Raw genomic sequence first — 72,089 nt, forward strand, 5'->3', positions numbered from 1 at the left:
AGTATAATGGGCTCCACATAGTCCTCCATACAGAATAATGGCCCCACATAGTCCTCCATACATTATAATGGCCCCACATAGTCCTCCATACAGTATAATGGCCCCACATAGTCCTCCATACAGTATAATGGGCCCCACATAGTCCTCCATACAATATAATGGGCTCCACATAGTCCTCCATAGAGTATAATGGGCTCCACATAGTCCTCCATACAGAATAATGGCCCCACATAGTCCTCCATACAGTATAATGGCCCCACATAGTCCTCCATACAGTATAATGGCCCCACATAGTCCTCCATACAGTATAATGGGCCCCACATAGTCCTCCATACAGTATAATGACCCCACATAGTCCTCCATACAGTATTATTGGCCCCACATAGTCCTCCGTACAGTATAATGGCCCCACATAGTCCTCCATACAGTATAATGGGCCCACATAGTCCTCCATACAGTATAATGGCCCCACATAGTCCTCCATACAGAATAATGGCCCCACATAGTGCTCCATACTGTATAATGGGCCCCACATAGTCCTTCATACAGTATAATGGCCCCACATAGTCCTCCACACAGTATAATGGCCCCACATAGTCCTCCATACAGTATAATGGCCCCACATAGTCCTCCATACAGTATTATGGGCTCCACATAGTCCTCCATACAGTATAATGGGCCCCACATAGTCCTCCATACAGTATAATGGCCCCACATAGTCCTCCATACAGTATAATGGGCTCCACATAGTCCTCCATACAGTATAATGGCTCCACACAGTCCTCCATGCAGTATAATGGGCTCCAAATAGTCCTCCATACAGTATAATGGCTCCACATAATCCTCCATACAGTATAATGGCTCCACATAATCCTCCATACAGTATAATGGCTCCACATAATCCTCCATACAGTATAATGGCCCCACATAGTCCTCCATACAGTTTAATGGCTACACCTAGTCCTTCATACAGTGTAATGGCCCCACATAGTCCTCCATACAGTATTATGGGCTCCACATAGTCCTCCATACAGTATAATGGCCCCACATAGTCCTCCATACAGTATAATGGGCCCCACATAGTCTTCCATAGAGAATAATGGGCCCCACATAGTCCTCCATACAGTATAATGGGCACCACATAGTGCTCAATACAGTATAATTGGCCCACATAGTCCTCCATACAGTATAATGGCCCCACATAGTCCTCCATACAGAATAATGGTCCCACATAGTCCTCCATACAGTATAATGGGCCCCACATAGTCCTCCATACAGTATAATGACCCCACATAGTCCTCCATACAGTATTATTGGCCCCACATAGTCCTCCATACAGTATAATGGCCCCACATAGTCCTCCATACAGAATAATGGGCCCACATAGTCCTCCATACAGTGTAATAGCCCCACATAGTCCTCCATACAGAATAATGGCCCCACATAGTGCTCCATACTGTATAATGGGCCCCACATAGTCCTCCATACAGTATAATGGCTCCACATAGTCCTTCATACAGTATAATGGGCCCACATAGTCCTCCATACAGTATAATGGTCCCACATAGTCCTCCATACAGTATTATGGGCCCCACATAGTCCTCCATACAGTATAATGGCCCCACATAGTCCTCTTTAAAGTATTATGGGCCCCACATAGTCCTCCATACAGTATAATGGCCCCACATAGTCCTCCATACAGTATAAAGGGCTCCACATAGTCCTCCATACAGTATAATGGGCTCCACATAGTCCTCCATACAGTATAATGGCCCCACATAGTCCTCCATACAGTATAATGGCTCCACATAGTCCTCCATGCAGTATAATGGGCCCCACATAGTCCTCCATAGAGAATAATGGGCCCCACATAGTCCTCCATACAGTATACTGGGCCCCACATAGTGCTCAATACAGTATAATGGCTCCACATAGTCCTCCATATAGTATAATGGCCCCACATAGTCCTCCATACAGTATAATGGCCCCACATAGTGCTCCATACAGTATAATGGCCCCACATAGTGCTCCATACAGTATAATGGGCTCCACAAAGTCCTCCATACAGTATAATGGGCCCCACATAGTCCTCCGTACAGTATAATGGGCACCACATAGTCCTCCATACAGTATAATGGGCTCCACATAGTCCTCCATACAGTATAATGGCCCCACATAGTTCTCCATTCAGTATAATGGCCCCACATAGTCCTCCATACAGTATTATGGGCCCCACATAGTGCTCCATACAGTATAATGGCCCCACGTAGTCCTCCATACAGTATAATGGCTCCACATAGTCCTCCATACAGTATTATGGGCTCCACATAGTCCTCCATACAGTATAATGGGGTCCACATAGTCCTCCATACAGTATAATGGCTCCACATAGTCCTCCATGCAGTATAGTGGGCTCCAAATAGTCCTCCATACAGTATAATAGCCCCACATTGTCCTCCACACAGTATAATGGCCCCACATAGTCCTCCATACAGTATAATGGCCCCACATAGTCCTCCATACAATATTATGGGCTCCACATAGTCCTCCATACAGTATAATGGGCCCCACATAGTACTCCATACAGTATAATGGCCCCACATAGTCCTCCATACAGTATTATGGGCTCCACATAGTCCTCCATACAGTATAATGGCTCCACACAGTCCTCCATGCAGTATAATGGGCTCCAAATAGTCCTCCATACAGTATAATGGCCCCACATAGTCCTCCACACAGTATAATGGCCCCACATAGTCCTCCATACAGTATAATGGCCCCACATAGTCCTCCAAACAGTATTATGGGCTCCACATAGTCCTCCATACAGTATAATGGGCCCCACATAGCCCTCCATACAGTATAATGGCCCCACATAGTCCTCCATATAGTATAATGGCCCTACATAGTCCTCCATACAGTATAATGGCTCCACATAATCCTCCATACAGTATAATGGCTCCACATAATCCTCCATACAGTATTATGGGCCTCACATAGTGCTCCATACAGTATAATGGGCCCACATAATCCTCCATACAGTATAATGGGCCCCACATAGTCCTCCATACAGTATAATGGGCACCACATAGTCCTCCATACAGTATAATGGGCCCCACATAGTCCTCCATAGAGAATAATGGGCCCCACATAGCCCTCCATACAGTATAATAGCCCCACATAGTCCTCCATACAGTATAATGGCTACACATAGTCCTTCATACAGTGTAATGGCCCCACATAGTCCTCCATACAGTATTATGGGCTCCACATAGTCCTCCATACAGTATAATGGGCCCCACATAGCCCTCCATACAGTATAATGGCCCCACATAGTCCTCCATATAGTATAATGGCCCTACATAGTCCTCCATACAGTATAATGGCTCCACATAATCCTCCATACAGTATAATGGCTCCACATAATCCTCCATACAGTATTATGGGCCTCACATAGTGCTCCATACAGTATAATGGGCCCACATAATCCTCCATACAGTATAATGGGCCCCACATAGTCCTCCATACAGTATAATGGGCACCACATAGTCCTCCATACAGTATAATGGGCCCCACATAGTCCTCCATAGAGAATAATGGGCCCCACATAGCCCTCCATACAGTATAATGGCCCCACATAGTCCTCCATACAGTATAATGGCTACACATAGTCCTTCATACAGTGTAATGGCCCCACATAGTCCTCCATACAGTATTATGGGCTCCACATAGTCCTCCATACAGTATAATGGGCCCCACATAGCCCTCCATACAGTATAATGGCCCCACATAGTCCTCCATATAGTATAATGGCCCTACATAGTCCTCCATACAGTATAATGGCTCCACATAATCCTCCATACAGTATAATGGCTCCACATAATCCTCCATACAGTATTATGGGCCTCACATAGTGCTCCATACAGTATAATGGGCCCACATAATCCTCCATACAGTATAATGGGCCCCACATAGTCCTCCATACAGTATAATGGGCACCACATAGTCCTCCATACAGTATAATGGGCCCCACATAGTCCTCCATAGAGAATAATGGGCCCCACATAGCCCTCCATACAGTATAATGGCCCCACATAGTCCTCCATACAGTATAATGGCTACACATAGTCCTTCATACAGTGTAATGGCCCCACATAGTCCTCCATACAGTATTATGGGCTCCACATAGTCCTCCATACAGTATAATGGCCCCACATAGTCCTCCATACAGTATAATGGGCCCCACATAGTCTTCCATAGAGAATAATGGGCCCCACATAGTCCTCCATACAGTATAATCGGCACCACATAGTGCTCCATACAGTATAATAGGCCCACATAGTCCTCCATACAGTATAATGGCCCCACATAGTCCTCCATACAGAATAATGGTCCCACATAGTCCTCCATACAGTATAATGGGCCCCACATAGTGCCCCATACAGTATAATGTGCCCCACATAGCCCTCCATACAGTATAATGGCCCCACATAGTCCTCCATGCAGTATAATGGCCCCACATAGTCCTCCATACAGTATAATGGGCACCACATAGTCCTCCATAGAGTATAATGGCCCCACATAGTCCTCCATAGAGTATAATGGCCCCACATAGTCCTCCATACAGTATAATTGGCCCCACATAGTCCTCCATACAGTATAATGGCCCCACATAGTCCTCCTCCATACAGTATAATGGCCCCACATAGTCCTCCATACAGAATAATGGTCCCACATAGTCCTCCATACAGTATAATGGCCCCACATAGTCCTCCATACAGTATAATGGGCCCCACATAGTCTTCCACACAATATAATGTGCCCACATAGTCCTTCATACAGTATAATGGTCCCACATCGTGCTCTATACAGTATAATGGCCCCACATAGTCCTCCATACAGTATAATGGGCCCCACATAGTCCTCCATACAGTTTAATGGCCCCACATAGTCCTCCATACAGAATAATGGACCCACATAGTCCTCCATACAGTACATTAGGCCCCACATAGTCCTTCATAGTTTGACACGTGTGCCCTAAATAGTCCAGATAGTGATGTCACACACTGTCAATGGTCGGTGATGTCACAGGGTGAGAGCGAGGATGTAACAAGGGAGGGCAGTGATGTCACACAGTCAGTAATTGGTCAGTGATGTCACAGGGTGAGGTAATTGATGTCATGTACTGTCACAGGTTTACCGCGACAGTCAGGAGTCAGAAGACCACGGTGTCTGAGTTCACATACTCTGGCATTGAGTAGAAGCACTTCTCCCTCTTATTAAATGGTGCTGGTTTCTTTCAGCCGTGCACGAGTTAATCTGCTCAGCTTTGAGTCTCTGTAGATTCCTTCTTGGATGTTCTCAGCTGTGCAGCATCAATAACTCCCGCCTCCTATATAGTCTCTGCTCCAGCTCTCTGGGATTATAATCCCCAAGTCTTGTACAGCCTGGTGAGGAGTGGAGGATTTGGTGTTCGGGAGAGGCGTTTAAGGAGATTTATTCTGTGACTGTTGCTTGTTGATTTGGTTGTGTGCATAGTCCCATCCTCTTCTATTTTTGTTTACCTTCCTCATCCCTTTCGGTGTTTCCCGCCTTTGTCTGTGAGTGCATATTTTGTGTGTTTGGTATTTTCATTTGTCCCTGTACTACCTTCCTTGTTTGTCTGATTTGTGTGTATACATACACTATTCCTCCCCAATTCCCTTAGGGTGGGGACAGATAAGGGCTGATTCAGGAGAACAGCAAGGTACATGGCCCCAGCATCTTCACTATCTGAAGTAACCTGGGGAACAAGAATAGATAGAGCGCCCCTAGTGTTAAGGACAGGGTAGGAGCCCTATGTCCCAGGCTGTCAGACAACAGCATTGTGACGGTACCACTGGCCCATACTATTTTTTGATCCATCATGGATCCTATTAATGCCCTGGCTGGTCATCTGCAGCAGCTCAGTCTAGAGCTGGCACCCGCACTCTGTAGCCAATTTATTCAAAGGTTATCGGTAAGGGTAAAGGATGCTTTTGCCCTACATGAGTCCCCGGTCTCACTGGATACATCCATTTTCTTTTTCCATCCGGGTTGCCCGCCGTCTTCGTCAGAGACATAAGGAGACACTCCTATTTGCGGGGGGCCCGGAGTCAAGGGAATCTGGGACATGGAACCCATGCAGTTGAGTGGGGTGGCACGTTCTGCGGGTGAAGTGGTAGTTCAGCATAAAGGGGGAGTGTACTTTTTCTAGGGTGGAAAGCATAATTTTGTGGGTACTAAAGAGCCCGGGTTGCGGGGAGGTTGGCAACCTGGGTGTACTTATTTTCTCCCTTGGTAGATCTCAACTTTTTTTCTACTGGCCGAGATCCATCTCGGCAATGATAAGGTGGTCATTTCTGCTTTTCTGGACAGTGGGGTGGGGTTTAATTTGATCGACACCAGGTTCGTCCAAGCCAAGGGCCTCAATCCACAAGTGTTATCTGAACCAATACCCATTATCTCCTATTGACTCTGCACCCTGGAGCCAGGAGTATTTTACTCAGGTCGTTGGTGTGTTACATCTACAGGTAGGGTCCACGCACTCCGAACTTCTAGACTGTTATGTGCTAGAGAGCCTGCCCTCTCCTGTGGTTCTAGGATTACCCTGGCTTAGGCTACACAACCCTGTTGTAGACTGGCAGACTTGGGAGGGGGTTACATGGAGCGAGTATTGCCAAGAACACTGCTTGGGCACCCGGCTAGCCAGGGTGGGTATCCAATCTGAGCCTGAACACCTGTCTGACTTCGGGGATGTGTTTTCAGAAGAGGGGTGTCAAGATCTTCCTCAACATCATCCTTATGATTGAGCCGTCAACCTTATTCCTGGGGCTAAGTTGCCAAAAAGCAGGTTCTATAATGCCATTTGGGTTGACTAATGCTCCGGCTGTCTTTCAGCACTTTGGTAATGACATCTTTAGTCACCTGGCCGGCAGGTTTGTTGTGATCTATCTTGATTTTAATTTATTCACCTGACCTCGAGTCAAATTCAGTTTCATGTCAGGCAGGCCCTTCAGATACTCAGAGACAATAAATAATTTGTCAAACCAATGGAATGCATGATCTCAGTACAAGGGATCCCTTTTCTGGGTTATTATTACTTATCGTTCACCGGTTTTTGCATGGATCCGGTGAAAGTCCGGGCGGTACTGGATTGGGATCGTCCTGAGGACTTAAAGGCTTTACTGAGGTTCTTGGGTTAAGCCAATTACTACTGAAAGTTCATTAAAAGGTTTTTCGGTGGTGACCAAACCTTTGACGGATATGACCAGGAAAGGGACGGATTTTTCCAATTGGTCCAGTCCGGCCCGGGAGAATTTTGATACCTTGAAAAAATGTTTTGCGTCTGCGTCAATCCTTATACAGCCTGACGTCACTCAGCCATTCATTGTAGAGGCTGATGCGTCTGAAGTGCGGTGGGGGCTGTGTTGTCGCAGGTTGCAGAATCTTGAGACTTATCGTAGGTGTTTTGTGTCTGGGAATAAGGAGGATTGGGTTACTTACTTATCGGAGACACTTGGTGGGTCCGGGCCTGTGTGATGGTGACTTTGTGTGGTTGTTCTCTAGGAACATTAAGTTGAAAGTTCCTTCTTGGAAACTGGGTCCCAGGTTCATCGGTCCTTACAAGATTGTGGCAGTCATCAATCCTGTGGCATCTCGGCCTTGCGTTGCCACTTACTTTTAGGATCCATAATGTGTTTCACCAGTCGTTGCTCAAAAAATACGTTGCGTCCTCTGAACCATCACCAGTGCCTTCGTCTCCGGTCATGGTTGATGGGAACTTGGAGTTTCAGATAGCTAAGATCATGGATTCTTGCTTGTTCGTCGGTCTCTTCAGTATTTGGTACACTGGAAGGGTTACTGTCCTGAAGAGAGGATGTAGGTACCATCACCTGACGTCCATACGATTAGGTTGGTCCCGGTCCTTTCATACTGTAGATCCTGATAAACCCGGCCCTGAGGTTCCGAAGGTCCTTCTTAGAAGGGGGGTTCTGCCATGGGTTTACCGTGACAGAGAGGGGCCAGAAGACCGCAACATCTGAGTTCATATACTCCGGCATTGAGTAGAAGCACTCCTCCCTCTTATTAAATGGTACTGTTTTTTTTCAGCACTGCAGGAGTTAATCTGCTCAGCTTTGAGTCTCTGTAGCTTCCTTCTTAGAAGTTTTCAGCTGTGCAGCATCAGCCACCCCTCTCCTATATAGTCTCTGCTCTGGCAATCTGGGATTGCCGGTGTTAAGTCTTGTACAGCTTGGTGAGGAGTGGAGGATTTAGGGTTCGGTAGAGGTGTTTAAGGAGAGTTTTTCTGTGATTGATTATTGGTGTTTTGGTTGTGTGCATAGTCCCATCCTCTTCTATTTTTGTTTACCTTCCTCATCCCTTCGGTGTTTCCTGCTGTTGTGTGTGAGTGCATATTTTATGTGTTTGGTATTTTCATTTGTCTCTGTATGTTCTTCCTTTTTTGTCTGGTTTGTGTGTATACATACACTATTCCTCCCCACTTCCCTGGGTGGGCTGATTCAGGAGAACAGCAAGGTACGTGGCCCCAGCATCTTCACTATCTGAAGTAACCTGGGGAACAAGGATAGATAGGGTGCCCCTAGTGTTAGGGACAGGTTAGGAGTCCCTGGTCCCAGTTTTTTAGACAACAGCAACGTGACATGTAGTCTGTGATTGGTCAGTGATGTCACAGGGTGAGGGCAGTGATGTCTCACAGTCTATGATTGGTTGATGATGTCACGGTGAGGGCAGTGATGTCACACACTTTGTGATTGGTTGGTGATGTCACAGGGTGAGGGCAGTGATGTCACACACTTTGTGATTGGTTGGTGCTGTCACAGGGTGAGGGCAGTGATGTCACACACTTTGTGATTGGTTGGTGCTGTCACAGGGTTAGGGTAGTGATGTCAGGCAGTCTAGGATTGGTCGGTGATGTCACAGGGTGAGGGGAGTGATGTCACACACTTTGTGATTAGTTGGTGGTGTCACAGGGTCAGGGCAGTGATGTCAGGCAGTCTAGGATTGGTCGGTGATGTCACAGGGTGAGGGCAGTGATGTCACACACTTTGTGATTGGTTGGTGATGTCACAGGGTCAGGGCAGTGATGTCAAACCATTCATCCACCTGTCTGGATCTCCCCTACCTCCTCTGAAGCAGTTGAGAGCACTTCTTGAAGTTGTGAATTCCATTTCTCAGGCGTCTCGTTGTTGGTAATGGCCGCAGATTAGGAGCGGGGGGGCATTCGGCTTTTCAATTTTTCTTTTTTTTTCTTTCTGAAAATTTATTAAGAGCTTTTCAATTGCTGTGACATTTCCAGGCAGGGAAATAGCTGTGGAGACAATTACTATCTGATCACTGGAGGAAGCCATGCCACGAAGATGGACCTGGCTAGGCGCGGAGGGAGAGGGGCGCTGTGCACAGGGTCTTCACCTCATTAGGGGCTGACAATACACTGGCTCTGGAAGACAAAGAAGCTTCTATCTTAGAAGCCGCTGACAGTCAAACCTCCCTGGTAGCCATTGTGGCCACAGTGGGATCCTACAGAAATGGTGCCAGGGCCGTGCAGAGAGGGAGCCGGACAAAGTGCCGCCAGCTGCAGCCCAGAGCGGGACGCCCCGTGTGATTGCGGCGGGGTCAGCGGCTGCACAGGGAATTATCGCCCATTTACCACTTTCTGACTAATGTTTCGGCGGCATTTAGCTGAAAAGCTGCAGATGTTTTATTTACCGATTCCCGGGATCCGGCCGCCCATTACTGTCACCGAGGCGGCGATTATCCCGCACATCCCATCATCAGCGGCAAAACATTCACAATATTGATTCATCACAAGTGAAAAGTAACGATTCTGCCGAGACTTCTCCGAGCGCCACCATTGTAGGGAACATTCCGGATACAATGTAGCGGAAAGGCACTGCCGTCCTACACATTAGCTTCAGAGTGCTGTTACCTTCCAGCTCGCAGGTATCAGCCACCTGGTACTTTGTGGAGTCTAGGAAGAAATGGAGCAGAGCTACTGGGCCATGTTCAGACAAAATCCCAGGCAATTACAGTACCTGCCCCAGGTAGCCCAAACTATTCAGCCCAATGGTAGCCCATTCCCAGGAATCCCCTAGTACTAGGCTCACAGCATTGATTCTGGCCACAGATGGGACCACAAGAACCCAAACTCATTTCCCCTATGGAGAATCCTTCATACTGCTGTAAGACTGCAATAATACCCCCACAAAAAATATAACCCCCCCCATATACCCACTAATACCACCCCCATAAACTCACTAACATCAACCCCCATATACCCACTAATATCCACCCCCATATGCCCACTAATATCGACCCCAATATACCCACTCATATCCACCCCCATATACCCACTAATACCACCCCATAAACTCACTAATATCCACCCCCATATACCCACTGATATCCACCCCCATATACCCCCTAGTATCCACCCCCATATACCCACTAGTATCCACCCCCCATATACCCCCTAATATCCACCCCCATATACCCACTAATATCCACCCCATATACCCACTAATATCCACCCCCATATATCCACTAATATCCACCCCCATATACCCACTAATATCACCCCCCATATACCCACTAATATTCACCCCATATACCCACTAATATGCACCCCCATATACCCACTAGTATCCACCCCCCATATACCCCCTAATATCCACCCCCATATACCCACTAATATCCACCCCCATATACCCACTAATATCCACCCCCATATAACAACTAATTTCCACCCCCATATACCCACTAATATCCACCCCAATATACTCACTAATATCCACCCCCATATACCCACTAATATCCACCCCCATATACCCACTAATATCCACCCCCATATACCCACTAATATCATCCCCATAAACTCACTAACATCAACCCCCCATATACCCACTAATATCCACCCCCATATGCCCACTAATATCCACCCCCCATATACCCACTAATATCCACCCCCATATACCCACTAATATCCACCCCCATATACCCACTAATATCCACCCCCCATATACCCACTAATATCCACCCCCATATACCCACTAATACCACCCCCATAAACTCACTAACATCAACCCCCCATATAGCCACTAATATAAACCCCCATATGCCCACTAAAATCCACCCCCATATAACCACTAATATCCACCCCCATATACCCACTAATACCACCCCCATAAACTCACTAATATCCACCCCCATATACCCATTGATATCCACCCCCATATACTCACTAATATCCACCCACTTATACTCACTAATATCTACCCCCATGTACCCACTAATATCCACCCCCATACACCCCCTAGTATCCACCCCCATATACCCACTAGTATCCACCCCCAATATACCCACTAATATCCACCCCCATAAACTCACTAATATCCACCCCCATATACCCACTAATATCCACCCCCATATACCCACTAATATCCACCCCCCATATACCAACTAATATCCACCCCATATACCCACTAATATGCACCCCCATATACCCACTAGTATCCACCCCCCATATACCCCCTAATATCCACCCCCATATACCCACTAATATCCACCCCCATAAACCCACTAATATCCACCCCCATATATCCACTAATATCCACCCCCATATACCCACTAATATCACCCCCCATATACCCACTAATATCCACCCCATATACCCACTAATATGCACCCCCATATACCCACTAGTATCCACCCCCCATATACCCCCTAATATCCACCCCCATATACCCACTAATATCCACCCCCATATACCCACTAATATCCACCCCCATATACCAACTAATTTCCACCCCCATATACCCACTAATATCCACCCCAATATACTCACTAATATCCACCCCCATATACCCACTAATATCCACCCCCATATACCCACTATACCCACTAATATCCACCCCCATATACCCACTAATATCACCCCCATAAACTCACTAACATCAACCCCCCATATACCCACTAATATCCACCCCCATATGCCCACTAATATCCACCCCCCATATACCCACTAATATCCACCCCCATATACACACTAATACCACCCCCATAAACTCAATAACATCAACCCCCCATATACCCACTAATATCCACCCCCATATGCCCACTAATATCCACCCCCATATACCTACTAATATCCACCCCAATATACCCACTAATATGCACCCCCATATACCCCCTAGTATCCACCCCCCATATACCCACTAATATCCACCCCCATATACCCACTAATACCACCCCCATAAACTCACTAACATCAACCCCCCATATACCCACTAATATCCACCCCCATATGCCCACTAATATCCACCCCCATATAACCACTAATATCCACCCCCATATACCCACTAATACCACCCCCATAAACTCACTAATATCCACCCCCATATACCCATTGATATCCACCCACTTATACTCACTAATATCCACCCCCATATACCCACTAATATCCACCCCCATATACCCCCTAGTATCCACCCCCATATACCCACTAGTATCCACCCCCAATATACCCACTAATATCCACCCCCATAAACTCACTAATATACACCCCCATATACCCACTAATATCCACCCCCATATACCCACTAATATCCACCCCCCATACACCAACTAATATCCACCCCATATACCCACTAATATGCACCCCCATATACCCACTAGTATCCACCCCCATATACCCACTAATATCCACCCCCATAAACCCACTAATATCCACCCCCATATATCCACTAATATCCACCCCCATATACCCACTAATATCACCCCCCATATACCCACTAATATCCACCCCATATACCCACTAATATGCACCCCCATATACACACTAGTATCCAACCCCCATATACCCCCTAATATCCACCCCCATATACCCACTAATATCCACCCCCATATACCCACTAATATCCACCCCCATATACCAACTAATTTCCATCCCCATATACCCACTAATATCCACCCCAATATACTCACTAATATCCACCCCCATATACCCACTAATATCCACCCCCATATACCCACTATACCCACTAATATCCACCCCCATATACCAACTAATTTCCACCCCCATATACCCACTAATATCCACCCCAATATACTCACTAATATCCACCCCCATATACCCACTAATATCCACCCCCATATACCCACTATACCCACTAGTATCCAACCCCCATATGCCCCCTAATATCCACCCCCATATACCCACTAATATCCACCCCCATATACCCACTAATATCCACCCCCATATACCAACTAATTTCCACCCCCATATACCCACTAATATCCACCCCAATATACTCACTAATATCCACCCCCATATACCCACTAATATCCACCCCCATATACCCACTAATATCCACCCCCATATGCCTACTAATATCCACCCCCCATATACCCACTAATATCCACCCCCATATACATACTAATATCCACCCCCATATACCCACTAATACCACCCCCATAAACTCAATAACATCAACCCCCCATATACCCACTAATATCCACCCCATATGCCCACTAATATCCACCCCCATATACCTACTAATATCCACCCCAATATACCCACTAATATGCACCCCCATATACCCTCTAGTATCCACCCCCATATACCCACTAGTATCCACCCCCAATATACCCACTAATATCCACCCCCATATACTCACTAATATCCACCCCCATATACCAACTAATATCCACCCCCATATACCCACTAATATCCACCCCCATATACCAACTAATATCCACCCCCATATACCCACTAATATCCACCCCCCATATACCAACTAATATCCACCCACATATACTCACTAATATTCACCCCCATATACCCACTAAAATCCACCCCCAAATACCCACTAATATCCACCCCCATAAACTCACTAATATCCACCCCCATATACCCACTAATATCCACCCCCCATATACCCACTAATATCCACCCCCATATACCCACTAATATCCACCCCATATACCCACTGATATCCACCCCCCATATACTCACTAATATCCACCCCCTTATACTCACAAATATCCACCCCCATATACCCACTAATATCCACCCCCAAATACCCACTAATATCCACCCCCATATACCCACTAATATCCACCCCATATACCCACTAATATCCACCCCCATATACTCACTAATATCGACCCCCAAATACCCACTAATATCCACCCCCATATACCCACTAATATCCACCCCATATACCCACTAATATCCACCCCCCATATACTCACTAATATCCACCCCCTTATGCTCACTAATATCCACCCTCATATACCCACTAATATCCACCCCCATATACCCACTAGTATCCACCCCCATATACCCACTAATACCACCCCCATAAACTCACTAACATCAACCCCCCATATACTCACTAATATCCACTCCCATATACCTACTAATATCCACCCCAATATACCCACTAATATGCACCCCCATATACCCCCTAGTATCCACCCCCCATATACCCACTAGTATCCACCCCCAATATACCCACTAATATCCACCCCCATATACTCACTAATACCCACTCCCATATACTCACTAATATCCACCCCCATATACCAACTAATATCCACCCCCATATAACCACTAATATCCACCCCCATATACCAACTAATATCCACCCCCATATAACCACTAATATCCACCCCCATATACTCACTAATATCCACCTCCATATACCCACTAATATCCACCCCCATATACCCACTAGTATCCACCCCCATATACCCACTAATACCACCCCCATAAACTCACTAATATCCACCCCCATATACCCACTAATATCCACCCCCATATACCAACTAATATACACCCCAATATACCCACTAATATCCACGACCATATACCCACTAATATCCACCCCCATATAACCACTAATATCCACCCCATATAACAACTAATATCCACCCCCATATAACCACTAATATCCACCCCCATATACTCACTAATATCCACCCCCATATACCCACTAATATCCACCCCCATATACCCACTAGTATCCACCCCCATATACCCACTAATACCACCCCCATAAACTCACTAATATCCACCCCCATATACCCACTAATATCCACCCCCATATACCAACTAATATACACCCCCATATACCCACTAGTATCCACCCCCATATACCAACTAATATACTCCCCATATACTCACTAATATCCACCCCCATATACCCACTAATATCCACCCCCATATACCCACTAATATCCACCCCCATATACCAACTAATATACACCCCCATATACCCACTAATATCCACCCCCATATACCCACTAGTATCCACCCCATATACCCACTAATATCCACCCCCATATACCCACTAATATCCACCCCCATATACCCACTAGTATCCACCCCCATATACCCACTAATATCCACCCCCCATATACCCACTAGTATCCACCCCCATATACAAATTAATATCCACCCCATATACCCACTAACATCCACCCCATATACCCACTAGTATCCACCCCCATATAACCACTAATATCCACCCCCATAAACTCACTAATATACACCCCCCATAAACTAACTAATATCCACCCCCATATACCCACTAATATCCACCCCCCATATACCAACTAAAATCCACCCCCATATACCCACTAATATCGACCCCCATAAACTCACTAATATCCACCCCCCATATACTCACTAATATCCACCCCCATATACCCACTAATATCCACCCCCATATACCCACTAATATCCACCCCAATATACTCACTAATATCCACCCCCATATACCCACTAATATCCACCCCCATAAACCCACTAATATCCACCCCCATATACCCACTAATATCCACCCCCATATATACCAACTAGTATCCACCCCCATATACCCACTAATATCCACCCCCCATATACCCACTAGTATCCACCTCCATATACCAACTAATATCCACCCCATATACCCACTAATATCCACCCCCATATACCCACTAGTATCCACCCCCATATACCAACTAATATCCACCCCCATAAACTCACTAATATCCACCCCCATATAACCACTAATATCCACCCCCATATACCCACTAGTATCCACCCCATATACAGACTAATATCCACCCCCATATACCCAATAGTATCCACCCCATATACCAACTAATATCCACCCCCATATACCCACCAGTATCCACCCCCATATACCCACTAATATCCACCCCCATAAACCCACTAATATCCACCCCATATACCCACTAGTATCCACCCCATATACTCACTAATATCCACCCCCATAAACTCACTAATATCCACCCCATATACCCACTAATATCCACCCCCATAAACCCACTAGTATCCACCCTCATATACCCACTAGTATCCACCCCCATATACCTACTAATATCCACCCCCATATACCCCCTAATATCCACCCCATATACCCACTGATATCCACCCCCCATATACTCACTAATATATACCCCCTTATACTCACTAATATCCACCCATATATACCCACTAATATCCACCCCCAAATACCCACTAATATCCACCCCCATATACCCACTAACATCCACCCCATATACCCACTAATATCCACCCCCATATACCCACTAGTATCCACCCCCATATACCCACTAATATCCACCCCCATAAACTCAGTAATATCCACCCCCATAAACCCACTAATATCCACCCCCATATACCCACTAGTATCCACCCCCATATACTCACTAATATCCACCCCCATAAACTCACTAATATCCACCCCATATACCCACAAATATCCACGCCCATAAACCCACTAATATCCACCCCCATATACCCACTAGTATCCACCCCATATACCTACTAATATCCACCCCCATATACCCACTAATATCCACCCCATATACCCACTGATATCCACCCCCCATATACTCACTAATATCCACCCCCTTATACTCACTAATATCCACCCCCATATACCCACTAATATCCACCCCCAAATACCCACTAATATCCACCCCCATATACTCACTAACATCCACCCCATATACCCACTGATATCCACCCCCCATATACTCACTAATATCCACCCCCTTATACTCACTAATATCCACCCTCATATACCCACTAATATTCACCCCCATATACCCACAAGTATCCACCCCCATATACCCACTAATACCACCCTCATAAACTCACTAACATCAACCCCCCATATACTCACTAATATCCACCCCCATATACCTACTAATATCCACCCCAATATACCCACTAATATGCACCCCCATATACCCCCTAGTATCCACCCCCCATATACCAACTAGTATCCACCCCCAATATACCCACTAATATCCACCCCCATATACTCACTAATACCCACCCCATATACTCACTAATATCCACACCCATATACCAACTAATATCCACCCCCATATAACCACTAATATCCACCCCATATACCAACTAATATCCACCCCCATATAACCACTAATATCCACCCCCATATACTCACTAATATCCACCCCCATATACCCACTAATATCCACCCCCATATACCCACTAGTATCCACCCCCAAATACCCACTAATACCACCCCCATAAACTCACTAATATCCACCCCCATATACCCACTAATATCCACCCCCATATACCAACTAATATACACCCCCATATACCCACTAATATCCACCCCCATATACCAACTAATATCCACCCCCATATAACCACTAATATCCACCCCCATATACCAACTAATATCCACCCCCATATAACCACTAATATCCACCACCATATACTCACTAATATCCACCCCTATATACCCACTAATATCCACCCCCATATACCCACTAGTATCCACCCCCATATACCCACTAATACCACCCCCATAAACTCACTAATATCCACCCCCATATACCCACTAATATCCACCCCCATATACCCACTAATATACACCCCCATATACCCACTAGTATCCACCCCCATATACCCACTAATATCCACCCCCATATACCAACTAATATACACCCCCATATACCCACTAATATCCACCCCCATATACCCACTAGTATCCACCCCATATACCCACTAATATCCACCCCCATATACCCACTAATATCCACCCCCATATACCCACTAGTATCCACCCCCATATACCCACTAATATCCACCCCCCATATACCCACTAATATCCACCTTCATATACCCACTAATAGCCACCCCCCCCATATACCCACTAATATCCACCTTCATATACCCACTAATAGCCACCCCCCATATACCCACTAATATCCACCTTCATATACCCACTAATATCCATCCCCATATACCCACTAATATCCACCTCCATATACCCACTAATATCCACCCCCCATTTACTCACTAATATCCATCCCCATATACTCACTAATATCCACCTCCATATACCCACTAACATCCACCCCCCATATACTCACTAACATCCATCTCCATATACCCACTAATATCCACCTCCATATACCCACTAATATCCACCCCCCATATACCCACTAATATCCATCCCCATATACCCACTAACATCCTCCCCCATATACTCACTAATATCCACCCCCCATATACCCACTAATATCCATCCCCTTATACCCACTAATATCCACCCCCATATACCCACTAATATCCACCCCCATAAACCCACTAGTATCCACCCTCATATACCCACTAATATCCACCCCCATATACCCACTAGTATCCACCCCCATATACCCACTAATATCCACCCCCATAAACTCACCAATATCCACCCCCCATATACTCACTAATATCCACCCCCATATACCCACTAATATCCACCCCCATATACCCACTAATATCCACCCCCATATACCCACAAATATTTATCCCCATATACCCACTAGTATCCATCCCCATATACCCACTAATATCCACAACCATAAACTCACTAATATCCACCCCCCATATACCCACTAATATCCACCCCCATATACCCACTAATATCCACCTCCATAAACTCACTAATATTCACCCCCATATACTCACTAATATCCACCCCCATATACCCACTAATATCCACCCCTATACTCACTAATATCCACCCCCATATACCCACTAATATCCACCCCCATATAACCACTAATATCCACCTCCCATATACTCACTAATATCCACCCCCATATACCCAATAATATCCACCCCCCATATACCCACAAGTATCCACCCCCCATATACCCACTAATATTCACCCCTCATATACCCACTAATATCCACCCCCATATACTCACTAATATCCACCCCCATATACTCACTAATATCCACCCCCCATATACCCACTAATATCTACCCCATATACTCACTAATATCCACCCCCATATACCCACTAATATCCACCTCCCATATACCCACTAATATCCACCCCCCATATACCCACTAATATCCACCCCCCATATACCCACAAGTATCCACCCCCCATATACCCACTAGTATCCACCCCCCATATACCCACTTATATCCACCCACATATACCCACTAATATCCACCCCCATATACCCACTAATATCCACCTCCTATATACCCACTAATATCCATCCCCATATACCCACTAATATCCACCCCATATACCCACTAATATCCACCCCCATATACCCACTAATACCACCCCCATATACCCACTAATACCACCCCCATATACCCACTAATATCTACCCCCATATACCCACAAGTATCCACCCCCCATATACCCACTAATATTCACCCCCCATATACCCACTAATATCCACCTCCCATATACCCACTAATATCCACCCCAATATACCCACTAATATCCACCCTATATACCCACTAATATCCACCCCCATATACCCACTAATATCCACCTCCCATATACCCACTAATATCCACCCCCCATATACCCACTAATATCCACCCCCCATATACCCACAAGTATCCACCCCCCATATACCCACTAGTATCCACCCCCCATATACCCACTAATATCCACCCACATATACCCACTAATATCCACCCCCATATACCCACTAATATCCACCTCCCATATACCCACTAATATCCACCCCCATATACCCACTAATATCCACCCCATATACCCACTAATACCACCCCCATATACCCACTAATACCACCCCCATATACCCACTAATATCACCCCCATATACCCACTAATATCCACCCCCATATACCCACTAATATTCACCCCCCATATACCCACTAATATCCATCCCCATATACCCACCAATACCACCCCCATATACCCACTAATATCCACCCCCATATACCCACTAATATCCACCCCCATATACCCACAAGTATCCACCCCCCATATACCCACTAATATCCACCCCCCATATACCCACTAATATCCACCCCCCATATATCCACAAGTATCCACCCCCCATATACCCACTAATATTCACCCCCCATATACCCACTAATATCCACCTCCCATATACCCACTAATATCCACCCCCCATATACCCACTAATATCCACCCCCCATATACCCACAAGTATCCACCCCCCATATACCCACTAGTATCCACCCACATATACCCACTAATATCCACCCACATATACCCACTAATATCCACCCCCATATACCCACTAATATCCACTCCCATATACCCACTAATATCCACCCCCCATATACCCACTAATATCCACCCCCATATACCCACTAATTTCCACCCACATATACCCATTAATATCCACCCCCATATACCCACTAATATTCACCCCCATATACCCACTAATATCCACTCCCATATACCCACTAATATCCACCCCCCATATACCCACTAATATCCACCCCCATATACCCACTAATATCCACCCACATATACCCACTAATATCCACCCCCTATATACCCACTAATATCCACCCCCATACACTTCTATGCCCATATTCACATGCACTAACCCTCAGATGCGCACAGTCGTGTCCACCATTTGTCATGCATGTAGTCACCGCACACCCGCAGATCCCTGCCATGACCCGTGCTCTCCCTATTCCCGTATACTCCCAGTAATATCCACCTTTCTGCTTTCTGTGGCTTCCTGTGGTTTAGAGAAGAGCAGCAGAAAGATATTAGTGATAAGGACCGGGATCATCCGGGCGCCGCTCTCTGATAAGGACCGGGATCGTCCGTGCGCTGCTCTCTGATAAGGACCGGGATCGTCTGGGCGCCGCTCTCTGATAAGGACCGGGATCGTCTGGGCGCCGCTCTCTGATAAGGATCGGGATCGTCCGGGCGCAGCTCCCTAATAAGGACTGGGATCATCCAGGCGCCGCTCTCTGATAAGGACCGGGATCATCCGGCGCCGCTCTCTGATAAGGACCGGGATCGTCTGGGCACCGCTCTCTAATAAGGAACAGGATCGTCCGTGCGCCCCTCTCTGATAAGGACTGGGATCGTCCGTGCGCTGCTCTCTGATAAGGACCGGGATCGTCCGGGCGCCGCTCTCTGATAAGGACTGGGATTATCCGGGCGCCGCTCTCTGATAAGGACTGGGATTTTCCGGGCGCCGCTCTCTTATAAGGACCGGCATCGTCCGGCGCTGCTCTCTGATAAGGACTGGGACTTTCCGGGTGCCACTCTCTGATAAGGACTGGGATCATCCGGGCACTGCTCTCTGATAAGGACCGAGATCGTCCGGGCGCTGCTCTCTGATAAGGACCAGGATAGTCCGGGCACCGCTCTCTGATAAGGACCGGGATCATCCAGGCGCCACTCTCTGATAAGGATCGGGATCGTCCATGCGCCGCTCTCTGATAAAGACTGGGATTATCAGGGCGCCGCTCTCTGATAAGGACCGAGAGTGTCCGGGCGCCGCTCTCTGATAAGGACCACGATCATCCGGGTGCCACTCTCTGATAAGGACCGGGATCGTCCGTGCGCCGCTCTCTGATAAGGACCGAAATCGTCCGGGCGCCGCTCTCTGATAAGGACCGGGATCATCCGGGCGCCATTCTCTGATAAGGACCGGGATCATCCGGCGCCGCTTTCTGATAAGGACCGGGATCGTCCGGGCGCTGGTCTCTGATAAGGACCGGGATCGTTTGAGTGCAGTTCTCTGATAAGGACCGGGATCGTCCATGCGCCCCTCTCTGATAAGGATCGGGATCATCCGGGCGCCGCTCTCTGATAAGGATCGGGATCATCCGGGCGCCGCTCTCTGATAAGGACCGGGACCATTTGTGCGCCGTTCTCTGATAAGGACCGGGATCGTCCGTGCACCGTTCTCTGATAAGGACCGGGATCGTGCGGGTGCCCCTCTCTGATAAGGACCGGGATCGCTGGGCGCCGCTCTCTGATAAGGACCGGGATCACTGTGCACCCTTCTCTGATAAGGACCTGGATTGCTGGGAGCTGCTCTCTGATAAGGACTGGGATCGTCCGTGCGCCGCTCTCTGATAAGGACCGGGATCGTCCGTGCACCGCTCTCTGATAAGGACCGGGACCGTCCGTGCGCCGGTCTCTTATAAGGACCGGGATCGTCCGTGCTCCACTCTCTGATAAGGACCGGGATCGTCCGTGCGCCGCTCTCTGATAAGGACCGGGATCGTCCGTGCGCCGCTCTCTGATAAGGACTGGGATCGTCTGTGCGCCGCTCTCTGATAAGGACCGGGATCGTCCGGACACCGCTCTCTGATAAGGACCGGGATCGTCCGTGCACCGCTTTCTGATAAGGACCGGGATCGCTGTGCGCCACTCTCTGATAAGGACCGGGATCACTGTGCGCCCCTCTCTGATAAGGACCTGGATTGCTGGGCGCCGCTCTCTGATAAGGACCTGGATTGCTGTGCGCCACTCTCTGATAAGGACCGGGATCGTCCGTGCGCCGCTCTCCGATAAGGACCGGGATCACTGTGCGCCCCTCTCTGATAAGGACCTGGATTGCTGGGCGCCGCTCTCTGATAAGGACCGGGATCATCCGTGCGCCGCTCTCTGATAAGGACCGGGATCGTCCGGACACCGTTCTCTGATAAGGACCGGGATCGTCCGTGCACCGCTCTCTGATAAGGACCGGGATCGCTGTGCGCCACTCTCTGATAAGGACCGGGATCACTGTGCGCCCCTCTCTGATAAGGACCTGGATTGCTGAGCGCCGCTCTCTGATAAGGACCTGGATTGCTGTGTGCCACTCTCTGATAAGGACCGGGATCGTCCGTGCGCCGCTCTCCGATAAGGACCGGGATCACTGTGCGCCCCTCTCTGATAAGGACCTGGATTGCTGGGCGCCGCTCTCTGATAAGGACCGGGATCATCCGTGCGCCGCTCTCTGATAAGGACCGGGATCGTCCGGACACCGTTCTCTGATAAGGACCGGGATCGTCCGTGCACCGCTCTCTGATAAGGACCGGGATCGCTGTGCGCCACTCTCTGATAAGGACCGGGATCACTGTGCGCCCCTCTCTGATAAGGACCTGGATTGCTGGGCGCCGCTCTCTGATAAGGACCTGGATTGCTGTGCGCCACTCTCTGATAAGGACCGGGATCGTCCGTGCGCCGCTCTCCGATAAGGACCGGGATCACTGTGCGCCCCTCTCTGATAAGGACCTGGATTGCTGGGCGCCGCTCTCTGATAAGGACCGGGATCATCCGTGCGCCACTCCCTGATAAGGACCGGGATCGTCCGTGCGCCGCTCTCTGATAAGGACTGGGATCGTCCGTGCGCCGCTCTCTGATAAGGACCGGGATCGTCCGTGCGCCGCTCTCTGATAAGGACTGGGATCGTCTGTGCGCTGCTCTCTGATAAGGACCGGGATCGTCTGGACACGGCTCTCTGATAAGGACCGGGATCGTCCGTGCACCGCTCTCTGATAAGGACCGGGATCGCTGTGCGCCACTCTCTGATAAGGACCGGGATCGCTGTGCGCCACTCTCTGATAAGGACCGGGATCGCTGTGCGCCACTCTCTGATAAGGACAGGGATCGTCCGTGCGCCGCTCTCTGATAAGGACAGGGATCGTCCGTGCGCCGCTCTCTGATAAGGACCAGGATCGCTGGGCACCGCTTTCTGATAAGGGCCAGAATCATCCGTGCGCCGTTCTCTGATAAGGGCCAGGAACATCCGTGCGCCGCTCTCTGATAAGGACCGGGATCGTCCGTGCGCCGCTCTCTGATAAGGACCGGGATCGCTTGGCGCCGCTCTCTGATAAGGACCAGGATCATCCGTGCACCGCTCTCTGATAAGGACCGGGATCGTCCGTGCGCCGCTCTCTGATAAGGACCGGGATCGTCCGGACACTGCTCTCTGATAAGGACCGGGATCATCTGGGTGCAGTTCTCTGATAAGGACCGGGATCATCTGGGTGCAGTTCTCTGATAAGGACCGGGATCGTCCGTGCGCCGCTCTCTGATAAGGACCGGGATCGTCCGTGCGCCGCTCTCTGATAAGGACCGGGATCGTCCGGACACCGCTCTCTGATAAGGACCGGGATCATCTGGGTGCAGTTCTCTGATAAGGACCGGGATCATCTGGGTGCAGTTCTCTGATAAGGACCGGGATCGTCCGGGCGCCGGTCTCTGATAAGGACTGGGATCATCTGTGCGCCGCTCTCTGATAAGGACTGGGATCGTCCGTGCGCCGCTCTCTGATAAGGACCGGGATCGCTGGGCGCCCCTCTCTGATAAGGACCGGGATCGTCCGGACACCGCTCTCTGATAAGGACCGGGATCATCTGGGTGCAGTTCTATGATAAGGACCGGGATCGTCCGGGCGCCGGTCTCTGATAAGGACCGGGATCATCTGTGCTCCGCTCTCTGATAAGGACCGGGATCGTCCGTGCACCGCTCTCTGATAAGGACCGGGATCGCTGTGCGCCACTCTCTGATAAGGACCGGGATCGCTGTGCGCCACTCTCTGATAAGGACCGGGATCGCTGTGCGCCACTCTCTGATAAGGACCGGGATCGCTGTGCGCCACTCTCTGATAAGGACCGGGATCGCTGTGCGCCACTCTCTGATAAGGACAGGGATCGTCAGTGCGCCACTCTCTGATAAGGACAGGGATCGTCCGTGCGCCGCTCTCTGATAAGGACCGGGATCGTCCGTGCGCCGCTCTCTGATAAGGACCGGGATCGTCCGCGCGCCGGTCTCTGATAAGGACTGGGATCATCTGTGCGCCGCTCTCTGATAAGGACTGGGATTGTCCGTGCGCCGCTCTCTGATAAGGACCGGGATCGCTGGGCGCCCCTCTCTGATAAGGACCGGGATCGTCCGGACACCGCTCTCTGATAAGGACCGGGATCATCTGGGTGCAGTTCTCTGATAAGGACCGGGATCGTCCGGGCGCCGGTCTCTGATAAGGACCGGGATCATCTGTGCTCCGCTCTCTGATAAGGACTGGGATCGTCCGGACACCGCTCTCTGATAAGGACTGGGATCATCTGTGCGCCGCTCTCTGATAAGGACTGGGATCATCTGTGCGCCGCTCTCTGATAAGGACTGGGATCGTCCGTGCGCCGCTCTCTGATAAGGACCGGGATCGTCCGTGCGACGCTCTCTGATAAGGACCGGGATCGTCCGTGCGACGGTCTCTGATAAGGACCGGGATCGTCCGTGCGCCGCTCTCTGATAAGTACCGGGATCATCTGTGCGCCGCTCTCTGATAAGGACTGGGATCGTCCGGGCGCCGCTCTCTGATAAGGACCGGGATCATCTGTGCGCCCCTCTCTGATAAGGACCGGGATCGTCCGTGCGCCGCTCTCTGATAAGGACCGGGATCGTCCGTGCGCCGCTCTCTGATAAGGACTGGGATCGTCCGGGCGCCGCTCTCTGATAAGTACCGGGATCATCTGTGCGCCGCTCTCTGATATGGACTGGGATCGTCCGGGCGCCGCTCTCTGATAAGGACCGGGATCATCTGTGCGCCCCTCTCTGATAAGGACCGGGATCGTCCGTGCGCCGCTCTCTGATAAGGACCGGGATCGTCCGTGCGCCGCTCTCTGATAAGGACTGGGATCGTCCGGGCGCCGCTCTCTGATAAGTACCGGGATCATCTGTGCGCCCCTCTCTGATAAGGACTGGGATCGTCCGGGCGCCGCTCTCTGATAAGTACCGGGATCATCTGTGCGCCCCTCTCTGATAAGGACCGGGATCGTCCGGGCGCCGCTCTCTGATAAGTACCGGGATCATCTGTGCGCCCCTCTCTGATAAGGACTGGGATCGTCCGGGCGCAGCTCTCTGATAAGGACCGGGATCATCTGTGCGCCCCTCTCTGATAAGGACCGAGATCGTCCGTGCGCCGCTCTCTGATAAGGACCGGGATCGTCCGTGCGCCGCTCTCTGATAAGTACCGGGATCATCTGTGCGCCGCTCTCTGATAAGGACTGGGATCGTCCGGGCGCCGCTCTCTGATAAGGACCGGGATCATCTGTGCGCCCCTCTCTGATAAGGACCGGGATCGTCTGGGCGCCGCTCTCTGATAAGTACCGGGATCATCTGTGCGCCCCTCTCTGATAAGGACCGGGATCGTCCGTGCACCGCTCTCTGATAAGGACCGGGATCGCTGTGCGACACTCTCTGATAAGGACCGGGATCACTGTGCGCCCCTCTCTGATAAGGACCTGGATTGCTGGGCGCCGCTCTCTGATAAGGACCTGGATTGCTGTGCGCCACTCTCTGATAAGGACCGGGATCGTCCGTGCGCCGCTCTCCGATAAGGACCGGGATCACTGTGCGCCCCTCTCTGATAAGGACCTGGATTGCTGGGCGCCGCTCTCTGATAAGGACCGGGATCATCCGTGCGCCACTCCCTGATAAGGACCGGGATCGTCCGTGCGCCGCTCTCTGATAAGGACTGGGATCGTCCGTGCGCCGCTCTCTGATAAGGACCGGGATCGTCCGTGCGCCGCTCTCTGATAAGGACTGGGATCGTCTGTGCGCTGCTCTCTGATAAGGACCGGGATCGTCTGGACACGGCTCTCTGATAAGGACCGGGATCGTCCGTGCACCGCTCTCTGATAAGGACCGGGATCGCTGTGCGCCACTCTCTGATAAGGACCGGGATCGCTGTGCGCCACTCTCTGATAAGGACCGGGATCGCTGTGCGCCACTCTCTGATAAGGACAGGGATCGTCCGTGCGCCGCTCTCTGATAAGGACAGGGATCGTCCGTGCGCCGCTCTCTGATAAGGACCAGGATCGCTGGGCACCGCTTTCTGATAAGGGCCAGAATCATCCGTGCGCCGCTCTCTGATAAGGGCCAGGAACATCCGTGCGCCGCTCTCTGATAAGGACCGGGATCGTCTGTGCGCCGCTCTCTGATAAGGACCGGGATCGCTTGGCGCCGCTCTCTGATAAGGGCCAGGATCATCCGTGCGCCGCTCTCTGATAAGGACCGGGATCGTCCGTGCGCCGCTCTCTGATAAGGACCGGGATCGTCCGGACACCGCTCTCTGATAAGGACCGGGATCATCTGGGTGCAGTTCTCTGATAAGGACCGGGATCATCTGGGTGCAGTTCTCTGATAAGGACCGGGATCGTCCGTGCGCCGCTCTCTGATAAGGACCGGGATCGTCCGTGCGCCGCTCTCTGATAAGGACCGGGATCGTCCGGACACCGCTCTCTGATAAGAACCGGGATCATCTGGGTGCAGTTCTCTGATAAGGACCGGGATCATCTGGGTGCAGTTCTCTGATAAGGACCGGGATCGTCCGGGTGCCGGTCTCTGATAAGGACTGGGATCATCTGTGCGCCGCTCTCTGATAAGGACTGGGATCGTCCGTGCGCCGCTCTCTGATAAGGACCGGGATCGCTGGGCGCCCCTCTCTGATAAGGACCGGGATCGTCCGGACACCGCTCTCTGATAAGGACCGGGATCATCTGGGTGCAGTTCTCTGATAAGGACCGGGATCGTCCGGACACCGCTCTCTGATAAGGACTGGGATCATCTGTGCGCCGCTCTCTGATAAGGACTGGGATCATCTGTGCGCCGCTCTCTGATAAGGACCGGGATCGTCCGTGCACCGCTCTCTGATAAGGACCGGGATCGCTGTGCGCCACTCTCTGATAAGGACCGGGATCGCTGTGCGCCACTCTCTGATAAGGACCGGGATCGCTGTGCGCCACTCTCTGATAAGGACCGGGATCGCTGTGCGCCACTCTCTGATAAGGACAGGGATCGTCCGTGCGCCGCTCTCTGATAAGGACAGGGATCGTCCGTGCGCCGCTCTCTGATAAGGACCGGGATCGTCCGTGCGCCGCTCTCTGATAAGGACCGGGATCGTCCGGACACCGCTCTCTGATAAGGACCGGGATCATCTGGGTGCAGTTCTCTGATAAGGACCGGGATCATCTGGGTGCAGTTCTCTGATAAGGACCGGGATCGTCCGGGCGCCGGTCTCTGATAAGGACTGGGATCATCTGTGCGCCGCTCTCTGATAAGGACTGGGATCGTCCGTGCGCCGCTCTCTGATAAGGACCGGGATCGCTGGGCGCCCCTCTCTGATAAGGACCGGGATCGTCCGGACACCGCTCTCTGATAAGGACCGGGATCATCTGGGTGCAGTTCTCTGATAAGGACCGGGATCGTCCGGGCGCCGGTCTCTGATAAGGACCGGGATCATCTGTGCTCCGCTCTCTGATAAGGACTGGGATCGTCCGGACACCGCTCTCTGATAAGGACTGGGATCATCTGTGCGCCGCTCTCTGATAAGGACTGGGATCATCTGTGCGCCGCTCTCTGATAAGGACTGGGATCGTCCGTGCGCCGCTCTCTGATAAGGACTGGGATCGTCCGTGCGCCGCTCTCTGATAAGGACCGGGATCGTCCGTGCGACGCTCTCTGATAAGGACCGGGATCGTCCGTGCGACGCTCTCTGATAAGGACCGGGATCGTCCGTGAGCCGCTCTCTGATAAGTACCGGGATCATCTGTGCGCCGCTCTCTGATAAGGACTGGGATCGTCCGGGCGCCGCTCTCTGATAAGGACCGGGATCATCTGTGCGCCCCTCTCTGATAAGGACCGGGATCGTCCGTGCGCCGCTCTCTGATAAGGACCGGGATCGTCCGTGCGCCGCTCTCTGATAAGGACTGGGATCGTCCGGGCGCCGCTCTCTGATAAGTACCGGGATCATCTGTGCGCCGCTCTCTGATATGGACTGGGATCGTCCGGGCGACGCTCTCTGATAAGGACCGGGATCATCTGTGCGCCCCTCTCTGATAAGGACCGGGATCGTCCGTGCGCCGCTCTCTGATAAGGACCGGGATCGTCCGTGCGCCGCTCTCTGATAAGGACTGGGATCGTCCGGGCGCCGCTCTCTGATAAGTACCGGGATCATCTGTGCGCCCCTCTCTGATAAGGACTGGGATCGTCCGGGCTCCGCTCTCTGATAAGTACCGGGATCATCTGTGCGCCCCTCTCTGATAAGGACCGGGATCGTCCGGGCGCCGCTCTCTGATAAGTACCGGGATCATCTGTGCGCCCCTCTCTGATAAGGACTGGGATCGTCCGGGCGCAGCTCTCTCATAAGGACCGGGATCATCTGTGCGCCCCTCTCTGATAAGGACCGGGATCGTCCGTGCGCCGCTCTTTGATAAGGACCGGGATCGTCCGTGCGCCGCTCTCTGATAAGGACCGGGATCATCTGTGCGCCCCTCTCTGATAAGGACCAGGATCGTCCGTGCGCCGCTCTCTGATAAGGACCGGGATCGTCCGTGCGCCGCTCTCTGATAAGGACCGGGATCGTCCGTGCGCCGCTCTCTGATAAGGACCGGGATCGTCTGTGCGCCGCTCTCTGATAAGGACCGGGATCGTCCGTGCGCCGCTCTCTGATAAGGACCGGGATCGTCCGTGCGCCGCTCTCTGATAAGGACCGGGATCGTCTGTGCGCCGCTCTCTGATAAGGACCGGGATCGTCCGTGCGCCGCTCTCTGATAAGTACCGGGATCATCTGTGCGCCGCTCTCTGATAAGGACTGGGATCGTCCGGGCGCCGCTCTCTGATAAGGACCGGGATCATCTGTGCGCCCCTCTCTGATAAGGACCGGGATCGTCCGTGCGCCGCTCTCTGATAAGGACCGGGATCGTCCGTGCGCCGCTCTCTGATAAGGACCGGGATCGTCCGTGCGCCGCTCTCTGATAAGGACTGGGATCGTCCGGGCGCCGCTCTCTGATAAGTACCGGGATCATCTGTGCGCCGCTCTCTGATAAGGACTGGGATCGTCCGGGCGCCGCTCTCTGATAAGGACCGGGATCATCTGTGCGCCCCTCTCTGATAAGGACCGGGATCGTCCGTGCGCCGCTCTCTGATAAGGACCGGGATCGTCCGTGCGCCGCTCTCTGATAAGGACTGGGATCGTCCGGGCGCCGCTCTCTGATAAGTACCGGGATCATCTGTGCGCCCCTCTCTGATAAGGACTGGGATCGTCCGGGCGCCGCTCTCTGATAAGTACCGGGATCATCTGTGCGCCCCTCTCTGATAAGGACCGGGATCGTCCGGGCGCCGCTCTCTGATAAGTACCGGGATCATCTGTGCGTCCCTCTCTGATAAGGACTGGGATCGTCCGGGCGCCGCTCTCTGATAAGGACCGGGATCATCTGTGCGCCCCTCTCTGATAAGGACCGGGATCGTCCGTGCGCCGCTCTCTGATAAGGACCGGGATCGTCCGTGCGCCGCTCTCTGATAAGGACCGGGATCATCTGTGCGCCCCTCTCTGATAAGGACCGGGATCGTCCGTGCGCCGCTCTCTGATAAGGACCGGGATCGTCCGTGCGCCGCTCTCTGATAAGGACCGGGATCGTCCGTGCGCCGCTCTCTGATAAGGACCGGGATCGTCTGTGCGCCGCTCTCTGATAAGGACCGGGATCGTCCGGGCGCCGCTCTCTGATAAGGACTGGGATCGTCCGTGCGTCGCTCTCTGATAAGGACCGGGATCGTCTGTGCGCCGCTCTCTGATAAGGACCGGGATCGTCCGTGCGCCGCTCTCTGATAAGGACTGGGATCGTCCGGGCGCCGCTCTCTGATAAGGACCGGGATCATCTGTGCGCCCCTCTCTGATAAGGACCGGGATCGTCCGTGCGCCGCTCTCTGATAAGGACCGGGATCGTCCGTGCGCCGCTCTCTGATAAGGACCGGGATCGTCCGTGCGCCGCTCTCTGATAAGGACTGGGATCGTCCGGGCGCCGCTCTCTGATAAGTACCGGGATCATCTGTGCGCCGCTCTCTGATAAGGACTGGGATCGTCCGGGCGCCGCTCTCTGATAAGGACCGGGATCATCTGTGCGCCCCTCTCTGATAAGGACCGGGATCGTCCGTGCGCCGCTCTCTGATAAGGACCGGGATCGTCCGTGCGCCGCTCTCTGATAAGGACTGGGATCGTCCGGGCGCCGCTCTCTGATAAGTACCGGGATCATCTGTGCGCCCCTCTCTGATAAGGACTGGGATCGTCCGGGCGCCGCTCTCTGATAAGTACCGGGATCATCTGTGCGCCCCTCTCTGATAAGGACCGGGATCGTCCGGGCGCCGCTCTCTGATAAGTACCGGGATCATCTGTGCGTCCCTCTCTGATAAGGACTGGGATCGTCCGGGCGCCGCTCTCTGATAAGGACCGGGATCATCTGTGCGCCCCTCTCTGATAAGGACCGGGATCGTCCGTGCGCCGCTCTCTGATAAGGACCGGGATCGTCCGTGCGCCGCTCTCTGATAAGGACCGGGATCATCTGTGCGCCCCTCTCTGATAAGGACCGGGATCGTCCGTGCGCCGCTCTCTGATAAGGACCGGGATCGTCCGAGCGCCGCTCTCTGATAAGGACCGGGATCGTCCGTGCGCCGCTCTCTGATAAGGACCGGGATCGTCTGTGCGCCGCTCTCTGATAAGGACCGGGATCGTCCGGGCGCCGCTCTCTGATAAGGACTGGGATCGTCCGTGCGTCGCTCTCTGATAAGGACCGGGATCGTCTGTGCGCCGCTCTCTGATAAGGACCGGGATCGTCCGTGCGCCGCTCTCTGATAAGGACTGGGATCGTCCGGGCGCCGCTCTCTGATAAGGACCGGGATCGTCCGTGCGCCGCTCTCTGATAAGGACCGGGATCGTCCGTGCACCGCTCTCTGATAAGGACCGGGATCGTCCGGGCGCCGCTCTCTGATAAGGACCGGGATCGTCCGTGCGCCGCTCTCTGATAAGGACCGGGATCGTCCGTGCGCCGCTCTCTGATAAGGACCGGGATCGTCCGTGCGCCCCTCTCTGATAAGGACCGGGATCGTCCGGGCGCCGCTCTCTGATAAGGACCGGGATCGTCCGTGCGCCCCTCTCTGATAAGGACCGGGATCGTCCGGGCGCCGCTCTCTCCTCACATTCCAGATTCACATCAAATTGACTCCTAAATTGACACAATGTAGAGAAACCTTCTGTGTTTTCCCTTCTGCGCTTCTGTTCCGCGGTTTGATCTTTTCATTATTTCAACAAGAAAATCTCATGAGGACGGCAGGCGCCTGCGACAGAGAAACGAGGCGCGGTGTACTCCCCAAAACAGCAGCCATCCTCCCATCTGGGGAAATGATGAGAGCAGATTGTGATGTGACAGAGCCCGGCTGATTCGGCATCGCTCGTCCAAGGTTCAGCCGAAGAGAAGTCCTCAGGAGAGACGCTGCGGGACCCCGACAGTCTCAGCGCCATCACAATCGCTCAGTTTACTTTATAATTACTAATAAAACTTATTTACAATTTTCAGGGTTTTTTTTTTATTTTTCTTATATATTTCTATATTTTTAGTATCTTTCAGATTTTGTGTCTTATTTTTCTCTGTTTTGCTTCTTGTTATGATTTTTATGATTGTCTCTGCGCTCGTGTGAGATTCCCCTCTCTAGGTCTCTGGTCTCTCTGCCCCGGGATTTATTCCCATTTATGTTTTCACTTGTATTTTTCTCTAAAGATTCTTCATGTTTTTTCCATGTATATTCAGTATTTTTGTGGCTGCGGCAGTGATGCCGCAGTGCCGCCTCCCTTCAGGCCGCTCTCTCCGGGTCTCGCTCGCTGCTTCGGTCCTTTCTCCCGCTGCTTCGGTCCTTTCTCCCGCTGCTTCGGTCCTTTCTCTTGCTGCTTCGGTCCTTTCTCTTGCTGCTTCGGTCCTTTCTCTTGCTGCTTCGGTCCTTTCTCTTGCTGCTTCGGTCCTTTCTCCCGCTGCTTCGGTCCTTTCTCCCGCTGCTTCGGTCCTTTCTCTTGCTGCTTCGGTCCTTTCTCTTGCTGCTTCGGTCCTTTCTCTTGCTGCTTCGGTCCTTTCTCTTGCTGCTTCGGTCCTTTCTCTTGCTGCTTCGGTCCTTTCTCTTGCTGCTTCGGTCCTTTCTCTTGCTGCTTCGGTCCTTTCTCTTGCTGCTTCGGTCCTTTCTCCCGCTGCTTCGGTCCTTTCTCCCGCTGCTTCGGTCCTTTCTCCCGCTGCTTCGGTCCTTTCTCCCGCTGCTTCGGTCCTTTCTTCCCGCTGCTTCGGTCCTTTCTCTTGCTGCTTCGGTCCTTTCTCCCGCTGCTTCGGTCCTTTCTCCCGCTGCTTCGGTCCTTTCTCCCGCTGCTTCGGTCCTTTCTCCCGCTGCTTCGGTCCTTTCTCCCGCTGCTTCGGTCCTCTCTCTTGCTGCTTTGGTCCTTTCTCCCTCTGCTTCGGTCCTTTCTCCCGCTGCTTCGGTCCTTTCTCCCGCTGCTTCGGTCCTTTCTCCCGCTGCTTCGGTCCTTTCTCCCGCTGCTTCGGTCCTTTCTCCCGCTGCTTCGGTCCTTTCTCTTGCTGCTTTGGTCCTTTCTCCCGCTGCTTCGGTCCTTTCTCTTGCTGCTTCGGTCCTTTCTCCCGCTGCTTCGGTCCTTTCTCCTGCTGCTTCGGTCCTTTCTCTTGCTGCTTTGGTCCTTTCTCCCTCTGCTTCGGTCCTTTCTCCCGCTGCTTCGGTCCTTTCTCCCGCTGCTTCGGTCCTTTCTCCCGCTGCTTCGGTCCTTTCTCCCGCTGCTTCGGTCCTTTCTCCCGCTGCTTCGGTCCTTTCTCCCGCTGCTTCGGTCCTTTCTCCCGCTGCTTCGGTCTTTTCTCCCGCTGCTTCGGTCCTTTCTCCCGCACGCTCCTTCCCGCCTTTTCTCTTTTCTCCATTGCTTCTGTGCCAGAATTGACTTTTCTTTTTTTGTTTTTCACATTTTATTTTTTATCGCTTCCTTTCTGTACTTTGTATAATTTTTCATGCATTTATGTTGCGGGTTTTGCATTTATTTTACCTTTAGATTCTTTATTTTTCACCTTTCATTCAGTCTTATTTCTGAGCTCTATTGCACCACATTTCGCATTCACATTTGTTGCGATGTTAATTGATTTTTTTTTTTCCCCACTAATTTGACCTTCGGGATTTATTTTGTCTCATTAACAATCTGGCCGTGGTTGCGGTGCCATTGCCTCTCCTTCTCTGCACCAGGATTTCTTCCCATTTTTGGGGCTTCTCCAGGGGCGGCTGGCGGCTTCTTGCGCCTTTACAGCAGCAGTTAATTGCGCGCTGTTGCAGCGGTGTCGGTGGCAGCGAGCGGAAGGCTTTGGTCGCTGTGTGCTGCCGGCCGCTGGCGCTGAACACAACATATTGTTCACAGCTTTCTCGCCGGTTTCTTCAGCTCGCACATAAAGGAGCCTTGTCTTGTAGAGAGTGTTCAGTCCTGCCGAGGAGGGGGGACAAGTGCGCCATTCATGGCCAGGAGGGGCCACACACACATCGCTCCGCTCTTCACGTCTATTCACACTTAGAAAGAAAAAGAAAAATGTTGTAACTAATGATGTTAAATGCTTTGCCAGAGGTCCCGGCAGGTCAGTTACACAAGGGCCGCTGCGGCCTAATTAGGGCTCTTGTGTCACTTGTGACAAGCGGGGAAGTGACAGGGTGAATGGGCCGCGCACACGGGGGTGGGCCGGTCATGTTTTGTCAGCCGTCCAGGTGTTGTCTCAATGGGAATTCTCCGGTTCTGAGCTCTCTGGGATCTCACCGGCCTCCATCTCTGGCCCGTCCTGCCCGGGTCACGGGGAATTAGCCCGCATTTTTCTGATGTTTTGGAGGGGGGTCGGCTCCCTCCCCGGATGCATAGGAAGGATAAGCCGAGCGGGTGGGACGCGCCTCAATGAGCATCCGCGCCATCCAAGGATGTGTCCATCACCGGGAGGAGACCCCGCTCCGACGAGCAGGAAAGCTACCGTGCCCCCCGAGAACGCAAGAGAACCCCGAGATAGAATGCACAGAGGCAGGCAGGAGAACCCCAAGATAGAAAGCACAGAGACAGGCAGGAGAACCCCGAGATAGAAAGCACAGAGGCAGGCAGGAGAACCCCGAGATAGAAAGCACAGAGACAGGCAGGAGAACCCCGAGATAGAAAGCACAGAGACAGGCAGGAGAACCCCGAGATAGAATGCACAGAGGCAGGCAGGAGAACCCCGAGATAGAAAGCACAGAGGCAGGCAGGAGAACCCCGAGATAGAATGCACAGAGGCAGGCAGGAGAACCCCGAGATAGAATGCACAGAGGCAGGCAGGAGAACCCCGAGATAGAAAGCACAGAGGCAGGCAGGAGAACCCCGAGATAGAAAGCACAGAGACAGACAGGAGAACCCCGAGATAGAATGCACAGAGGCAGGCAGGAGAACCCCGAGATAGAAAGCACAGAGACAGACAGGAGAACCCCGAGATAGAATGCACAGAGGCAGGCAGGAAAACCCCGAGATAGAAAGCACAGAGACAGGCAGGAGAACCCCGAGATAGAAAGCACAGAGGCAGGCAGGAGAACCCCGAGATAGAATGCACAGAGGCAGGCAGGAGAACCCCGAGATAGAATGCACAGAGGCAGGCAGGAGAACCCCGAGATAGAATGCACAGAGACAGGCAGGAGAACCCCGAGATAGAAAGCACAGAGACAGGCAGGAGAACCCCGAGATAGAATGCACAGAGGCAGGCAGGAGAACCCCGAGATAGAATGCACAGAGACAGGCAGGAGAACCCCGAGATAGAATGCACAGAGGCAGGCAGGAGAACCCCGAGATAGAAAGCACAGAGGCAGGCAGAAGAACCCCGAGATAGAATGCACAGAGGCAGGCAGGAGAACCCCGAGATAGAAAGCACAGAGACAGGCAGGAGAACCCCGAGATAGAAAGCACAGAGACAGGCAGGAGAACCCCGAGATAGAAAGCACAGAGACAGGCAGGAGAACCCCGAGATAGAATGCACAGAGGCAGGCAGGAGAACCCCGAGATAGAATGCACAGAGACAGGCAGGAGAACCCCGAGATAGAAAGCACAGAGGCAGGCAGAAGAACCCCGAGATAGAATGCACAGAGGCAGGCAGGAGAACCCCGAGATAGAAAGCACAGAGACAGGTAGGAGAACCCCGAGATAGAAAGCACAGAGACAGGCAGGAGAACCCCGAGATAGAAAGCACAGAGACAGGCAAGAGAACCCCGAGATAGAAAGCACAGAGACAGGCAGGAGAACCCCGAGATAGAAAGCACAGAGGCAGGCAGGAGAACCCCGAGATAGTAAGCACAGAGGCAGGCAGGAGAACCCCGAGATAGAAAGCACAGAGACAGGCAGGAGAACCCCGAGATAGAATGCACAGAGACAGGCAGGAGAACCCCGAGATAGAAAGCACAGAGACAGGCAAGAGAACCCCGAGATAGAAAGCACAGAGACAGGCAGGAGAACCCCGAGATAGAAAGCACAGAGGCAGGCAAGAGAACCCCGAGATAGAAAGCACAGAGACATGCAGGAGAACCCCGAGATAGAAAGCACAGAGGCAGGCAGGAGAACCCCGAGATAGAAAGCACAGAGGCAGGCAGGAGAACCCCGAGATAGAAAGCACAGAGACAGGCAGGAGAACCCCGAGATAGAATGCACAGAGACAGGCAGGAGAACCCCGAGATAGAAAGCACAGAGACAGGCAAGAGAACCCCGAGATAGAAAGCACAGAGACAGGCAGGAGAACCCCGAGATAGAAAGCACAGAGGCAGGCAGGAGAACCCCGAGATAGAATGCACAGAGGCAGGCAGGAGAACCCCGAGATAGAATGCACAGAGACAGGCAGGAGAACCCCGAGATAGAAAGCACAGAGACAGGCAGGAGAACCCCGAGATAGAATGCACAGAGACAGGCAGGAGAACCCCGAGATAGAAAGCACAGAGACAGGCAGGAGAACCCCGAGATAGAAAGCACAGAGACAGGCAGGAGAACCCCGAGATAGAAAGCACAGAGGCAGGCAGGAGAACCCCGAGATAGAAAGCACAGAGACAGGCAGGAGAACCCCGAGATAGAATGCACAGAGACAGGCAGGAGAACCCCGAGATAGAATGCACAGAGGCAGGCGAGAGAACCCCGAGATAGAAAGCACAGAGACAGGCAGGAGAACCCCGAGATAGAATGCACAGAGGCAGGCAAGAGAACCCCGAGATAGAAAGCACAGAGACAGGCAGGAGAACCCCGAGATAGAAAGCACAGAGACAGGCAGGAGAACCCCGAGATAGAATGCACAGAGGCAGGCAGGAGAACCCCGAGATAGAATGCACAGAGGCAGGCAAGAGAACCCCGAGATAGAATGCACAGAGGCAGGCAGGAGAACCCCGAGATAGAATGCACAGAGGCAGGCAAGAGAACCCCGAGATAGAAAGCACAGAGGCAGGCAGGAGAACCCCGAGATAGAAAGCACAGAGACAGGCAGGAGAACCCCGAGATAGAATGCACAGAGGCAGGCAAGAGAACCCCGAGATAGAATGCACAGAGGCAGGCAGGAGAACCCCGAGATAGAATGCACAGAGGCAGGCAAGAGAACCCCGAGATAGAATGCACAGAGGCAGGCAGGAGAACCCCGAGATAGAATGCACAGAGGCAGGCAGGAGAACCCCGAGATAGAATGCACAGAGGCAGGCAGGAGAACCCCGAGATAGAATGCACAGAGGCAGGCAAGAGAACCCCGAGATAGAAAGCACAGAGACAGGCAGGAGAACCCCGAGATAGAAAGCACAGAGACAGGCAGGAGAACCCCGAGATAGAATGCACAGAGGCAGGCAGGAGAACCCCGAGATAGAATGCACAGAGGCAGGCAGGAGAACCCCGAGATAGAATGCACAGAGGCAGGCAGGAGAACCCCGAGATAGAATGCACAGAGGCAGGCAGGAGAACCCCGAGATAGAATGCACAGAGGCAGGCAGGAGAACCCCGAGATAGAATGCACAGAGGCAGGCAGGAGAACCCCGAGATAGAAAGCACAGAGGCAGGCAGGAGAACCCCGAGATAGAAAGCACAGAGGCAGGCAGGAGAACCCCGAGATAGAATGCACAGAGGCAGGCAGGAGAACCCCGAGATAGAAAGCACAGAGACAGACAGGAGAACCCCGAGATAGAATGCACAGAGGCAGGCAGGAGAACCCCGAGATAGAAAGCACAGAGGCAGGCAGGAGAACCCCGAGATAGAAAGCACAGAGGCAGGCAGGAGAACCCCGAGATAGAATGCACAGAGGCAGGCAGGAGAACCCCGAGATAGAATGCACAGAGGCAGGCAGGAGAACCCCGAGATAGAATGCACAGAGACAGGCAGGAGAACCCCGAGATAGAAAGCACAGAGGCAGGCAGGAGAACCCCGAGATAGAAAGCACAGAGACAGGCAGGAGAACCCCGAGATAGAAAGCACAGAGGCAGGCAGGAGAACCCCGAGATAGAATGCACAGAGGCAGGCAGAAGAACCCCGAGATAGAAAGCACAGAGGCAGGCAGGAGAACCCCGAGATAGAAAGCACAGAGACAGGCAGGAGAACCCCGAGATAGAATGCACAGAGGCAGGCAGGAGAACCCCGAGATAGAATGCACAGAGGCAGGCAGGAGAACCCCGAGATAGAATGCACAGAGGCAGGCAGGAGAACCCCAAGATAGAATGCACAGAGGCAGGCAGGAGAACCCCGAGATAGAATGCACAGAGGCAGGCAGGAGAACCCCGAGATAGAATGCACAGAGGCAGGCAGGAGAACCCCGAGATAGAATGCACAGAGGCAGGCAGGAGAACCCCGAGATAGAATGCACAGAGGCAGGCAGGAGAACCCCGAGATAGAATGCACAGAGGCAGGCAGGAGAACCCCGAGATAGAATGCACAGAGGCAGGCAGGAGAACCCCGAGATAGAATGCACAGAGGCAGGCAGGAGAACCCCGAGATAGAATGCACAGAGGCAGGCAGGAGAACCCCGAGATAGAAAGCACAGAGACAGGCAGGAGAACCCCGAGATAGAATGCACAGAGACAGGCAGGAGAACCCCGAGATAGAAAGCACAGAGACAGGCAGGAGAACCCCGAGATAGAATGCACAGAGGCAGGCAGGAGAACCCCGAGATAGAATGCACAGAGGCAGGCAGGAGAACCCCGAGATAGAATGCACAGAGGCAGGCAGGAGAACCCCGAGATAGAATGCACAGAGGCAGGCAGGAGAACCCCGAGATAGAATGCACAGAGGCAGGCAGGAGAACCCCGAGATAGAATGCACAGAGACAGGCAGGAGAACCCCGAGATAGAAAGCACAGAGACAGACAGGAGAACCCCGAGATAGAATGCACAGAGGCAGGCAGGAGAACCCCGAGATAGAAAGCACAGAGACAGACAGGAGAACCCCGAGATAGAATGCACAGAGGCAGGCAGGAAAACCCCGAGATAGAAAGCACAGAGACAGGCAGGAGAACCCCGAGATAGAAAGCACAGAGGCAGGCAGGAGAACCCCGAGATAGAATGCACAGAGGCAGGCAGGAGAACCCCGAGATAGAATGCACAGAGGCAGGCAGGAGAACCCCGAGATAGAATGCACAGAGACAGGCAGGAGAACCCCGAGATAGAAAGCACAGAGACAGGCAGGAGAACCCCGAGATAGAATGCACAGAGGCAGGCAGGAGAACCCCGAGATAGAATGCACAGAGACAGGCAGGAGAACCCCGAGATAGAATGCACAGAGGCAGGCAGGAGAACCCCGAGATAGAAAGCACAGAGGCAGGCAGAAGAACCCCGAGATAGAATGCACAGAGGCAGGAAGGAGAACCCCGAGATAGAAAGCACAGAGACAGGCAGGAGAACCCCGAGATAGAAAGCACAGAGACAGGCAGGAGAACCCCGAGATAGAAAGCACAGAGACAGGCAGGAGAACCCCGAGATAGAATGCACAAAGGCAGGCAGGAGAACCCCGAGATAGAATGCACAGAGACAGGCAGGAGAACCCCGAGATAGAAAGCACAGAGGCAGGCAGAAGAACCCCGAGATAGAATGCACAGAGGCAGGCAGGAGAACCCCGAGATAGAAAGCACAGAGACAGGCAGGAGAACCCCGAGATAGAAAGCACAGAGACAGGCAGGAGAACCCCGAGATAGAAAGCACAGAGACAGGCAAGAGAACCCCGAGATAGAAAGCACAGAGACAGGCAGGAGAACCCCGAGATAGAAAGCACAGAGGCAGGCAGGAGAACCCCGAGATAGTAAGCACAGAGGCAGGCAGGAGAACCCCGAGATAGAAAGCACAGAGACAGGCAGGAGAACCCCGAGATAGAATGCACAGAGACAGGCAGGAGAACCCCGAGATAGAAAGCACAGAGACAGGCAAGAGAACCCCGAGATAGAAAGCACAGAGACAGGCAGGAGAACCCCGAGATAGAAAGCACAGAGGCAGGCAAGAGAACCCCGAGATAGAAAGCACAGAGACAGGCAGGAGAACCCCGAGATAGAAAGCACAGAGGCAGGCAGGAGAACCCCGAGATAGAAAGCACAGAGGCAGGCAGGAGAACCCCGAGATAGAAAGCACAGAGACAGGCAGGAGAACCCCGAGATAGAATGCACAGAGACAGGCAGGAGAACCCCGAGATAGAATGCACAGAGACAGGCAGGAGAACCCCGAGATAGAAAGCACAGAGACAGGCAGGAGAACCCCGAGATAGAAAGCACAGAGACAGGCAGGAGAACCCCGAGATAGAAAGCACAGAGGCAGGCAGGAGAACCCCGAGATAGAAAGCACAGAGACAGGCAGGAGAACCCCGAGATAGAATGCACAGAGACAGGCAGGAGAACCCCGAGATAGAATGCACAGAGGCAGGCAAGAGAACCCCGAGATAGAAAGCACAGAGACAGGCAGGAGAACCCCGAGATAGAATGCACAGAGGCAGGCAAGAGAACCCCGAGATAGAAAGCACAGAGACAGGCAGGAGAACCCCGAGATAGAAAGCACAGAGACAGGCAGGAGAACCCCGAGATAGAATGCACAGAGGCAGGCAGGAGAACCCCGAGATAGAATGCACAGAGGCAGGCAAGAGAACCCCGAGATAGAATGCACAGAGGCAGGCAGGAGAACCCCGAGATAGAATGCACAGAGGCAGGCAAGAGAACCCCGAGATAGAAAGCACAGAGGCAGGCAGGAGAACCCCGAGATAGAAAGCACAGAGACAGGCAGGAGAACCCCGAGATAGAATGCACAGAGGCAGGCAAGAGAACCCCGAGATAGAATGCACAGAGGCAGGCAGGAGAACCCCGAGATAGAATGCACAGAGGCAGGCAAGAGAACCCCGAGATAGAATGCACAGAGGCAGGCAGGAGAACCCCGAGATAGAATGCACAGAGGCAGGCAGGAGAACCCCGAGATAGAATGCACAGAGGCAGGCAGGAGAACCCCGAGATAGAATGCACAGAGGCAGGCAAGAGAACCCCGAGATAGAAAGCACAGAGACAGGCAGGAGAACCCCGAGATAGAAAGCACAGAGACAGGCAGGAGAACCCCGAGATAGAATGCACAGAGGCAGGCAGGAGAACCCCGAGATAGAATGCACAGAGGCAGGCAGGAGAACCCCGAGATAGAATGCACAGAGGCAGGCAGGAGAACCCCGAGATAGAATGCACAGAGGCAGGCAGGAGAACCCCGAGATAGAATGCACAGAGGCAGGCAGGAGAACCCCGAGATAGAATGCACAGAGGCAGGCAGGAGAACCCCGAGATAGAAAGCACAGAGGCAGGCAGGAGAACCCCGAGATAGAAAGCACAGAGGCAGGCAGGAGAACCCCGAGATAGAATGCACAGAGGCAGGCAGGAGAACCCCGAGATAGAAAGCACAGAGACAGACAGGAGAACCCCGAGATAGAATGCACAGAGGCAGGCAGGAGAACCCCGAGATAGAAAGCACAGAGGCAGGCAGGAGAACCCCGAGATAGAAAGCACAGAGGCAGGCAGGAGAACCCCGAGATAGAATGCACAGAGGCAGGCAGGAGAACCCCGAGATAGAATGCACAGAGGCAGGCAGGAGAACCCCGAGATAGAATGCACAGAGACAGGCAGGAGAACCCCGAGATAGAAAGCACAGAGGCAGGCAGGAGAACCCCGAGATAGAAAGCACAGAGACAGGCAGGAGAACCCCGAGATAGAAAGCACAGAGGCAGGCAGGAGAACCCCGAGATAGAATGCACAGAGGCAGGCAGAAGAACCCCGAGATAGAAAGCACAGAGGCAGGCAGGAGAACCCCGAGATAGAAAGCACAGAGACAGGCAGGAGAACCCCGAGATAGAATGCACAGAGGCAGGCAGGAGAACCCCGAGATAGAATGCACAGAGGCAGGCAGGAGAACCCCGAGATAGAATGCACAGAGGCAGGCAGGAGAACCCCAAGATAGAATGCACAGAGGCAGGCAGGAGAACCCCGAGATAGAATGCACAGAGGCAGGCAGGAGAACCCCGAGATAGAATGCACAGAGGCAGGCAGGAGAACCCCGAGATAGAATGCACAGAGGCAGGCAGGAGAACCCCGAGATAGAATGCACAGAGGCAGGCAGGAGAACCCCGAGATAGAATGCACAGAGGCAGGCAGGAGAACCCCGAGATAGAATGCACAGAGGCAGGCAGGAGAACCCCGAGATAGAATGCACAGAGGCAGGCAGGAGAACCCCGAGATAGAAAGCACAGAGACAGGCAGGAGAACCCCGAGATAGAATGCACAGAGACAGGCAGGAGAACCCCGAGATAGAAAGCACAGAGACAGGCAGGAGAACCCCGAGATAGAATGCACAGAGGCAGGCAGGAGAACCCCGAGATAGAATGCACAGAGGCAGGCAGGAGAACCCCGAGATAGAATGCACAGAGGCAGGCAGGAGAACCCCGAGATAGAATGCACAGAGGCAGGCAGGAGAACCCCGAGATAGAATGCACAGAGGCAGGCAGGAGAACCCCGAGATAGAATGCACAGAGACAGGCAGGAGAACCCCGAGATAGAAAGCACAGAGACAGACAGGAGAACCCCGAGATAGAATGCACAGAGGCAGGCAGGAGAACCCCGAGATAGAAAGCACAGAGACAGACAGGAGAACCCCGAGATAGAATGCACAGAGGCAGGCAGGAAAACCCCGAGATAGAAAGCACAGAGACAGGCAGGAGAACCCCGAGATAGAAAGCACAGAGGCAGGCAGGAGAACCCCGAGATAGAATGCACAGAGGCAGGCAGGAGAACCCCGAGATAGAATGCACAGAGGCAGGCAGGAGAACCCCGAGATAGAATGCACAGAGACAGGCAGGAGAACCCCGAGATAGAAAGCACAGAGACAGGCAGGAGAACCCCGAGATAGAATGCACAGAGGCAGGCAGGAGAACCCCGAGATAGAATGCACAGAGACAGGCAGGAGAACCCCGAGATAGAATGCACAGAGGCAGGCAGGAGAACCCCGAGATAGAAAGCACAGAGGCAGGCAGAAGAACCCCGAGATAGAATGCACAGAGGCAGGCAGGAGAACCCCGAGATAGAAAGCACAGAGACAGGCAGGAGAACCCCGAGATAGAAAGCACAGAGACAGGCAGGAGAACCCCGAGATAGAAAGCACAGAGACAGGCAGGAGAACCCCGAGATAGAATGCACAGAGGCAGGCAGGAGAACCCCGAGATAGAATGCACAGAGACAGGCAGGAGAACCCCGAGATAGAAAGCACAGAGGCAGGCAGAAGAACCCCGAGATAGAATGCACAGAGGCAGGCAGGAGAACCCCGAGATAGAAAGCACAGAGACAGGCAGGAGAACCCCGAGATAGAAAGCACAGAGACAGGCAGGAGAACCCCGAGATAGAAAGCACAGAGACAGGCAAGAGAACCCCGAGATAGAAAGCACAGAGACAGGCAGGAGAACCCCGAGATAGAAAGCACAGAGGCAGGCAGGAGAACCCCGAGATAGTAAGCACAGAGACAGGCAGGAGAACCCCGAGATAGAAAGCACAGAGACAGGCAGGAGAACCCCGAGATAGAAAGCACAGAGACAGGCAGGAGAACCCCGAGATAGAATGCACAGAGGCAGGCAGGAGAACCCCGAGATAGAATGCACAGAGACAGGCAGGAGAACCCCGAGATAGAAAGCACAGAGGCAGGCAGAAGAACCCCGAGATAGAATGCACAGAGGCAGGCAGGAGAACCCCGAGATAGAAAGCACAGAGACAGGCAGGAGAACCCCGAGATAGAAAGCACAGAGACAGGCAGGAGAACCCCGAGATAGAAAGCACAGAGACAGGCAAGAGAACCCCGAGATAGAAAGCACAGAGACAGGCAGGAGAACCCCGAGATAGAAAGCACAGAGGCAGGCAGGAGAACCCCGAGATAGTAAGCACAGAGGCAGGCAGGAGAACCCCGAGATAGAAAGCACAGAGACAGGCAGGAGAACCCCGAGATAGAATGCACAGAGACAGGCAGGAGAACCCCGAGATAGAAAGCACAGAGACAGGCAAGAGAACCCCGAGATAGAAAGCACAGAGACAGGCAGGAGAACCCCGAGATAGAAAGCACAGAGGCAGGCAAGAGAACCCCGAGATAGAAAGCACAGAGACAGGCAGGAGAACCCCGAGATAGAAAGCACAGAGGCAGGCAGGAGAACCCCGAGATAGAAAGCACAGAGGCAGGCAGGAGAACCCCGAGATAGAAAGCACAGAGACAGGCAGGAGAACCCCGAGATAGAATGCACAGAGACAGGCAGGAGAACCCCGAGATAGAAAGCACAGAGACAGGCAAGAGAACCCCGAGATAGAAAGCACAGAGACAGGCAGGAGAACCCCGAGATAGAAAGCACAGAGGCAGGCAGGAGAACCCCGAGATAGAATGCACAGAGGCAGGCAGGAGAACCCCGAGATAGAATGCACAGAGACAGGCAGGAGAACCCCGAGATAGAAAGCACAGAGACAGGCAGTAGAACCCCGAGATAGAATGCACAGAGACAGGCAGGAGAACCCCGAGATAGAAAGCACAGAGACAGGCAGGAGAACCCCGAGATAGAAAGCACAGAGACAGGCAGGAGAACCCCGAGATAGAAAGCACAGAGGCAGGCAGGAGAACCCCGAGATAGAAAGCACAGAGACAGGCAGGAGAACCCCGAGATAGAATGCACAGAGACAGGCAGGAGAACCCCGAGATAGAAAGCACAGAGGCAGGCAGGAGAACCCCGAGATAGAATGCACAGAGGCAGGCAAGAGAACCCCGAGATAGAAAGCACAGAGACAGGCAGGAGAACCCCGAGATAGAATGCACAGAGGCAGGCAAGAGAACCCCGAGATAGAAAGCACAGAGACAGGCAGGAGAACCCCGAGATAGAAAGCACAGAGACAGGCAGGAGAACCCCGAGATAGAATGCACAGAGGCAGGCAGGAGAACCCCGAGATAGAATGCACAGAGGCAGGCAAGAGAACCCCGAGATAGAATGCACAGAGGCAGGCAGGAGAACCCCGAGATAGAATGCACAGAGGCAGGCAAGAGAACCCCAAGATAGAAAGCACAGAGGCAGGCAGGAGAACCCCGAGATAGAAAGCACAGAGACAGGCAGGAGAACCCCGAGATAGAATGCACAGAGGCAGGCAAGAGAACCCCGAGATAGAATGCACAGAGGCAGGCAGGAGAACCCCGAGATAGAATGCACAGAGGCAGGCAAGAGAACCCCGAGATAGAATGCACAGAGGCAGGCAGGAGAACCCCGAGATAGAATGCACAGAGGCAGGCAGGAGAACCCCGAGATAGAATGCACAGAGGCAGGCAGGAGAACCCCGAGATAGAATGCACAGAGGCAGGCAAGAGAACCCCGAGATAGAAAGCACAGAGACAGGCAGGAGAACCCCGAGATAGAAAGCACAGAGACAGGCAGGAGAACCCCGAGATAGAATGCACAGAGGCAGGCAGGAGAACCCCGAGATAGAATGCACAGAGGCAGGCAGGAGAACCCCGAGATAGAAAGCACAGAGGCAGGCAGGAGAACCCCGAGATAGAAAGCACAGAGACAGGCAGGAGAACCCCGAGATAGAATGCACAGAGGCAGGCAGGAGAACCCCGAGATAGAAAGCACAGAGACAGGCAGGAGAACCCCGAGATAGAATGCACAGAGGCAGGCAGGAGAACCCCGAGATAGAATGCACAGAGGCAGGCAGGAGAACCCCGAGATAGAATGCACAGAGGCAGGCAGGAGAACCCCGAGATAGAATGCACAGAGGCAGGCAGGAGAACCCCGAGATAGAATGCACAGAGGCAGGCAGGAGAACCCCGAGATAGAATGCACAGAGGCAGGCTGCAGTCATGGCCGACTAGTTTCCCCCAGGACACGGTCACAGTGACACCTCTCCTTACACAGAAAAAACTAAAGAAAAGCAAAATGGACACAAAACCCCACAATGGGCACAAATGATGACAGCTTGGAAAATTGTGGGTTAACAACAGTTATAAAAAGACCCTCCTAATATTTACATCAACTTTAATAAATGTTAAAAGGGCGGGGGGCATTACCAGAGGTGGGTCACAAAGATGGGGGCCAGTATCCCTATCCCTCATCATTGTGACCTACCTCTCCTGGTAATGCCCCCCGCCCTATTAACATTTATATATATACAAACTGCAGTAACATCCTGTCTTATCCTCCAGTCACCTCCAGAGCTGCAGTCACTATTCTGCTGTTACATCATGTCTTATCCTCCAGTCACCTCCAGAGCTGCAGTCACTATTCTGCTGTTACATCATGTCTTATCCTCCAGTCACCTCCAGAGCTGCAGTCACTATTCTGCTGTTACATCATGTCTTATCCTCCAGTCACTTCCAGAGCTGCAGACACTATTCTGCTTTTACATCATGTCTTATCCTACAGTCACCTCCAGAGCTGCAGTCACTATTCTGCTGTTACATCATGTCTTATCCTCCAGTCACCTCCAGAGCTGCAGTCACTATTCTGCTGTTACATCATGTCTTATCCTCCAGTCACCTCCAGAGCTGCAGTCACTATTCTCCTGTTACATAGTGTCTTATCCTCCAGTCACCTCCAGAGCTGCAGACACTATTCTACTGTTACATTGTGTCTTATCCTCCAGTCACCTCCAGAGCTGCAGTCACTATTCTCCTGTTACATAGTGTCTTATCCTCCAGTCACCTCCAGAGCTGCAGACACTATTCTGCTGTTACATCATGTCTTATCCTCCAATCACCTCCAGAGCTGCACTCACTATTCTGCTGTTACATCGTGTCTTATCTTCCAGTCACCTTCAGAGCTGCAGTCACTATTCTGCTGTTACATCATGTCTTATCCTCCAGTCACCTCCAGATCTGCAGTCACTATTCTGCTGTTACATTGTGTCTTATCCTCCAGTCACCTCCAGAGCTGCTGTCACTATTCTGCTCTTACATTGTGTCTTATCCTCCAGTCACTTCCAGAGCTGCAGACACTATTCTGCTGTTACATTGTGTCTTATCCTCCAGTCACCTCCAGAGCTGCAGTCACTATTCTGCTGTTACATCATGTCTTATCCTCCAGTCACTTCCAGAGCTGCAGACACTATTCTGCTGTTACATCATGTCTTATCCTCCAATCACCTCCAGAGCTGCACTCACTATTCTGCTGTTACATCGTGTCTTATCCTCCAGTCACCTCCAGAGCTGCAGTCACTATTCTGCTGTTATATCATGTCTTATCCTCCAGTCACCTCCAGAGCTGCAGTCACTATTCTGCTGTTACATCATGTCTTATCCTCCAGTCACCTCCAGAGCTGCAGTCACTATTCTGCTGTTACATTGTGTCTTATGCTCCAGTCACCTCCAGAGCTGCGGTCACTATTCTGCTGTTACATTGTGTCTTTTCCTCCAGTCACCTCCAGAGCTGCTGTCACTATTCTGCTGTTACATCATGTCTTATCCTCCAGTCACTTCCAGAGCTGCAGACACTATTCTGCTGTTACATCATGTCTTATCCTCCAGTCACCTCCAGAGCTGCACTCACTATTCTGCTGTTACATCATGTCTTATCCTCCAGTCACCTCCAGAGCTGCAGTCTCTATTCTGCTTTTACATCATGTCTTATCCTCCAGTCACCTCCAGAGCTGCAATCACTATTCTGCTGTTACATCATGTCTTATCCTCCAGTCACCTCCAGAGCTGCAGTCACTATTCTGCTGTTACATCATGTCTTATCCTCCAGTCACCTCCAGAGCTGCAGTCACTATTCTGCTGTTACATTGTGTCTTATCCTCCAGTCACCTCCAGAGCTGCTGTCACTATTCTGCTGTTACATCATGTCTTATGCTCCAGTCACCTCCAGAGCTGCGGTCACTATTCTGCTGTTACATTGTGTCTTTTCCTCCAGTCACCTCCAGAGCTGCTGTCACTATTCTGCTGTTACATCATGTCTTATCCTCCAGTCACTTCCAGAGCTGCAGACACTATTCTGCTGTTACATCATGTCTTATCCTCCAGTCACCTCCAGAGCTGCAGTCACTATTCTGCTGTTACATCATGTCTTATCCTCCAGTCACCTCCAGAGCTGCAGTCTCTATTCTGCTTTTACATCATGTCTTATCCTCCAGTCACCTCCAGAGCTGCAATCACTATTCTGCTGTTACATCATGTCTTATCCTCCAGTCACCTCCAGAGCTGCAGTCACTATTCTGCTGTTACATCTATCCTCCAGTCACCTCCAGAGCTGCAGTTATTATATTGTTAATGCATCATCGATAAGACATTTATGTAACATGTAAAACGTTTCTTCTCTCTCATGTCCACAGCTTATCGGTCGTTACAATGTATCAGCGCCATGTTACACCTCATTATCAGTCTGTGATTTTCCTCATTAGTGTTTGGTCAGTTTTTATGTGTTAATCACAGAAAGCGCAAGGACTGTGCACTGATTATACGGTGACTGTGCACTGATTATATGGTGATTGTGCGCTGATTATACGGTGACTGTGCGCTGATTATACGGTGACTGTGCGCTGATTATACGGTGACTGTGCACTGATTATACAGTGATTGTGCGCTGATTATACGGTGACTGTGCGCTGATTATACGGTGATTGTGCGCTGATTATACCGTGATTGTGCGCTGATTATACGGTGATTGTGCACTGATTATACGGTGACTGTGCACTGATTATACGGTGACTGTGCACTGATTATACGGTGATTGTGCGCTGATTATACGGTGACTGTGCGCTGATTATACGGTGACTGTGCGCTGATTATACGGTGATTGTGCGCTGATTATACGGTGATTGTGCGCTGATTATACGGTGACTGTGCGCTGATTATACGGTGATTGTGCACTGATTATACGGTGACTGTGCGCTGATTATACGGTGACTGTGCGCTGATTATACGGTGACTGTGCACTGATTATACGGTGACTGTGCGCTGATTATACGGTGCTTGTGCGCTGATTATACGGTGACTGTGCACTGATTATACGGTGACTGTGCGCTGATTATACGGTGACTGTGCGCTGATTATACGGTGATTGTGCGCTGATTATACGGTGATTGTGCACTGATTATACGGTGACTGTGCACTGATTATACGGTGACTTGCACTGATTATACGGTGATTGTGCACTGATTATACGGTGACTGTGCGCTGATTATACGGTGACTGTGCGCTGATTATACGGTGACTGTGCGCTGATTATACGGTGACTGTGCGCTGATTATACGGTGACTGTGCACTGATTATACGGTGATTGTGCGCTGATTACACGGTGATTGTGCGCTGATTATACGGTGACTGTGCGCTGATTATACGGTGACTGTGCGCTGATTATACGGTGATTGTGCACTGATTATACAGTGATTGTGCGCTGATTATACGGTGACTGTGCGCTGATTATACGGTGACTGTGCGCTGATTATACGGTGACTGTGCGCTGATTATACAGTGATTGTGCGCTGATTATACGGTGACTGTGCGCTGATTATACGGTGACTGTGCGCTGATTATACGGTGATTGTGCGCTGATTATACGGTGATTGTGCGCTGATTATACGGTGATTGTGCACTGATTATACGGTGACTGTGCACTGATTATACGGTGACTGTGCACTGATTATACGGTGATTGTGCGCTGATTATACGGTGACTGTGCGCTGATTATACGGTGACTGTGCGCTGATTATACGGTGATTGTGCGCTGATTATACGGTGATTGTGCGCTGATTATACGGTGACTGTGCGCTGATTATACGGTGATTGTGCGCTGATTATACGGTGACTGTGCGCTGATTATACGGTGACTGTGCGCTGATTATACGGTGACTGTGCACTGATTATACGGTGACTGTGCGCTGATTATACGGTGCTTGTGCGCTGATTATACGGTGACTGTGCACTGATTATACGGTGACTGTGCGCTGATTATACGGTGACTGTGCGCTGATTATACGGTGATTGTGCGCTGATTATACGGTGATTGTGCACTGATTATACGGTGACTGTGCACTGATTATACGGTGACTTGCACTGATTATACGGTGATTGTGCACTGATTATACGGTGACTGTGCGCTGATTATACGGTGACTGTGCGCTGATTATACGGTGACTGTGCGCTGATTATACGGTGACTGTGCGCTGATTATACGGTGACTGTGCACTGATTATACGGTGATTGTGCGCTGATTATACGGTGACTGTGCGCTGATTATACGGTGACTGTGCACTGATTATACGGTGATTGTGCACTGATTATACGGTGACTGTGCACTGATTATACGGTGATTGTGCGCTGATTATACAGTGATTGTGCACTGATTATACGGTGACTGTGCGCTGATTATACGGTGATTGTGCACTGATTATACGGTGACTGTGCACTGATTATACGGTGACTGTGCACTGATTATACGGTGATTGTGCGCTGATTATACGGGTGACTGTGCGCTGATCATACGGTGACTGTGCGCTGATTATACGGTGACTGTGCGCTGATTACACGGTGACTGTGCGCTGATTATACGGTGATTGTGCACTGATTATACGGTGATTGTGCGCTGATTATACGGTGACTGTGCACTGATTATACGGTGACTGTGCACTGATTATACGGTGACTGTGCACTGATTACACGGTGACTGTGCGCTGATTATACGGTGACTGTGTGCTGATTACACGGTGACTGTGCGCTGATTATACGGTGATTGTGCGCTGATTATACGGTGACTGTTCACTGATTATAAGGTGACTGTGCACTGATTATACGGTGACTGTGCACTGATTATGCGGTGATTGTGCACTGATTACATACAATGGTCGGCTCTTTGGGCCGCGCTCGCCCAACAGACTCCACAGAAGTGGAGAACGGCAGAACTGCCGACTGGTGGGCTTCGGTGGTGGCGTGCAGCAGCAGGGAGACCCCTAAGGCTATGTTCACACATGTAGAGTTTTGCTGCGTATTTTACAGCAGATTTTATGCACATTTTCAGCTGCGTCTAACAGCAAAGTCTATGAGAAGCCAGGATTCTCTGTTCTCCCTTGTTGCTTTTTGTTTGCTGTATTTTCTGCCTTGTTTGCGTATGTGTCACTCCTTCCAGCGTTTCTGCAGCAGAGAACGCACCTGCGTTATTGCTGCGTATTTTTTACCCATTGGAAGTAATGAGTGGTCAAAAATACGCAGCAAAAACGCAACAAAACCTGTATTTTTAATGCAGCTGTTTTCCTGCCAGAGAAAAGTTAGCAGCAGAAAAACACAACGTGTGTGAACATAGCCTAATACTCTGAGCTGCCATCACCAATTCTGGATGAGTCCTGCAGTCCGCGGCTCATGGCGGGACGGATCCGACACTGAGGATGTGCTGCCACCTGCTGGACACAGACAGCGCAGCTCTCACCCGGGACTTCTCGGCAGGAAACCTTCTTCTTTGGGGAATTTTTGGAGGAGTTTTTTGCTTCTTGAAGAGTTTTTTTTCAGCTTTTTTTGGCGTTTTGCCGCCTTCTGATTGGACGGCGCCTGGTTTGGAGCGTTTTCCATCCGCAGACGCGTCAGACAAGTGATCTGCTCGATTAAAGTGGAAAAAGCGCGACAAAGTGGATTCATGTAGAATAAGAGGTTTTCAGGGTCTGGAGGCGAATTTCAGCACGGACCCCGGAGAACACGGCCGAGACCCCACCCAGAAAGACTTGGAAGCCCGCGCAGCCCACTACAACTCCCATCAGGGTATATCACCAGCAAAATAACCTTCACAATGATGGTGTGACCTGGACGGCAGGAGCCGACACAGAGGGGCCCCTGAGATAGAGCAGTATAGGGGCCCGCTGCGCTCCGACATCCTCATAGTGCACAGAGCCCCCGGATCTGGAGGCACATGTGGCCCCCTGACATCTGGGCTCTCACAGCTGAAGGTTTGTTACACTCAATGTCCCTCCAAACTGTGGAAAGGAAACAGTTAATGAGGAGTAAGAGTTAACCCTATCACTTCCAGAGCGGATACAATGTACAACCCTCCAGACATTGTAACAGGCAGCAAGGGTTACACCGATACATTGTGACAAAGCCTCAGCTGTGAGTAGTCAGGAACACTTCACAAGAAAACAATCCACTGAAGCCAAGGCTGCGTTCACACTGCGTTCTGGCACCCGTTCGGTGGTCCTGTGCGCTCTGCCGTGCTTCGTGTTCGGGCGCACTGGGGGGACACGCAGACGCAGTACTTGTGGGGGGTTCGGACACAAGACGGGACGGGACCCGCGAACGAGGAGAAAAGCGCAACGTGAAAGTAACGAGCCCTGCGCTCCGTGATACGGAGACCCCAGAGGGTCCCACCATGTGTGCTGCTCCTAGCTGAGGCCGTGAGCCTGAAGGGGCCGGGGTTCCCCTTATATCATATATAGAATGGCGTTGGCGCCAGTCACAGCCTGGAAACAATTTGCCATTAATTCATGGAGATGCAGCGGCTCTTCACGTTGATGCCCCCCGGCGGCTGTGTGAGACCCCCGGCTTCTACATCCTTTCGCTCCCACATCCTGTCCATCCTGTCGCTGCCTGTCCTGTTCATCCTGTCCCTGTCCATCCTGTCGCTGCCCGCCCTGTCTCTGTCCGTCCTGTCTCTGTCCGTCATGTCGCTACCCATCGTGTCCGTCCTGTCGTTGCCCGTCCTGTCGCTGCCCGTCCTATCCCTGTCCATCCTGTCGCTGCCCATGGTGTCCATCCTGTCATTGACCATCCTATCCATCCTGTTGCTGCCCGTCCTGTCGCTACCTGTCCTGTCCATCCTGTCGCTGCCCGCCCTGTCATTGCCCATCCTGTCGCTGCCTGTCTTGTGCCTGTCCGTCATGTCGCTGCCCACCGTGTCCGTCCTGTCGTTGCCCGTCCTGTTACTGCCCGTCTTGTCTCTGCCTGTCCTGTCACTGCCCATTGTGTCCATCCTGTCGTTGCCCGTCCTGTCCGTTCTGTCGCTGCCCGTCCTGTCCGTCCTGTCACTGCCCGTCCTGTCCATCCTGTCGTTGCCCATACTGTCCATCCTGTCGTTGCCCAACCTGTCCGTCCTGTCGCTGCCCGTCCTGTCCATCCTGTCGTTGCCCGCCCTGTCGTTGCCCATCCTATCCATCCTGTCGCTGCCCGTCCTGTCCATCCTGTCGCTGCCCGTCCTGTCCCTGTCCGTCCTGTCTCTGTCCGTCATGTCGCTGCCCATCGTGTCCGTCCTGTCGCTGCCCGTCCTGTCGCTGCCCGTCCTGTCTCTGCCTGTCCTGTCACTGCCCATCCTGTCGTTGCCCGTCCTGTCGCTGCCCGTTCTGTCGCTGTCCGTCCTGTCACTGCCCTCCTGTTGTTGCCCATCCTGTCGCTGCCCGTCCTATCACTGCCCGTCCTGTCCATCCTGTCGTTGCCCATACTGCCCATCCTGTCGTTGCCCAACCTGTCCGTCCTGTCGCTGCCCGTCCTGTCGCTGCCTGTCCTGTCGTTGCCCGTCCTGTCACTGCCCTTCCTGTCCGTCCTGTTGCTGTCCATCCTGTCGCTGCCTGTCCTGTCGCTGCCCGTCCTGTCACTGCCCGTCCTGTACGTCCTGTCATTGCCCATGCTGCCCGTCCTGTCGCTGCCCTGCCTGTCCTGTCGTTGGCTGTCCTGTCTCAGCCCTTCCTGTCCGTCCTGTCGCTGCCTGTCCTGTCACTGCCCATCCTGTCCGTCCTGTCGTTGCCCCACCTGTCCATCCTGTCGCTGCCCATCCTGTCACTGCCCGTCCTGTCACTGTCTGCCCTGTCGTTGCCTGTCCTGTTCGTCCTGTCGCTGCCCGTCCTTTCGCTGTCCGTCCTGTTCATCCTGTCCCTGTCCGTCCTATCCCTGTCCGTCCTGTCTCTGCCCGTTCTGTCACTGCCCGTCCTGTATGTCCTGTCGTTGCCCATCCTGCCCGTCCTTTCGCTGTCCGTCCTGTTCATCCTGTCCCTGTCCGTCCTATCCCTGTCTGTCCTGTCTCTGCCCGTTCTGTCACTGCCCGTCCTGTACGTCCTGTCGTTGCCCATCCTGCCCGTCCTGTCGCTGCCCTGCCTGTCCTGTCGTTGCCCGTCCTGTCTCAGCCCTTCCTGTCCGTCCTGTCTCTGCCCGTCCTGTCACTGCCCGTCCTGTACGTCCTGTCATTGCCCATCCTGCCCGTCCTGTCGCTGCCCTGCCTGTCCTGTCATTGGCCGTCCTGTCTCAGCCCTTCCTGTCCGTCCTGTCGCTGCCTGTCCTGTCACTGCCCATCCTGTCCGTCCTGTCATTGCCCGACCTGTCCATCCTGAGCCGGCCCATCCTGTCACTGCCCGTCCTGTCACTGTCTGCCATGTCGTTGCCTGTCCTGTCCGTCCTGTCGCTGCCCGTCCTTTCGCTGGCCGTCCTGTTCATCCTGTCCCTGTCTGTCCTATCCCTGTCCGTCCGGTCTCTGCCCGTTCTGTCACTGCCCGTCCTGTCGTTGCCCATCCTGCCCGTCCTTTCGCTGTCCGTCCTGTTCATCCTGTCCCTGTCCGTCCTATCCCTGTCCGTCCTGTTTCTGCCCGTTCTGTCACTGCCCGTCCTGTACGTCCTGTCGTTGCCCATCCTGCCCGTCCTGTCGCTGCCCTGCCTGTCCTGTCGTTGCCCGTCCTGTCTCAGCCCTTCCTGTCCGTCCTGTCGCTGCCCATCCTGTCCGTCCTGTCGCTGCCCATCCTGTCACTGCCCGTCCTGTCGCTGTCTGCCCTGTCGTTGCCCATCCTGTCCATCCTGTCGCTGCCCATCCTTTCGCTGTCCGTCCTGTTCATCCTGTCCGTCTTATCCCTGTCCGTCCTGTCTCTGCCCATCCTGTCACTGCCCGTCCTGTCCCTGCCCGCCCTGTCGTTGCCCATCCTGTCGCTGCCCGTTCTGTCACTGTCCCGTCCTGTCGTTGCCCGTCCTGTTGCTGCCTGTCCTGTCTCTGACCGTCCTTTCGCTGCCCGTTCTGTTCGTCCTGTTGCTGCCCATCGTGTCCGTCCTGTTGCTGCCCATCCTGTCCGTCCTTCGCTGGCCGTCCTGACGCTGCCCGTCCTGTCCATCCTGTCGCTGCCCGTCCTGTCGCTGTGCGTCCTGTTCATTCTGTCCCTGTTCTGTCTCTGCCCATCCTGTCGCTGCCCGTCCTGTTCATTCTGTCCCGGTCTGTCCTGTCTCTGCCCGTCCTGTCGCTGCCCATTGTGTCCGTCCTGTCACTGCCCGTCCTGTCTCTGCCCGTCCTGTCCATCCTGTCGCTGCCCGTCCTATCCATCCTGTCGCTGCCCGCCCTGTCGTTGCCGTCCTGTCCGTCCTGTCACTGCCCGTCCTATCGCTGCCCGCCCTGTCGTTGCCCGTCCTGTCGCTGCCCGTCCTGTCCATCCTGTCCCTGTCCGTCTTGTCGCTGCCCATCCTGTCGCTGTCCATCCTGTCATTGCCTGTCCTGTCGCTGCCCGTCCTGTCACTGCCCGTCCTGTACGTCCTGTCATTGCCCATCCTGCCCGTCCTGTCGCTGCCCTGCCTGTCCTGTCGTTGGCCGTCCTGTCTCAGCCCTTCCTGTCCGTCCTGTCGCTGCCTGTCCTGTCACTGCCCATCCTGTCCATCCTGTCGTTGCCCGACCTGTCCATCCTGTCGCTGCCCGTCCTGTCACTGCCCGTCCTGTCGCTGCCCATCCTGTCTCTGCCTGCCCTGTCACTGCCCGTCCTGTTGTTGCCCGTCATGTCCATCCTGTCGCTGCCCGTCCTGTTCATCCTGTCCCTGTCCGTCCTATCGCTGCCCGCCCTGTCGCTGCCCATCCTGTCCATCCAGTCTCTGCCCGTCCTGTCTCTACCCGTTCTGTCGCTGCCCATCCTGTCATTGCACGTCCTGTCGCTGCCCACCCTGTCGTTGCCTGTCCTGCCCGTCCTGTTCATCCTGTCCCTGTCCATACTGTCTGTCCTGTCTCTGCCCGTCCTGTAGCTGCCCATCGTGTCCGTCCTGTCGTTGCCCGTCCTGTCGCTGTCCGTCCTGTCGCTGCCCATCGTGTCTGCCCTGTCGTTGCCCATCCTGTCGCTGCCCGTTCTGTCACTGCCCATTCTGTCTGTCCTGTAGCTGCCCGTCCTGTCGCTGCCTGTCTTGTCTGTCCTGTTGCTGCCCATCGTGTCCGTCCTGTCGCTGCCCGTCCTGTCACTGCCCATCCTGTCGCTGCCCGCCATGTCGTTGCCCATCCTGTCGCTACCCGTCCTGTCTCTGCCCGTCCTGTCACTGCCCGTCCCGTCTCTGCCCGTTCCCGTCTCTGCTCGTCCCGTCGCGTCTCCGCCCGTCCCGTCTCCGCCCGTCCCGTCTCTGCCCGTCCCATCTCTGCCCGTCCCGTCTCTGCTCGTCCCGTCGCGTCTCCGCCCGTCCCGTCTCCGCCCGTCCCGTGTCCGCCCGTCCCATCTCTGCTCGTCCCGTCCCGTCTCCGCCCGTCCCGTCTCCGCCCGTCCCGTCTCCGCCCGTCCCCGGCTCTGTGCGGTCGTGTTGCCGTAGAATTGATATTAACTGTTCAGTGTCCGCAGCCGTCCACATGGATCTATAGGACGAGGTGACGGCTCCCAGCGATCACTGACGCTGCACGACGTCACCACGACCATCAGACACAGCAGTGAGTCACAGCGACGGGGGTCCGTCACACAGGAGGGCGCAGAGACCCCGTACATTACCCCTCTCTGGGGGATCAGATTCTACGTCACTATATTATATATTATACATGGCGCTGCCATCCATCACTTCTGCCGCCGGCGCCTGCACGTGTCCCCCTCCGCTCCTCTCATCCTACCTGTCTGACAGCCGCTCACACTCCTCCTGCACTGCTCCCACCGGTGTCCACCAGGTGGCGCCATACACTAACTATACAGTATGTGACCAGTAACGGGGGCCATCACTTACTAGTGTAAAGACATCAGCATCAATCAGTCCAAAAACTCAACACAACTGATAACTTACAATCCCATAAATACAGATAAGAATCACAAATGCTACAGCCGCCTCTATACCCCCATAATACTGAACTAGAGGTCCCCCATAATACTGAACCACAGGTCCCCCATAATACTGAACCACAGATCCCCCATAATACTGAACCACAGGACCCCATAATACTGAACCACAGGTCCCCCATAATACTGAACCAGAGGTCCCCCATAATACTGAACCACAGATCCGCCATAATACTGAACCACATATCCCCCATAACACTGAACCAGAGGTCCCCCATAATACTGAACCACAGATCCCCCATAATAATGAACCAAAGATCCCCCATAATACTGAACCACAGATCCCCCATAACACTGAACGACAGATCCCCCATAATACTGAACCAGAGGTCCCCCATAATACTGAACCACAGGTCCCCCATAACACTGAACCAGAGGTCCCCCATAATACTGAACCACAGATCCCCCATAATACTGAACCAAAGATCCCCCATAATACTGAACCAAAGATCCCCCATAATACTGAACCACAGATCCCCCATAACACTGAACCAGAGGTCCCCATAATACTGAACCACAGATCCCCCATAATACTGAACCACAGATCCCCCATAATACTGAACCACAGATCCCCCATAATACTGAACCAGAGGTCCCCCATAAAACTGAACCACAGATCCCCCATAATACTGAACCACAGATCCCCCATAATACTGAACCAGAGGTCCCCCATAATACTGAACCAGAGGTCCCCCATAATACTGAACCACAGATCCCCCATAATACTGAACCACAGGTCCCCCATAATACTGAACCAGAGGTCCCCCATAATACTGAACCACAGGTCCCCCATACTACTGAACCAGAGGTCCCCCATAATACTGAACCACAGGTCCCCCATAATACTGAACCAGAGGTCCCCCATAATACTGAACCACAGATCCCCCATAATACTGAACCACAGATCCCCCATAATACTGAACCAGAGGTCCCCCATAATACTGAACCACACATCCCCCATAATACTGAACCAGAGGTCCCCCATAATACTGAACCACACATCCCCCATAATACTGAACCAGAGGTCCCCCATAATACTGAACCACAGATCCCCCATAATACTGAACCAGAGGTCCCCCCTAATACTGAACCACAGATCCCCCATAATACTGAACCACAGATTCCCCATAATACTGAACCACAGATCCCCTATAAAACTGAACCACAGATCCCCCATAATACTGAACCAGAGATCCCCCATAATACTGAACCACAGATCCCCCATAATACTGTACGACAGATCCTCCATAATACTGTACCAGAGGTCCCCCATAATACTGAACCACAGGTCCCCCATAATACTGAACCACAGATCCCCCATAATACTGAACCACAGATCCCCCATAATACTGTACCAGAGGTCCCCCATAATACTGAACCACAGGTCCCCCATAATACTGAACCACAGGTCCCCCATAATACTGAACCACAGATCCCCCATAATACTGAACCACAGATCCCCAATAATACTGAACCAGAGGTCCCCCATAACACTGAACCACAGATTCCCCATAATACTGAACCAGAGGTCCCCCATAATACTGAACCACAGATCCCCCATAATACTGAACCACAGATCCCCCATAATACTGAACCAGAGGTCCCCCATAATACTGAACCACAGGACCCCATAGTACTGAACCACAGGTCCCCCATAATACTGAACCACAGATCCCCCATAATACTGAACCACAGATCCCCCATAATACTGAACCAGAGGTCCCCCATAATACTGAACCAGAGGTCCCCCATAAAACTGAACCACAGATCCCACATAAAACTGAACCACAGATCCCCCATAATACTGAACCACAGATCCCCCATAATACTGAACCACAGGTCCCCCATACTACTGAACCACAGGTCCCCCATAATACTGAACCAGAGGTCGCCCATAATACTGAACCACAGGTCCCCCATAATACTGAACCAGAGGTCCCCCATAAAACTGAACCACAGATCCCCCATAATACTGAACCACAAATCCCCCATAATACTGAACCACAGATCCCCCATAATACTGAACCACAGGTCCCCCATAATACTGAACCACAGGTCCCCCATAATACTGAACCAGAGGTCCCCCATAATACTAAACCACAGGTCCCCCATAATACTGAACCACATGTCCCCCATAATACTGAACCAGAGGTCCCCCATAATACTGAACCAGAGGTCCCCCATAATACTAAACCACAGGTCCCCCATAATACTGAACCACATGTCCCCCATAATACTGAACCAGAGGTCCCCCATAATACTGAACCACAGGTCCCCCATAATACTGAACCACATGTCCCCCATAATACTGAACCAGAGGTCCCCCATAATACTGAACCACAGATCCCCCATAATACTGAACCAGAGGTCCCCCATAATACTGAACCACATGTCCCCCATAATACTGAACCAGAGGTCCCCCATAATACTGAACCACAGATCCCCCATAATACTGAACCAGAGGTCCCCCATAATACTGAACCACATGTCCCCCATAATACTGAACCACATGTCCCCCATAATACTGAACCACATGTCCCCCATAATACTGAACCAGAGGTCCCCCATAATACTGAACCACAGATCCCCCATAATACTGAACCACAGATCCCCCATAATACTGAACCACAGATCCCCCATAATACTGAACCAGAGGTCCCCCATAATACTGAACCACAGGTCCCCCATAATACTGAACCAGAGGTCCCCCATAAAACTGAACCACAGATCCCCCATAATACTGAACCACAAATCCCCCATAATACTGAACCACAGATCCCCCATAATACTGAACCACAGGTCCCCCATACTACTGAACCACAGGTCCCCCATAATACTGAACCAGAGGTCCCCCATAATACTAAACCACAGGTCCCCCATACTACTGAACCAGAGGTCCCCCATAATACTGAACCACAGATCCCCCATAATACTGAACCACAGATCCCCCATAATACTGAACCACAGGTCCCCCATAATACTGAACCACAGATCCCCCATAATACTGAACCAGAGGTCCCCCATAATATTGAACCAAAGATCCCCCATAATACTGAACCAGAGGTCCACCATAATACTGAACCACAGATCCCCCATAATACTGAACCACAGATCCCCCATAATACTGTACCAGAGGTCCCCCATAATACTGAACCAGAGGTCCCCCATAATACTGAACCACAGATCCCCCATAACACTGAACCACAGATCCCCCATAATACTGAAACACAGATCCCCCATAATACTGAACCACAGATCCCCCATAATACTGAACCACAGGTCCCCCATAATACTGAACCACAGGTCCCCCATAATACTGAACCAGAGGTCCCCCATAACACTGAACCACAGATCCCCCATAATACTGAACCACAGATCCCCCATAATACTGAACCACAGATCCCCCATAATACTGAACCAGAGGTCCCCCATAATACTGAACCACAGATATTCCATAATACTGAACCACAGATCCCCCATAATACTGAACCAGAGGTCCCCCATAATACTTAACCACAGATCCCCCATAATACTGAACCAGAGGTCCCCCATAATACTGAACCACAGATCCCCCATAATACTGAACCAGAGGTCCCCCATAATACTGAACCACAGATCCCCCATAATACTGAACCACAGGGCCCCATAACACTGAACCAGAGGTCCCCCATAACACTGAACCAGAGGTCCCCCATAATACTGAACCAGAGGTCCCCCATAATACTGAACCACAGATCCCCCATAATACTGAACCAGAGGTCCCCCATAATACTGAACCACAGATCCCCCATAATACTGAACCACAGGTCCCCCATAACACTGAACCATAGGTCCCCCATAACACTGAACCAGAGGTCCCCCATAATACTGAACCAGAGGTCCCCCATAATACTGAACCAGAGGTCCTCCATAATACTGAACCAGAGGTCCCCCATAATACTGAACCACAGATCCCCCATAATACTGAACCACAGGTCCCCCATAATACTGAACCACAGGTCCCCCATAATACTGAACCAGAGGTCCCCCATAATACTGAACCACAGATCCCCCATAATACTGAACCACAGGTCCCCCATAATACTGAACCACAGGTCCCCCATACTACTGAACCAGAGGTCCCCCATAATACTGAACCACAGGTCCCCCATAATACTGAACCACAGGTCCCCCATAATACTGAACCACAGGTCCCCCATAATACTGAACCAAAGGTCCCCCATAATACTGAACCACAGATCCCCCATAATACTGAACCAGAGGTCCCCCATAATACTGAACCACAGGTCCCCCATACTACTGAACCAGAGGTCCTCCATAATACTGAACCACAGGTCCCCCATAATACTGAACCACAGGTCCCCCATAATACTGAACCACAGATCCCCCATAATACTGAACCACAGATCCCCCATAATACTGAACCAGAGGTCCCCCATAATACTGAACCACAGATCCCCCATAATACTGAACCAGAGATCCCCCATAATACTGAACCACAGATCCCCCATAATACTGAACCAGAGGTCCCCCATAATACTGAACCACAGATCCCCCATAATACTGAACCAGAGATCCCCCATAATACTGAACCACACATCCCCCATAATACTGAACCAGAGGTCCCCCATAATACTGAACCACAGATCCCCCATAATGCTGAACCAGAGATCCCCCATAATACTGAACCACAGATCCCCCATAATACTGTACCAGAGCTCCCCCATAATACTGAACCAGAGGTCCCCCATAATACTGAACCACAGATCCCCCATAATACTGAACCACAGATCCCCCATAATACTGAACCAGAGGTCCCCCATAATACTGAACCACACATCCCCCATAATACTGAACCAGAGGTCCCCCATAATACTGAACCACAGATCCCCCATAATACTGAACCACAGATCCCCCATAATACTGAACCACAGATCCCCCATAATACTGTACCAGAGGTCCCCCATAATACTGAACCAGAGGTCCCCCATAATACTGAACCACAGGTCCCCCATAATACTGAACCAGAGGTCCCCCATAATACTGAACCACAGATCCCCCATAATACTGAACCACAGATCCCCCATAATACTGTACCAGAGGTCCCCCATAATACTGAACCAGAGGTCCCCCATAACACTGAACCACAGATCCCCCATAATACTGAACCAGAGGTCCTCCATAATACTGAACCACAGATCCCCCATAATACTGAACCACAGATCCCCCATAATACTGAACCAGAGGTCCCCCATAATACTGAACCACAGGACCCCATAGTACTGAACCACAGGTCCCCCATAATACTGAACCACAGATCCCCCATAATACTGAACCACAGATCCCCCATAATACTGAACCACAGATCCCCCATAATACTGAACCAGAGGTCCCCCATAATACTGAACCACAGATCCCCCATAATACTGAACCACAGGTCACCCATAATACTGAACCAGAGGTCCCCCATAACACTGAACCAGAGGTCCCCCATAATACTGAAAAAGAGGTCCCCCATGATACTGAACCACAAATCCCCCATAATACTGAACCAGAGGTCCCCCATAATACTGAACCACAGGTCCCCCATAATACTGAACCACAGGTCCCCCATAATACTGAACCAGAGGTCCCCCATAATACTGAACCACAGGTCCCCCATAATACTGAACCACAGATCCCGCATAATACTGAACCACAGATCCCCCATAATACTGAACCACAGATCCCCCATAATATTGAACCACAGGTCCCCCATAATACTGAACCAGAGGTCCCCCATAATACTGAACCAGAGGTCCCCCATAATACTGAACCACAGATCCTCCATAATACTGAACCAGAGGTCCCCCATAATACTGAACCACAGATCCCCCATAATACTGAACCAGAGGTCCCCCATAATACTGAACCAGAGCTCCCCCATAATACTGAACCACAGATCCCCCATAATACTGAACCACAGGTCCCCCATAATACTGAACCAGAGGTCCCCCATAATACTAAACCCCAGATCCCCATAACACTGAACCAGAGGTCCCCCATAATACTGAACCACAGATCCCCCATAATACTGAACCACAGATCCCCCATAATACTGAACCAGAGGTCCCCCATAATACCGAACCACAGATCCCCCATAATACTGAACCAGAGGTCCCCCATAATACTGAACCACAGGTCCCCCATAATACTGAACCAGAGGTCCCCCATAATACTAAACCACAGATCCCCCATAATACTGAACCAGAGGTCCCCCATAATACTGAACCAGAGGTCCCCCATAATACTGAACCACAGGTCCCCCATACTACTGAACCAGAGGTCCCCCATAACACTGAACCACAGCACAGATCCCCCATAATACTGAAACACAGATCCCCCATAATACTGAACCACAGATCCCCCATAATACTGAACCAGAGGTCCCCCATAATACTGAACCACAGATCCCCCATAATACTGAACCACAGGTCCCCCATAATACTGAACCACAGGTCCCCCATAATACTGAACCAGAGGTCCCCCATAACACTGAACCACAGATCCCCCATAATACTGAACCACAGATCCCCCATAATACTGAACCACAGATCCCCCATAATACTGAACCAGAGGTCCCCCATAATACTGAACCACAGATATTCCATAATACTGAACCACAGATCCCCCATAATACTGAACCAGAGGTCCCCCATAATACTTAACCACAGATCCCCCATAATACTGAACCAGAGGTCCCCCATAATACTGAACCACAGAGCCCCCATAATACAGAACCAGAGGTCCCCCATAATACTGAACCACAGATCCCCCATAATACTGAACCACAGGTCCCCCATAATACTGAACCAGAGGTCCCCCATAATACTGAACCACAGATCCCCCATAATACTGAACCACAGGTCCCCCATAATACTGAACCAGAGGTCCCCCATAACACTGAACCAGAGGTCCCCCATAATACTGAACCAGAGGTCCCCCATGATACTGAACCACAAATCCCCCATAATACTGAACCAGAGGTCCCCCATAATACTGAACCACAGGTCCCCCATAATACTGAACCAAAGGTCCCCCATAATACTGAACCACAGGTCCCCCATAATACTGAACCACAGATCCCGCATAATACTGAACCACAGATCCCCCATAATACTGAACCACAGATCCCCCATAATATTGAACCACAGGTCCCCCATAATACTGAACCAGAGGTCCCCCATAATACTGAACCAGAGGCCCCCATAATACTGAACCAGAGGTCCCCCATAATACTGAACCACAGATCCTCCATAATACTGAACCAGAGGTCCCCCATAATACTGAACCACAGATCCCCCATAATACTGAACCAGAGGTCCCCCATAATACTGAACCAGAGGTCCCCCATAATACTGAACCACAGATCCCCCATAATACTGAACCACAGGTCCCCCATAATACTGAACCAGAGGTCCCCCATAATACTAAACCCCAGATCCCCATAACACTGAACCAGAGGTCCCCCATAATACTGAACCACAGATCCCCCATAATACTGAACCACAGATCCCCCATAATACTGAACCAGAGGTCCCCCATAATACCGAACCACAGATCCCCCATAATACTGAACCAGAGGTCCCCCATAATACTGAACCACAGGTTCCCCATAATACTGAACCAGAGGTCCCCCATAATACTAAACCACAGATCCCCCATAATACTGAACCAGAGGTCCCCCATAATACTGAACCAGAGGTCCCCCATAATACTGAACAACAGGTCCCCCATACTACTGAACCAGAGGTCCCCCATAACACTGAACCACAGCACAGATCCCCCATAATACTGAAACACAGATCCCCCATAATACTGAACCACAGATCCCCCATAATACTGAACCAGAGGTCCCCCATAATACTGAACCACAGATCCCCCATAATACTGAACCACAGGTCCCCCATAATACTGAACCACAGGTCCCCCATAATACTGAACCAGAGGTCCCCCATAACACTGAACCACAGATCCCCCATAATACTGAACCACAGATCCCCCATAATACTGAACCACAGATCCCCCATAATACTGAACCAGAGGTCCCCCATAATACTGAACCACAGATATTCCATAATACTGAACCACAGATCCCCCATAATACTGAACCAGAGGTCCCCCATAATACTTAACCACAGATCCCCCATAATACTGAACCAGAGGTCCCCCATAATACTGAACCACAGATCCCCCATAATACTGAACCAGAGGTCCCCCATAATACTGAACCACAGATCCCCCATAATACTGAACCACAGGTCCCCCATAACACTGAACCAGAGGTCCGCCATAACACTGAACCAGAGGTCCCCCATAATACTGAACCAGAGGTCCCCCATTATACTGAACCACAGATCCCCCATAATACTGAACCAGAGGTCCCCCATAATACTGAACCACAGATCCCCCATAATACTGAACCACAGGTCCCCCATAACACTGAACCAGAGGTCCCCCATAACACTGAACCAGAGGTCCCCCATAATACTGAACCAGAGGTCCCCCATAATACTGAACCACAGATCCCCCATAATACTGAACCACAGGTCCCCCATACTACTGAACCAGAGGTCCTCCAGAATACTGAACCAGAGGTCCCCCATAATACTGAACCAGAGGTCCTCCATAATACTGAACCAGAGGTCCCCCATAATACTGAACCACAGATCCCCCATAATACTGAACCACAGGCCCCCATAATACTGAACCACAGGTCCCCCATAATACTGAACCAGAGGTCCCCCATAATACTGAACCACAGGTCCCCCATACTACTGAACCAGAGGTCCCCCATAATACTGAACCAGAGGTCCCCCATAATACTAAACCACAGGTCCCCCATACTACTGAACCAGAGGTCCCCCATAATACTGAACCACAGGTCCCCCATAATACTGAACCACAGGTCCCCCATAATACTGAACCACAGATCCCCCATAATACTGAACCACAGATCCCCCATAATACTGAACCAGAGGTCCCCCATAATACTGAACCACAGATCCCCCATAATACTGAACCAGAGATCCCCCATAATACTGAACCACAGATCCCCCATAATACTGAACCAGAGGTCCTCCATAATACTGAACCACAGATCCCCCATAATACTGAACCAGAGATCCCCCATAATACTGAACCACACATCCCAAATAATACTGAACCAGAGGTCCCCCATAATACTGAACCACAGATCCCCCATAATACTGAACCAGAGGTCCCCCATAATACTGAACCAGAGGTCCCCCATAATACTGAACCACACATCCCAAATAATACTGAACCAGAGGTCCCCCATAATACTGAACCACAGATCCCCCATAATACTGTACCAGAGGTCCCCCATAATACTGAACCAGAGGTCCCCCATAACACTGAACCACAGATCCCCCATAATACTGAACCAGAGGTCCTCCATAATACTGAACCACAGATCCCCCATAATACTGAACCACAGATCCCCCATAATACTGAACCAGAGGTCCCCCATAATACTGAACCACAGGACCCCATAGTACTGAACCACAGGTCCCCCATAATACTGAACCACAGATCCCCCATAATACTGAACCACAGATCCCCCATAATACTGAACCACAGATCCCCCATAAAACTGAACCACAGATCCCCCATAATACTGAACCACAAATCCCCCATAATACTGAACCACAGATCCCCCATAATACTGAACCACAGATCCCCCATACTACTGAACCAGAGATCCCCCATAATACTGAACCAGAGGTCCCCCATAATACTGAACCACAGGTCCTCCATACTACTAAACCAGAGGTCCCCCATAATACTGAACCACATGTCTCCCATAATACTGAACCAGAGGTCCCCCATAAAACTGAACCAGAGGTCCGCCATAATACTGAACCACAGATCCCCCATAATACTGAACCACAGATCCCCCATAATACTGAACCAGAGGTCCCCCATAATACTGAACCAGAGGTCCCCCATAATACTAAACCACAGGTCCCCCATAATACTGAACCACATGTCCCGCATAATACTGAACCAGAGGTCCCCCATAATACTGAACCACAGATCCCCCATAATACTGAACCACAGATCCCCCATAATACTGAACCAGAGGTCCCCCATAATACTGAACCACAGATCCCCCTTAATACTGAACCACAGATCCCCCATAATACTGAACCACAGGTCCCCCATACTACTGAACCACAGGTCCCCCATAATACTGAACCAGAGGTCCCCCATAATACTAAACCACAGGTCCCCCATAATACTGAACCACATGTCCCCCATAATACTGAACCAGAGGTCCCCCATAATACTGAACCACAGATCCCCCATAATACTGTACCACAGATCCCCCATAATACTGAACCAGAGGTCCCCCATAATACTGAACCACATGTCCCCCATAATACTGAACCAGAGGTCCCCCATAATACTGAACCACAGATCCCCCATAATACTGAACCAGAGGTCCCCCATAATACTGAACCACATGTCCCCCATAATACTGAACCACATGTCCCCCATAATACTGAACCACATGTCCCCCATAATACTGAACCAGAGGTCCCCCATAATACTGAACCACAGATCCCCCATAATACTGAACCACAGATCCCCCATAATACTGAACCACAGATCCCCCATAATACTGAACCACAGATCCCCCATAATACTGAACCAGAGGTCCCCCATAATACTGAACCACAGATCCCCCATAATACTGAACCAGAGGTCCCCCATAATACTGAACCAGAGGTCCCCCATAATACTGAACCACAGGTCCCCCATAATACTGAACCAGAGGTCCCCCATAAAACTGAACCACAGATCCCCCATAATACTGAACCACAAATCCCCCATAATACTGAACCACAGATCCCCCATAATACTGAACCACAGGTCCCCCATACTACTGAACCACAGGTCCCCCATAATACTGAACCAGAGGTCCCCCATAATACTAAACCACAGGTCCCCCATACTACTGAACCAGAGGTCCCCCATAATACTGAACCACATGTCCCCCATAATACTGAACCACATGTCCCCCATAATACTGAACCAGAGGTCCCCCATAATACTGAACCACAGATCCCCCATAATACTGAACCACAGATCCCCCATAATACTGAACCACAGGTCCCCCATAATACTGAACCACAGATCCCCCATAATACTGAACCAGAGGTCCCCCATAATACTGAACCACAGATCCCCCATAATACTGAACCACAGATCCCCCATAATACTGTACCAGAGGTCCCCCATAATACTGAACCAGAGGTCCCCCATAATACTGAACCACAGATCCCCCATAACACTGAACCACAGCACAGATCCCCCATAATACTGAAACACAGATCCCCCATAATAGTGAACCACAGATCCCCCATAATACTGAACCAGAGGTCCCCCATAATACTGAACCACAGATCCCCCATAATACTGAACCACAGGTCCCCCATAATACTGAACCACAGGTCCCCCATAATACTGAACCAGAGGTCCCCCATAACACTGAACCACAGATCCCCCATAATACTGAACCACAGATCCCCCATAATACTGAACCACAGATCCCCCATAATACTGAACCACAGATCCCCCATAATACTGAACCACAGATCCCCCATAATACTGAACCAGAGGTCCCCCATAATACTGAACCACAGATATTCCATAATACTGAACCACAGATCCCCCATAATACTGAACCAGAGGTCCCCCATAATACTGAACCAGAGGTCCAGCATAATACTGAACCAGGGGTCCCCCATAATACTGAACCACAGGTCCCCCATAATAATTAACCACAGATCCCCCATAATACTGAACCAGAGGTCCCCCATAATACTGAACCACAGATCCCCCATAATACTGAACCAGAGGTCCCCCATAATACTGAACCACAGATCCCCCATAATACTGAACCACAGGGCCCCATAACACTGAACCAGAGGTCCCCCATAACACTGAACCAGAGGTCCCCCATAATACTGAACCAGAGGTCCCCCATAATACTGAACCACAGATCCCCCATAATACTGAACCAGAGGTCCCCCATAATACTGAACCACAGATCCCCCATAACACTGAACCACAGGTCCCCCATAACACTGAACCATAGGTCCCCCATAACACTGAACCAGAGGTCCCCCATAATACTGAACCAGAGGTCCCCCATAATACTGAACCACAGATCCCCCATAATACTGAACCACAGGCCCCCCATACTACTGAACCAGAGGTCCCCCATAATACTGAACCACAGGTCCCCCATAATACTGAACCAGAGGTCCCCCATAATACTGAACCACAGGTCCCCCATACTACTGAACCAGAGGTCCCCCATAATACTGAACCAGAGGTCCCCCATAATACTGAACCACAGGTCCCCCATACTACTGAACCAGAGGTCCCCCATAATACTGAACCAGAGGTCCTCCATAATACTGAACCAGAGGTCCCCCATAATACTGAACCAGAGGTCCTCCATAATACTGAACCAGAGGTCCCCCATAATACTGAACCACAGATCCCCCATAATACTGAACCACAGGTCCCCCATAATACTGAACCACAGGTCCCCCATAATACTGAACCAGAGGTCCCCCATAATACTGAACCACAGATCCCCCATAATACTGAACCACAGGTCCCCCATAATACTGAACCAGAGGTCCCCCATAATACTGAACCAGAGGTCCCCCATAATACTGAACCACAGGTCCCCCATACTACTGAACCAGAGGTCCCCCATAATACTGAACCACAGGTCCCCCATAATACTGAACCACAGGTCCCCCATAATACTGAACCACAGATCCCCCATAATACTGAACCACAGATCCCCCATAATACTGAACCAGAGGTCCCCCATAATACTGAACCACAGATCCCCCATAATACTGAACCAGAGATCCCCCATAATACTGAACCACAGATCCCCCATAATACTGAACCAGAGGTCCCCCATAATACTGAACCACAGATCCCCCATAATACTGAACCAGAGATCCCCCATAATACTGAACCACACATCCCCCATAATACTGAACCAGAGGTCCCCCATAATACTGAACCACAGATCCCCCATAATACTGAACCAGAGATCCCCCATAATACTGAACCACAGATCGCCCATAATACTGTACCAGAGCTCCCCCATAATACTGAACCAGAGGTCCCCCATAATACTGAACCACAGATCCCCCATAATACTGAACCACAGATCCCCCATAATACTGAACCAGAGGTCCCCCATAATACTGAACCACACATCCCCCATAATACTGAACCAGAGGTCCCCCATAATACTGAACCACAGATCCCCCATAATACTGAACCACAGATCCCCCATAATACTGAACCACAGATCCCCCATAATACTGAACCACAGATCCCCCATAATACTGTACCAGAGGTCCCCCATAATACTGAACCAGAGGTCCCCCATAATACTGAACCACAGGTCCCCCATAATACTGAACCAGAGGTCCCCCATAATACTGAACCACAGATCCCCCATAATACTGAACCACAGATCCCCCATAATACTGTACCAGAGGTCCCCCATAATACTGAACCAGAGGTCCCCCATAACACTGAACCACAGATCCCCCATAATACTGAACCAGAGGTCCTCCATAATACTGAACCACAGATCCCCCATAATACTGAACCACAGATCCCCCATAATACTGAACCAGAGGTCCCCCATAATACTGAACCACAGGACCCCATAGTACTGAACCACAGGTCCCCCATAATACTGAACCACAGATCCCCCATAATACTGAACCACAGATCCCCGTAATACTGAACCACAGATCCCCCATAAAATTGAACCACAGATCCCCCATAATACTGAACCACAAATCCCCCATACTACTGAACCACAGATCCCCCATAATACTGAACCACAGATCCCCCATACTACTGAACCAGAGATCCCCCATAATACTGAACCAGAGATCCCCCATAATACTGAACCACAGGTCCCCCATACTACTGAACCAGAGGTCCCCCATAATACTGAACCACATGTCCCCCATAATACTGAACCAGAGGTCCCCCATAATACTGAACCAGAGGTCCCCCATAATACTGAACCACAGATCCCCCATAATACTGAACCACAGATCCCCCATAATACTGAACCAGAGGTCCCCCATAATACTGAACCACAGATCCCCCATAATACTGAACCACAGGTCCCCCATAATACTGAACCACAGGTCCCCCATAACACTGAACCAGAGGTCCCCCATAACACTGAACCACAGATCCCCCATAATACTGAACCACAGATCCCCCATAATACTGAACCACAGATCCCCCATAATACTGAACCACAGGTCCCCCATAATACTGAACCAGAGGTCCC

Source organism: Phyllobates terribilis, unplaced genomic scaffold (assembly GCF_046119375.1).
Source record: "Phyllobates terribilis strain yellow unplaced genomic scaffold, ASM4611937v1 Scaffold_5__5_contigs__length_657084704, whole genome shotgun sequence".
Taxonomy (NCBI): domain Eukaryota; kingdom Metazoa; phylum Chordata; class Amphibia; order Anura; family Dendrobatidae; genus Phyllobates; species Phyllobates terribilis.